This window comes from Hemitrygon akajei, chromosome 17, assembly GCF_048418815.1.
Source record: "Hemitrygon akajei chromosome 17, sHemAka1.3, whole genome shotgun sequence".
Lineage (NCBI taxonomy): Eukaryota > Metazoa > Chordata > Chondrichthyes > Myliobatiformes > Dasyatidae > Hemitrygon > Hemitrygon akajei.
The window spans coordinates 19,895,953-19,968,041 of NC_133140.1; the positions used below are offsets into that span (position 1 = coordinate 19,895,953).

The 72,089-nt window shown below is 43.5% G+C and overlaps 1 protein-coding gene across 3 annotated transcripts; it reads right to left on the reverse strand.

Annotated features, from left to right (window-relative positions):
- Positions 1 to 550: 550 nt before the first annotated feature.
- prmt7 (protein arginine methyltransferase 7) lies at positions 551 to 54,438 on the reverse strand. Of its 3 annotated transcripts, XM_073069759.1 has the most exons (17): positions 54,265 to 54,438; positions 48,807 to 48,843; positions 47,933 to 48,082; positions 43,054 to 43,162; positions 41,717 to 41,829; positions 41,027 to 41,271; positions 36,153 to 36,333; positions 34,149 to 34,276; positions 33,678 to 33,813; positions 30,876 to 30,959; positions 23,828 to 23,875; positions 17,809 to 17,898; positions 12,708 to 12,869; positions 4,853 to 4,927; positions 4,225 to 4,385; positions 2,206 to 2,302; positions 551 to 1,508 (listed from the first exon to the last, which is right to left on the reverse strand). In XM_073069759.1, exons 1-17 carry the CDS (start codon positions 54,375 to 54,377, stop codon positions 1,350 to 1,352), a joined length of 2,088 nt encoding a protein of 695 aa, XP_072925860.1. In that variant the 5' UTR covers positions 54,378 to 54,438; the 3' UTR covers positions 551 to 1,349. The 3 variants fall into 3 exon arrangements, with proteins under 3 accessions (XP_072925860.1, XP_072925861.1, XP_072925863.1); XM_073069760.1 differs by lacking the exon at positions 48,807 to 48,843 and having other exon boundaries at positions 54,265 to 54,403; XM_073069762.1 differs by lacking the exons at positions 47,933 to 48,082; positions 48,807 to 48,843; positions 54,265 to 54,438 and adding an exon at positions 46,886 to 47,072.
- Positions 54,439 to 72,089: the final 17,651 nt, after the last annotated feature.

Genomic DNA, 72,089 nt, shown 5'->3' on the forward strand with positions numbered 1-72,089 from the left:
CAGATTGCTACACTACGTGGTGAATTATGCCAATATAAAGACCAATGGTGATATCAAGCATGCCCTTTTTTAATCCAGGTTGCACATATTATCCTCTGTGATGAACAGCATAACCCCACATCTGAGTAAAACTTACCCCAGCAAAGTAAAGTTCAATGCCTGGAGCAAAACTTCTTTACATCTCCAGTATATGGAGGAGTGAGGGAATGAAACCCTGCACTCAAACAATCTCACAGAAACATTTCATGGAGATTTGCTGATATGCATTAATTTAATGGAACCTCCAGTACTACACTCATTCATTGTGGAGCTGAGTGGATCGAGATTGGGGTTTTAACCTACTAACCTAAATCAGAATGAATCCCACAAGTGCTGAGCTAGGCTGACATTTAAAGAGAGGAGTGAAATACCACAGGACAACTGAGTTATATCTGTGAATAACAGGGAAGGTTCTGCAGCACTGTGCAAGTGCAATGCAGGACAAGACCATTCATATCCAGCTCACACTAGCAAACATTGAGATGGAGATTTCCAAAATGATAAAAACAGAGAAGCTTGAAAAATACTTTAATAAGCCTCCTTCCAAAATAAAATAAATCTCGCATCTTTTGGAACCTCAATGCCAGCTTGGATTATGACGTTCACTGACTTTACGTAATGAAGACTAAGTCCAGTGCTTAAAGTAAACCCACTGAGAGACGATGTTACACTCAGTTCTCCCAACAAACAAATAAAACATTTATGCAACTTCTTTCAGGTAACAAGTTAGCTTTGAGTTGTTGTTATTTAGATAGCAGCCTACTCACATGTAACAAATTACCATAAACAGTGATTAACTGAACAATGTAATGATTGTTTTGATGGTATTTGTTGAGAGATTAATGTGGTCTAGGAGAAAGGTTGAAGTCCCCTTCCTCATCCTTTCAATATCACCAAGGATCATACATCCACAGTAGGCAGACAGTGTCCCATTTTAACATTTCATCCTCCAGATGAAGGGACATCACTGCCCTGCTACAACCTCCAACATCACCCTAAATTGTGTGCTCCAGTGCACACAAAGGTGCTGTTTGAACCCACACCTTTCAGACTCAGAGAATGCTGCCATTGTGGCAGACAGGCAGGCTGTGTTCTTTCCCCAGTGAGTCTCTATATAAAAAGCACTGAAGTCCAACCATAATGTTTAACAAACCACTTTTGCTTAATCTTCCTTCAAATTCAAAGAGGTAAACTGAATTCTTCATGTCCCTGTCTGGAGTGGATCTGAAGATTCACAAGAATAATACCTGAGCCACGCTTCCAGTTGCAAATCACACAAGGATCTTTGTCCTTCAGTCCATTCCAGCTGATTACAGGGACTGCTGGAAATCCAAGGCCAGTTCTCCTGTCTTTGGATGGAAAGTGACATTATAGACAACAGGTGGCTGCTTGTTCAAAGTCTCTTGATTGGTCTCTGAGTGAAGGAAGTAGACACCCTGCTTGTTGTGTGGGTTCCACTCACAGTCACCCTGTCAACGGAGAAGGAAGAAATTCACAAACCAGCTGTGGAATTGGTTGCTCAGGAGAGCAGGTATCCCACCAAGTCCCACGACCCCCTTACTGTCAGCTGGCTCTCAAGCCTGTCACATTGTATATCTCCTCCAATCCCCATCACATCAGATGACTTCCTCCAGACCCACTGCATCAATGCCTTATTTCCAGCATCACTCTTCTCCTATAACTAACTCCATCCTCAGCACCATTCCCGAAATCTCAGTCAATTATGTAACCCAAAATTACTCTATTACTGAAGCCCACATCCTGGTACAAACCATTCCCAAAGCTACACAGAACAGGTATTTCCTGGTCAGTTATCAGGTTAGTAAGACTTCCATTATCTAAAAGTTCAGAATTCGCAATGGGCTTGACCTCTCCACGTGCTGATTCTTACCCTCCCTTTACCACACCAGGTCACTGGTTCCTGCACTACTTTTAAACTCTACTTTGAAACAGATTCTCCTTCTTAAACTCCTCTTTAAACTTACTAAGTTCACTGTAAAAATCATTATACCAATATATGGTATCTGAATAGGAAAGTGTTGAGGGTATTGATTAGAATAACATTCATGGGAGAATCTATTAGTTTAGTGTGCTGCATTAACCAAATTCTATACTGAGTTCCCACTGGACTTGAACTTTTTGTGAAATTCAATGATGAATCGTTACCGTATGAGAACAAAGCCTGGTTAATCCTGTGGTGACTGTGATGTCATTTGCTAAGCAGTAGTCCATCCAAAGCACTACTCCATGGCAAGTGCCAGGCCTGAAAGAAAAACACAAATAGTTTTTTTTTAACACTTCTACTGGAATTTTGAAGGATAAGATGAACAGAAGCTTAATAAATGACAGACGACAGAGCATGGAGAGACAGAGAGCATGGGCTGAGTAAAATGTGATGGAATGGGAGTTTAGATGTTACTACTTTTCTGACAGTGGTGACTATACAGAAAACACACCTGTGAGCAATGGGATAAACCCCATGAATAATTTCAAAGCACAAATGAATACTAGTTTGGCAGCTAAATGCAAGAGAAATGATATGTCACCCTATGATGTACATACAATGCCTGTACCACAATAGGAGGTCTACCATGGTAAATGGATTTGATTAAATAGGTGTTACAGAAATATGATTACATGGTGACCAAGCATGAAAACTATATACTTCCAAGGTACTTAAAAATAAGCAATGTTTGCAATAAAAGTAACACAATATTCATGAGAACCTTTCATAAAAACCAGACAAATCAGATTGGAAACCAAGCAGGATGCTGGAAGAACTAGACTGGACAAGCAACAGCCGTGAAGGCTAAAGGTATAGGTCAATGTTTCAGGTCAAGACCTTGTACTCATACAAACGAGTAATGAAGCCCATTAGTGTCATCATAGTAGGACATTTAGAAAATCAAACTACGAGTAATCAGAGTCAACCTGCCTTAATGAAAAGGAAATTGCTTCTAAAAGACTTTCTGAGGACCTTGTCTAAAGGAGTGACATATGGGAAACTCTGGATTCATCTATTTATGTTTTAAAAAGCATCTCACAGCATGCTGTTACTCAAGATATGATCCCATTGGGTTTGGAGTAATATATCACCATGGACAGAGGAGAGCAAACAAAAGGAAAGAACAAGACTGTTTTAGATTGGCAAGGTTTTTCATTTTGGGTACCACAACAGTGAATGTTAATGACTTAAATAAGAATAGACTATAATGCATCCAAATTTCCCAAAAATACAATGCTTAGTGGAAAAGTAGTGAGGGAAATATAGGAAAGGATAAAAGAGAGGTTTAAATAGTGAGTATAAAGTGGCTAATGGTGTATGATCTAAGAAAACACAAATTATTCATTCTCACTGGAAGTACAAACCCAATATTTTTCATATCATGCTGCTTTCATTTTCTGCAACAATCTTTGGTGCATCAGCTTACTGATTGCCCTCTGGGCCTGGAGGGGAGAGCTTGGTGGTATGGGGGGAGGATGGGATGAAGAGGACAAGAGTGGGTACAGACAGTGGGCTCTGACATAAGTATACTAACAGACACAGAGGAACAACACACAGATCAAAATTCACTCATTTAAGACTGTGATGAGGAGTGATTCCTTTAAACAAAGTTATTATTATTCCAATTCCCTCCCCCTCCCTCCCCAAAAGCTGAGTTTCAGGCATTAAGCAGATTCAAGACAGAGGTACTGAATGAATTAAGGCATGTGGGGATACAGCAGGCGAGCGTTACAGCAGCAAGTCCACACTAAACTTACAGAATGCTAATGCAAGCTCAAAGAGGCAAATGTCCTTTACCCACTCCTTTGTGTGTTCTTCTTAACAAGCTGCAACTTCCAAATGCTTCAGTATAGATTAAAATAGCAGAACCGCCACACAGTTACGAACACCCAACACAGGCAAAGGTTCAGTGATCCTATGCAATGATTTATAACATCCTTTCCTGAACTGATCGGCAGCGTCAGTGATTAAAACTAGCGTTTTCACTTAAACACAAGTCAGATAAACCCAAAGCTTTCTCTCAGTGCACATAGGCTGAGAAAAGTAATTCAGGATTTGCAGGATTTTACTGCTGCAAGGCTCCTGAGGTACCTGTCACTCACATCCTTCAAGTGCTATCCTTGAAAAATGCTTCCCTTCCTTTAACATCCAGTGCAAAGACCACCCGCTACTCTCCATACCTCAAGAGGTGCATCGATCCAGAAGAGCAGACTGAATGCTCTGGTACCTCATGGCGAAAATCAAAGGTGAGGATCTGGCATGGCTCACTGAGTGCTCTGCATGGATACTCCCAAAGAGGGTGGGGTTCAGCCTCCTGATACTCCCGGAAATTCAAGGAATTCTGACAAATGTTTTGCAAGAAAATTGAGAGAACAATAAAGAGAGGGAAATGAATGATACAACATAATGTGACTGAACCTATTAAATACAGCATGAAACCAAACACAAATACACACAGTGACTCATTAGCAGGATTCTCAACTTCATAGATTTAACACACAACTCAGGCTGATATTTCAGTGTAAGGAATATACATGGCAAGATGCTAAGGGGAGGCTCCATCAATTCCTTCAGACAAATATTCTCTGGCACATTCTGAAAAATACCAGGGCTTGCTTCCCAGTTTCCTGGTAAATATTAATTACTTACTGTTGCCATCTTGTCTCCTCAATTTTCCCAAATTGTTTCCAACTGCCCAAACATCCTCCTCCTGACACAAAGCACAATCATACTGCAACAATCCAGTCCCCACAGCAGCCACCTAATCAGGACACTGACATTCCAAAATTCCCTCCTCTATGTCCTTACCTGTATCATCTCATCCATGAGGTTGACATCAAAGCCCTCACATTCCCTACAGGATGCGCGGATACGCCAGAGATCCTGGAGAAGCACAAGACAAACAGACAAGTTTAAATAGATGGAAGTAATAATTGCTGCTTCAAACCATAACATCACCATAAACACACAAAGGAAGAAAGTATAAAATAATTCTCAGCTCCTTTCAATTAAGTCAGAATTTTCCAATACATTCAAAAGCGAATTAATTTCTCCAGAAAGCAGTGAGGTACGACTGCGCAAGCACATGGACATCAGCGAGTTAGACTGGCAGGAAGGATTCGAAAGGAAAAGAGTTTCTTCTTCAGCGGTTTGATCGAGGCACGACTGCACAAGTGCGTGGACGTTGGCGAGTTAGACCAGCGGGAAAGATTTATAAAGAAGACAACTGTATAGAGCAGGCCAGCGGGTAGAGGGAGTCAGAATAGGAGGGCTTTGGCTCAACGGGACTTTAGTGATAACCGGTCGAGGCGAGGCTCCCTGGGGAACTGAAGATGCAGCTCGATGACCTTCATCTGGTCACAGAAAGTGAGCAGGTGATAGAGAGGAACTACAGGCAAGTAGTCACACTGGGGCCTCGGGAGACAGATAAGTGGGTAACAGTCAGGAGAGGGAAAGGCAAGAGTCAGATACTAGAGAGTAACCCAAGTGGTTGTCTCCCTTAACAGTAAGTACTCCTGTTTGAGTACTGTTGGGGGGACAACCTACCTGGGGGAAGCAACAGTGGTTCAGAGTCTGGCCTTGTGGCTCAGAAGGGTAGGGAAAGGAAGAGGATGGCAGCAGTGATAAGGGGACACTATAGTTGGGGGGCAGACTGGCGATTCTGTGGATGCAGGAAAGAAACACAGATGGTAGTTTGCCTCCCAGGCGCCAGGGTCCGGAATATTTCTGATCGCGTCCACAATATCCTGAAGTGGGAAGGTGAACAGCCAGAGGTCGTGGTGCATATTGGTACCAACAACATAGGTAGGAAAAGGGAGGAGGTCCTGAAAACAGACTACAGGGAGTTAGGAAAGAAGCTGAGAAGCAGGACCTCAAAGGTAGTAATCTCGAGATTACAGCCTGTGCCATGCGACAGTGAGTAGAGGAATAGAATGAGGTGGAGGATAAATGTGTGGCTGAGGGACTGGAGCAGGGAGGGCAGAGTTTCAGATTTCTGGATCATTGGGACCTCTTTTGGGGCAGGTGTGACCTGTACAAAAAGGACGGGTTGCATTTGAATCTGAAGGGGATCAATGTCCTGGCAGGGAGGTTTGCTAAGGCTACCGGGGAGAGGTTAAACTAGAACTGCTGGGGCGGGGTGGGAACTGAACTGAAGAGACAGGGGAAGGGGCGGTTAGCTCACAAATAGAGAAAGCTTGGAGACAGTGCGAGAGGGAGTATAGGCAGATGAATAGAGAAGGCATGTGCTCAGACTGATAGTTTGAGATGTGTCTATTTTAATGCAAGAAGCATCATGTACAAAGCAGATGAACTTAGAGCATGGATCAGTGCTTGGAGCAGCATCCTATGATGCTGTGGACATTACAGAGACTTTGATGGCTCAGGGGCAGGAATGGCTACTTAAGAGTGCCAGGCTTTAGAGATTTCAGAAAGGACAGGGAGGGAGGCAAAAGGGTGGGGTGCATGGTACTGCTGATCAGAGATAGCGTCATGGCTGCAGAAAAGGAGGAAGTCATGGAGGGATTGTCTACTGAGTTTGAAACAGGAAGGGGTCAATAACTCTATTGGGTGTTTTTTATAGACTACACAATAGTAACAGGGACATTGAGAAGCAGATAGGGAGACAGACTCTGGAACAGTTGTCGTGATAGAGTGTTTTAATTTCCCCAATATTGATTGGTATCACCCTAGGCCAATTCTCTGGATGCTTTCAAGAAGGAGCCAGATAGGTATCTTATGGATAGGGGAATCAAGGAACATGGGGACAAGGCAGGAACCAGGTATTGATAGTAGATGATCAGCCATGATCTCAGAATGGCGGTGCAGGCTCGAAGGGCCGAATGGTCTACTTCTGCACCTATTGTCTATAGAGCAAGGGGTGTAGATGGGGTTGAGTTTGTTAGGTGTGTTCAGGAAGGTTTCTTGACACAATATGTAGATAAGCCTACAAGAGGAGAGGCTGTACTTGATCCATTATTGGGAAATGAACCTGGTCAGGTGTCAGGTCTCTCAGTGGGAGAGCATTTTGGAGAAAGTGATCATAATTCCATCTCCTTTACCATAGTATTGGAGCATAGAACAGACAAGTTAGGAAAGCGTTTAATTGGAGTAAGGAGAATTATGAAGTTATCAGGCAGGAACTTGGAAGCATAAATTGGGAACAGATGTTCTCAGGGAAATGTATGGCAGAATGTGGCAAATGTTGCATGGCGTTCTGCACAGCTACATTCCAATGAGACAGGGAAAAGATGGTAGGGTACAGGAAGCGTGGTATACAAAGGCCATTGAAAATCTAGTCAAGAAGAAATGAAAAGCTTACAAAAGGTTCAAAAAACTAGGTAATGATAGAGAACTAGAAAATTATGAGGCTAACAGGAAGGAGCTTAAGAATGAAATTAGGAGAGCCAGAAGGGGCCACGAGAAGGCCTTGGTGGGCAGGATTAATGAAACCTGAAGGCATTCTACAAATATGTGAAGAGCAAGGGGATAAGATGTGAGGGAATAGGACCAATCAAGTGTGACAGTGGAAAAGTGTACATGGAACCGAAGCAGGTAGCAGAGGTACTTAATGAATACTTTGCTTCAGTATTCACTATGGAAAAGGACCTTGGTGATTGTAGGGATGACTTACAGCTCACTGAAAAGCTTGAGCATATAGACATTAAGAAAGAGGATGTGCTGGAGGTTTTGGAAAGCATCAAGTTCGATAAGTCACTGGGATTGGATGAGATATACCTCAGGCTACTGTGGGAGGTGAGGGAGGGGAATGCTGAGCCTCTGGCAATGATCTTTTCATCACCAATGGGAACAGGAAAGGTTCCGGAGGATTGGGGGGTTGTAGATGCTGTTCCTTTGTTCAAGAAAGGGGGTAGAGATAGCTCAGGAAATTATAGACCAGTGAGTCTTACTTCAGTACAAACAAGCTGGATGAACTCAGCAGGTCAGGCAGCAAACGAGCCTCTGGTTCATTTCAATGGATGCTGCCCGACCTGCTGAGTTCATCCAGCTTGTTTGTACGTGTTGATTTGACCACAGCATCTGCAGTGTACTTTCAGTCTTATTTCAGTGGTTGGTAAATTGATGAAGAGGCAGGATTTATGAGCATTTGGAGAGGTATAATGTGATTAGGAGCAGTCAGCATGGCTTTGTCAAGGGCAGGTCGTGCCTTATGAGCCTGATTGAATTTTTTGAAGATGTAACTAAACATATTGATGAAGGTAGAGCAGTAGATGCAGTGTATACGGATTTCAGCAATGCATTTGATATGGTACCCCATGCAAGGCTTATTGAGAAAGTAAAGAGGCATGGGATCCAAGGGGAACTTGCTTTGTGGATCTAGAAATGGCTGCACACAGAATGTAAAGAGTGGTTGTAGATGGGTCATATTCTGCATGGAGGTCGGTGTTCAGTGGTGTGCCTCAGGGATCTGTTCTGGGACACCCTACTCCGTGATTTTTTTAAGTGACCTGGATGAGGAAGTGGAGGGATGGGCTAGTAAACTTGCTAAAGTTGGGGTGTTGTGGATCGTGTGGAGGGTTGTCAGGTTACAGCGGGACATCAACAGGATGCAAAACTGGGCTGAGGAGCGGCAGATGGAGTTCAACCCAGATAAGTGTGAGGTGGTTCATTTTGGTAGATCAAATATGATGGCAGAATATAGTATTAATGGTAAAACTCAGCAGTGTGGAGGATCAGAGGGATCTTGGGGTCTGAGACCATAGGACACTCAAAACTGCTGTGCAGGTTGACTGTGTGGTTAAAAAGGCATAACAGTGCATTGGCCTTTATCAACCATGGGATTGAGTTCACAAGCTGAGAGATAATGTTACAGGACCCTGGTCAGACCCCACTTGGAACAGTGTGCTCAATTCTGGTCACCTCACTACAGGAAGGATGTGGAAACTATAGAAAGGGTGCAGAGGAGACTTACAAGGATTGGGGAGCATGCCTTATGAGAATAGGTTGAGTGAACTCGGCCTTTTCTACTTGGAGCAACATAGGATGGGAGGTGACCTTATAGGGGTGTATAAGATGATGAGAGACATTGACCATGTGAATAGTCAGAGGCATTTTCCCATGGCTGAAAAGGCTAACACGAGAGGTGCATGGAAGTAGGTACAGAGGAGATGTCAGGGGTAAGTTTTTTATGCACAATGGTGAGTGTGTAGAATGGACTGTTGGTAACAGCGATGGAAGCTGATACAATAAGGTCTTTTAAGAAGCTCCTGGACAGGTACATGGAGCTTAGAAAAATAGAGCTATGAGTAACCTGAGGTAACTTCTAAAGTAAGTACATGTTTGGCACAGCACTGTGGGCCGAAGGGCCTGTAACATGCTGTAAGTTTTCTATGTTCTATATCATTCTGAGGTAAAGTTTAGGAAACTTGACAGCTTGAGTGAGACAAAGAGCGCTTTAAGACAAACAGATTGTGAAAGTTTTTACCACTGTGTTTCTCAAGTCAGGGATTGTTGTAGACAAAATGGAAGAAAGAGCTATGTTTAGTGAATAACATCCATCGCACTAACTTGTAACTCCCAGAAATCAGTCTCTAAGTTGAGTAAGCTTTCCATTCTTGAGAAATGAAGACAATTTCTCCAAAAATCAGAACCATCCGTTTTCTTTAGCAACCCATTATATTGTTCTATGTACACTTGCTGTAATTCTTTAACACCACTGAAGTACTATCAATATTAGGCATTAATTAATACCTAATTTATGAAACATTTTAATATTACTCCTAGCCTGAAAAATGCTTCAATAGAATATTGGAGAATTCGTATGAAGTCTGTAAATCTGGTCATTCGGAACCCAGAAAGCCCCTATAAATGAATCCTTTTGCAAAATAATTCCTATACCCCAGATTCAAATACCAATTATTTAGAGTACAGAAAGGAGACAGAGAGCCTAGTGACATGATGTCATGACAACAATCTTGCCATCAGTGTCAGCAAAGTGGAAGAGGAAGTGGGGAGGTTCACATGCTCCTGTTATCATCAATGGTGCTAAGGTTGAGAGGGTTAAAACTTTCAAGTTCCCAGTAGTGAGCACCTGCCCTGTCCAACCATGTAGAAGCCACAGCCAAGTAAATATACCAGTGTCTCTACTTCCTCGGAAGGCTAAAGAAAGCTGGCATGTTCCCTCTGACCCTCACCAATTTTTACCGATCCTTTGTGGATGGCAACGGCTCACCCCAAGACTGGAAGAAACTGCAGAAGATTCTGGACAGTACATAATGGAAACCAACCTCCATGGCCGCTGTCTACTGAGAGCCTTCTTGCTCCTCAGAAAAGCAGCTAACAAAATGAAAGAGCTCTCTTACCCCAAGCATTCTCTCTTCTCCATCTTCCGCTGGGCATAGGATGCAAAAGTCTGAAAGCAGATACCACTAACCTCAGGGATAGCTTCTATCACACTGTTGTACGACTATTCAATGGTTACCTAATAGAAGATAGATTCTTGACCTCAGAATTCACCTCACCCTGGCCTTGCACCTTATTAGCTAACTGCACTGCACTTTCTCTGTGGCTGTAGCACTTCATTCTGTCATTGTTTTCCCTTGTATTGCCTCAGTGCACTGTTATATAAACATATAACAATTACATCACGGAAACAGGCCATCTCGGCCCTTCTAGTCCGTGCCGAACGTTTACTCACACCTAATCTCACTGACCCGCACTCAGCCCATAACCCTCCATTCCTTTCCTGTCCATATACCTATCCAATTTTACTTTAAATGACAATACCGAACCTGCCTCTACCACTTCTACTGGAAGCTCATTTCACACAGCTACCACTCTGAGTAAAGAAATTCCCCCTCATGTTATCCTTAAACTTTTGCCCCCTAAGTCTCAACTCATGTCCTCTTGTTTGAATCTCCCCTACCCTCAAAGGAAAAAGCCTATCCATGTCAACTCTATCCATCTCCCTCATAATTTTAAATACCTCTATCAAGCCCCACCTCAACCTTCTATGCTCCAAAGAATAAAGACCTAACTTGTTCAATCTTTCCCTGTAAATTAGGTGCTGAAACCCAGGTAACATTCTAGTAAATCTTCTCTGTACTCTCTCTATTTTGTTGACATCTTTCCTATAATTCGGTGACCAGAACTGTACACAATACTCCAAATTTGGCCTTACCAATGCCTTGTACAATTTTAACATTACATCCCAACTCCTATACTCAATGCTCTGATTTATAAAGGCCAACATACCAAAAGCTTTCTTCACCACCCTATCCTAATGAGATTCCACCTTCAGAGAACAATGCACCATTATTCCTAGATCACTCTGTTCTACTGCATTCTTCAATGCCCTTCCATTTACCATGTATGTCCTATTTGGATTATTCCTACCAAAATGTAACACCTCACACTTATCAGCATTAAACTCCATCTGCCATCGCCCAGCCCACTCTCCTAACTGGCTTAAATCTCTCTGCAAACTTTGAAAACCTACTTCATTATCCACAATGCCACCTACCTTAATATCATCTGCATACTTACTAATCCAATTTACCACCCCATCATCCAGATCATTAATGTATATGACAAACAACATTGGACCCAGTACAGATCCCTGAGGCACACCACTAGTTACCGGCCTCCAACCTGACAAACAGTTATCCACCACTACTCTCTGGCATCTCCCATCCAGCCACTGTTGAATTCATTTTACTACTTCAATATTAATACCTAACGATTGAACTTTCCTAACTAACCTTCTGCTTGGAACCTTGTCAAAGGCCTTACTGAAGTCCATATAGACAACATCCACTGCTTTACCCTTGTCAACTTTCCTTGTAACCTCTTCAAAAAATTCAATAAGGTTTGTCAAACATGACCTTCCACGCACAAATCCATGTTGACTGTTCCTAATCAGACCCTGTCTATCCAGATAATTATATATACCATCTCTAAGAATACTTTCCATTAATTTACCCCCACCACTGACGTCAAACTGACAGGCCTATAGTTGCTAGGTTTACTCTTAGAACCCTTTTTAAACAATGGAACCACATGAGCAATACGCCAATCCTCCGGCACCATCCCCGTTTCTAATGACATTTGAAATATTTCTGTCAGAGCCCCTGCCATTTCTACACTAACCTCCCTCAAGGTCCTAGGGAATATCCTGTCAGGATCCGCAGATTTATCCACTTTTATATTCCTTAAAAGCGCCAATACTTCCTCCTCTTTAATCGTCATAGTTTCCATAGCTTCCCTTACCTTACACAATTCAATGTCCTTCTCCTTAGTGAATACTGAAGAAAAGAAATTGTTCAAAATCTCCCCCATCTCTTTCGGCTCCACACATAGCTGTCCACTCTGATTCTCTAAGGGACCAATTTTACCCCTTGCTATCCTTTTGTTATTAATATAACTGCAGAAACCCTTTGGATTTATTTTCACCTTACTTGCCAAAGCAACCTCGTATCTTCTTTTAGCTTTTCTAATTTCTTTCTTTTCTTCTTACATTCTTTATATTCCTCGAGCACCTCATTTACTCCATGCTGCCTATATTTATTGTAGATATCTCTGCTGTCTATATTTATTGTAGATATCTGTGTTGTAATAAAATTATCAGTATGGATAGCATGAAAAACAAAAGTTTTCCGATACACGTGACAATAATAAACCAAATTACCAAATTTACTTTCCTCACCTTAAACTCGACGGCCATTGCTATCAATGTGGTAGACTGTGGCAGTACAGTGAACTCACTGGCTAGGTGCTTGGCCAGATAGGTCCTCGCATACCAGAAGTAAAGGTTGTGCCAAGGTAGAAGACTGGTGGTGAAGAATGGCTCTCCAATCAGAACTGATATCTGGCAGGAAAAGAACCACAACCCAAATTTAAAAAATCAAATATACACTAAAAGGGAGGATAATGAGGGAGTTCAAACTGTACCTTACCCCACAGTAATCAGCTAAATATCAATTTCCTTTGTCTTTTTATTTGGCCTTAAACATCACAACTCACATAGTGAAAATTATACAATTTCTCCAAATTCAAATTCCAATACAAATTCTCAAATCTCCAAGCCAAAGTGCAACCCCTGCCTCTAAAACTAGACACCTCTTTGATTCAACCAAGTGTCATCTGCAATTTGAGAAGGATAAGGGCAGCTCGGAGGTGTCAGTGTTGCAGATGAACAGGGGAAACTATGGAGCCATGAGGGAGGAGCTGGCCAAAGTTGACTCAACGGATAGCCTAGCAGAAAAGACAGTGGAACAGCAATGGCAGGTATTCTTGGGAATAATGCACAAGGTGCAAAATCAGTTCATCCCCCAGAGAAGGAAGGATTCAAAGGGGGGAAAGGGGCCACAGTGGTTGACAAAGGAAGTCAGAGATTGCATAGCATTAAAAAAAAAGGAAGTATGACAGAGCTAAGGTAAGTGGGAGGACAGATGATTGGGAAATTTTTAAGGAACAACAGAACTTAACTAAAAAGGCAATACGGGGAGAAAAAATGAGGTACGAACGCAAGCTAGCCAGGAATATAAAGGAAGATAGCAAAAGCTTTTTTAGGTATGTGAAGAGAAAGAAGATAGTTAAGAACAACGTTGGGCCCTTGAAGAATGAATTGGGTGAAATTGTTACGGGAAACAGAGAAATGGTAGAAGAATTTAATGAGTACTTTAGATCTGTTTTCACTAAGGAAGACACAAGCAATCTCCCAGATGTATGGATGGGCCAGGGACATAGGGTAACAGAGGAAATGAAACAGATTGACATTAGGAAGGAAACGGTGATGAGTAGACTGATGGGACTGAAGGCTGACAAATCCCCAGGTCCAGATGGTCTGCATCCTAGGGTACTAAAGGAGGTGGCCCTGGAAATTGCGGATGCATTGGTAATCATTTTCCAATGTTCCTTAGATTCAGGATCAGTTCCTGAGGATTGGAGAATGTCTAATGTTATCCCACTTTTTAAGAAAGGAGGGAGGGAGAAAACAGAGAACTATCGACCTGTCAGCCTGACATCGGTGGTGGGGAAGATGCTAGAGTCCATTATTAAGGATGAAATAGTGGCATATCTAGATAGCAGTGATAGGATTGGGCCGAGCCAGCATGGATTTACCAAGGGTTTTTCGAGGATGTAACCAGGAAGTTAGACGGGGGAGATCCAGTGGATGTAGTGTACCTCGATTTTCAGAAGGCATTTGATAAGGTCCCACATAGGAGATTGGTGGATAAAATCAAAGCTCAGGGCATCGGGGGGAAGACATTGACATGGATAGAAAACTTGTTGGCAGATAGAAAGCAAAGGGTAGCGGTGAATGGGTGTTTCTCGGAATGGCAGGTGGTGACTAGTGGGGTGCCACAGGGCTCGGTATTGGGACCACAGCTGTTTACCATTTACGTTAACGATTTGGATGAAGGCATTGAGAATAACATCAGCAAATTTGCTGATGATACTAAGCTGGGTGGCAGTGTGACATGTGATGAGGATGTTAGGAGAATTCAGGGTGACTTGGATAGGCTGGGTGAGTGGGCAGATACTTGGCAGATGACATTTAATGTGAATAAGTGTGAGGTTATCCACTTTGGGATTAAGAGCAGGAAGGCAGATTATTATCTGAACGGTGTAGAGTTAGGTAAGGGAGAAATACAAAGAGTCCTTGTTCATCAGTCACTGAAGGTGAATGAGCAAGTGCAGCAGGCAATGAAGAAGGCTAATGGAATGTTGGCCTTTATTACAAAGGGAATTGAGTACAAGTGCAAGGAAATCCTCTTGCATTTGTACAGAGCCCTGGTGAGACCACACCTGGAGTATTGTGTACAGTTTTGGTCTCCAGGGTTAAGGAAGGACATCCTGGCTGTAGAGGAAGTGCAGCGTAGATTCACTAGGTTAATTCCTGGGATGTCTGGACTGTCTTACGCAGAGAGGTTAGAGAGACTGGGCTTGTACACGCTGGAATTAAGGAGATTGAGAGGGGATCTGATTGAAACATATAAGATTATTAAGGGATTGGACAAGATAGAGGCAGGAAATATGTTCCAGATGCTGGGAGAGTCCAGTACCAGAGGGCATGGTTTGAGAATAAGGGGTAGGTCATTTAGGACAGAGTTAAGGAAAAACTTCTTCTCCCAGAGAGTTGTGGGGGGTCTGGAATGCACTGCCTTGGAAGGTAGTGGAGGCCAATCTCTGGATGCTTTCAAGAAGGAGCTAGATAGGTATCTTATGGATAGGGGAATCAAGGGATATGGGGACAAGGCAGGAACCGGGTATTGATAGTAGATGATCAGCCATGATCTCAGAATGGCGGTGCAGGCTCGAAGGGCCGAATGGTCTACTTCTGCACCTATTGTCTATCTCCATTTTATTTGTATTCTTCAGCCTTCTTATTATTAGTTGCCATTAGTCCAGTTACTATCTGTGTTCCAAAGCTAAAACTTCCTCTCACATTCCCACAATAGTGAGTTACTTTAGGAACACTTCTATGTTCCCTGGGAAAACAATCAAGTTGACCTTTTGGTAACATGCCCAGTATTCTGGCTCAATTACAGAAAACATGTTATAAACATAAAGAGATTCTGCAGATGCTGGAAATCCAGAGTAACACACACAAAATGCATGTCGAACTCTGCAGCTCAAGCACAATCTATGTAAAGGAATAAAGAGTCCAAGTTTAGGACAAAACCTTTCATCATTACTCAGAAAACAAGTTAGACTTGTTAAGCACGAGAGGATCATCTGTTCCAGAAGAACATATTATATACCAGCAACACACACAAAATGCTGGTGGAACGCAGCAGGCCAGGCAGCATCTATAGGAAGAATCACTGTTGACGTTAGTCCTGACGAAGGGTCTCGGCCCGTAACGCCGACAGTGATTCTTCCTATAGATGCTGCCTGGCCTACTGCGTTCCACCAGCATTTTGTGTGTATTGCTTGAATTTCCAGCATCTGCAGATTTCCTCGTGTTTGCATATACCAGTTGTGTCAATGCCTAAAGTGCCACGAGAAGGGTTTCATTGAAGCCTCTCGCTGCAAACTTATTTATCTGCTCCACTTTTAGATTGCATACAACGCAGAAAGTAATTTGGAGCTGTAAAGTCCATTCCTGAGCAGTTCCTATATCTATCCACGTACTCAAACCTGGATGAACAACATTTCTATAAGCAATACCTCTGAATCCCTAATAATGTCTAATGAAAACACCCAAAATGAAGTAAAACTTTCCAAATTTCTGAATCCTAACCCAACTTGGCCTCTGAGTTGCATGAAGTCAGTCAACCAAGAACTGCGACAAGAGATGGGGCTTAAGGACCATTCTAAATGAGTGAGAGGAAGGCAGAAAGGGAAGAAGATTTTAAGGAGGCAAAAGACTAAAACAGTCAAAAACAAGATTCCTATTCTAGGACAAAGAAAGCCAACAATATTCAAGGGATCAGAAAAGGAATGAATCAAACTGCAGTTTTAAGCCATGAAGGAGGTTATGAATTCAGGGTGGGCCAACAGCACGTGCTTGTTCACCAGACTTGATTTGGCCTGGATGGATCCCTCACCAAGACAAATGATATTCCCAAGCTCAATATTTAAGCTAATTTGTGATTTGTAATAATTATTGAAAACATCACAGCTTTACAAAAGTAGAGAGGCTGGATTTGAGAACCAGAAAACCATATAATCTTACTCTGCTGTAGTTTTTATAAATGCCCTTTCACACTCTCCTTCACACCTTTCAGGCAAAGAAATTATTTTGAAGTACTGTCATTTTGCATTGTACGAAACACATGCTTCCCATAACAGCAACATATAATGACCAGACAATACTTTTTCTTGGAAATGCAATTGAATACATTTTAGTGCTAGACTGGAACCCAAGCCCAACTTCCCTGGCTCTTTCACAAAATAGTTTCCTGGATCTGTGTTGTTCATTTGAGGTAGCATTAATGTCTCGGCTTGTGCAGCTCCCTCTCAGTATTGCATTGGCCTAGATTTTTGCATTCACGTCACTAGAGTGGAACTTGAAACACAGCATAAGCTTTTTAGCCAACATTTACTACATTATTTATTCTTTGCTGAATTTTTGTTCTTATCAGACTTCTCACACCCTTTGCAGTTTACTTTTCAATGGAGATTGGCTCAGGAAAAATACTGGGATACATTACACCTGTTCTCTTGATCTAATACATAGCCCCAGATCTTAAACCTTTCTTAGTTACAATATGCTAATCCAAGAACACCTGCTTAATTATTCTCTTCCTCTGCCCAACCTTCATGCCAAACTCATACATTTCCCTTGCTCCCATGAGCCCTAATCTCGTGTGGCATGTTAAAGTAGAAATCTTCGGCAAGAATTACTACTCTAATTTGCTTATGTGAAAAAATCTATTTATTCAGCAAGTACCTAGTGCTGCAGTACATCTTGGACTGAAGTCACAGCACTATTTGATATGTAGAGCAGGATTATTTCCCTAGAAGAATATATCATGTATAACAACATAATAGAAATTGCATGAGTAAAAACAATGCTGATTACTTTCAGTAGCACAGGACTGATGGGGCACTTACCACACTGTGTCCATTTTAACTAGGATTTGTAGTGCAATATTAATTGTAGAATCAGTGAGCAACTTAGCCTGAGAAAAATGCACAGGAGTGCACCAAACAAGGCTCATATAAAGTTTCAACTGCACAAAGCCATGGTATTTTAGGAACATGGACAATTTTATCCGACAGGCTACAAAAACAGGATAAGAGGCTTTACCCAAACGATCCACATTTACCGCATCCTTTCCTCAGCACAAACTCACCTGGTTATTATCCAGGTCCTCAGATGTTATCTGCTCTGGGCTCTTCTCTGAAATCAACACCTTCCCGGTCAGTCCATTAGCAGCTAGAATCTGAGAATCATACAAATAAAAAGTTTAGAGGCATGATCCTGGTGACATCTCATGTATAGATAAAACCTGTTCCACTTGTACTGTTGTACATTAAAATATTCCCAGGATATTCAGAACATTCCCAAGATCTTTGGAATGTCAAAACATATGGATGATTTTTTGGAAATTCAGATACTGATTTATCAAAGTCACAAGTAAATTTGTTATCAAAGTATGTAGATGCCACCATACACAAACCTGAGATCCATTTTCCTGCAGGCATTTACAAGAAAGTAAAGAAATACAATAGAATTTATGAAAAACTATACATAAACAAAAACTGACAACCAATGTGCAAGAAAGTAATATTACAGAGGTATTGTTATTGATTATTTGAGATGCAGATAATACTGGAAAGATCTGTACTTATTGCTCATCCTTTACTGCCTTTGATATAATGGTGGTGAGCCGGCTTCTTGGCACCCACAGTCCTTCCAGTGAAGTTAATGGCCACAATATTGTTGGATAGGAATTCTAGGCTGTAACCCAGCAATGAAGGAAATGCAGTATATTTCCAAGGCAAGATGTTGTGCAGCTTGGAGAGAAACATGCAGCTCATGGTGTTCCCACGTGCCCGCTGTCCTTGTTTTTCTTGATGCAGCAAAGGTGTGGATTTTGGAGTTTCTGGATTAACCTAGTGCAGTGCCTTTTGTAAACTGCACACAGTGCAGCCATTGGGGACAGGAGATGGAAGGAATAGAGGTTTGTGATGGAACAGCAGCATTCCAATCTCCTGGCCTTTTTAACCTAGATGTGTCAAATTTATTGTGTTATTGTTGGAACTTAGCAATCTTCCAGGCTAGTTGAGAGAATCACACCTACAGTGGTGCTAGGAAATTTGTGAACTCTAGAATTTTCTCTATTTCTGCATAACTGTGATCTAGAATGTGATCAGATCTTCACATAATTCCTAAAACTAGATAGAGAACCCAATTAATTAAACAAAGACAAAAAACATTAAACTTGTTCGTTGAAAACACAAAATGCTGGCAGAACTCAGCAGGCCAGACAGCATCTATGGGAGGATGCAGTGACGACGTTTCGGGCCGAAACCCTTCATCAGGGTGTTGTTTGTTTATTTATTGAAAAAAAAGATCCAATATTACATGCATTTGTTGGAAAAAGCAGGTGATCCTTTGCTTTCAGTAACTGGTGTGACCCCCTCGTACAGTAATAACTTCAACCAAGTGTTTCTAGTATCTCCAGCGTTGCCATCTCCAACATGTTCCCGCCACCAAGCCCAAATTCCTCCCCCCACCACCACTTTCTACTTTCCGCAGGGATTGCTCCCTACGCAACTCCCTTGTCCACAAGTCCCTCCCCACTGATCTCCTGACATTTACCCTCGCAAGCGGAACAAGTGCAACACCTGCCCCTACACCTCCTCCCTCACGACCATTCTGGGCCCCAACAGTCCTTCCAGGTGAGGCAGCACTTCACCTGTGAGTCTGTTGGGGTCATATACTGTGGTGCTACTGCTGCGGCCTCCTGTATCAGTGAGACCTGACACAGGTTGGGAGCCCACTTCGCCGAGCAACTACGCTCCGTCTGCCAGAAGAAGCAAGATCTCCCAGTGGCCACCCACTTTAAAATCACTTCCCATTCCGATATGTCTGTCCATGGCCATCTCTACTCTCACAATGAAGCCACATTCAAGTTGGAGGAACAACACCTCATATTCCGTCTGAATAGCCTTCAAAATGATGGCATGAACATCAATTTCTTGAACTTTCTGTAATTCCCCGCTTCGCCATTCCCTATCCCCTTTTCCCTCTCTCACCTTATCTCTATGCCTGTCCATCACCTCCTTCTGGTGCACTTCCCCCTTTTTCTTTTTTCCATGGTCTTCTGTTCTCTCCTATCAGACTCTCCCTTCTCCAACCGTTATGTCTTTCACCAATCAACTTCCCAGCTCTTTACTTCCCCCTCCTGCTCCCGCTTTCGCCTATCACCTTGTGTTTGTTTGTTTCTCCCTCCCCTCCCTCACCTTTTAAATCTACTCCTCATCACTTTTTTTCTCTAGACCTGCTGAAGGGTTGTGGCCCGAAACGTCGACTGTACTCTTTTCCATAGAAGCTGCCTGGCCTGCTGAGCTCCTCCGGCATTTTGTATGTGTTGTTTCCGGTAACTGTTGATCAATCCTGCACATAGGTTTGGAAGAATTTTAGGCCATTCCCCCTTGCGAAACTGCTTCAACTCTGGATGTTGGTGGGCTTCCTTGCATGAACTGTTTGCTTTAGGTCCTTCCACAAAATTTCTACAGGATTAAGGTCAGGACTTTGACTCGGCCATTCCAAAACATCAAATTTCTTCTGCTTTAACCATTTTTTGGTAGACTGACTTGTGCGTTTTGAGTCGTTGTCTTGCTACATGATTCACTTTCTCTTGAGCTTCAGTTCACGGACAGATACCCTGACATTTTTTCTGTAGAATTTACTAGTACAATTCAGAATTCATAGTTCCATCAATAATGGCAAGCCGTCCTGGTCCCAAGGCAGCACAGCAGGCCCAAACCATGACACTGCCACCACCATGTTTCACAGATAGGATGAGGTTCTTTTGCTGGAATGTAGTGTTAGCTTTTTGCCAAAAATAACACTTCTCACTTAGGCTAATAAGTTCTATTTTGGAGTCATCCGTCCACAGAACATTCTTCCAATAGCCTTCTGGCTTATCCACATGGTCTTTAGCAAACTTTAGACGGGTGGCAGTATTCTTGGAGAGTAGTGGCTTTCTCCTTACAATCCTGCCATGCACACTGTTGTTCAGTGTTTCCCTGAAGGTAGACTCATGAACACTGAAATCAGCCAATGCAAGAGAGGCCCGTAGCTCCTTAGATGTTACCCTGGAGTTCTTTGTGACCTCCAGGAATATTACATGTCTTGCTCTTGGAGTGATTTTTGTTGGTCGACCATTCCTGGGGAGAATAACAACAGTACTGAATTTCCTCCTTTGGAAAACCATCTGTTTGACTGTGGAGCCCAAACTTCTTAGAAATGGTTTTGTATACTTTCCCAGCCTGGTTAGCATTAACTTTTTTTCTGAGGTCCTTAGAAATCTCCCTCTAAAACCCTGTGTGATGAAGATCAAACTTTGATAGTGAAGACCCAGCTTATGTTCATTAAATAGGGCAGGGCCTCCCACACTCACCTGATTGTCAACCTATTGATTGAAACCCCTGACTCTAATTTCCCCTTTAAATAAACTGATAATCCTTGAGGTTCACATACTTCTTCCAACAAATACATGTAATATTGGATCATTTTTCTCAATAAATAAATGAATAAGTATAATGTTTTTGTGTTATTTATTTAATTGGTTCTCTTTATCTAGTTTTAGGTATTATGTGAAGATCTGATCACATTTTAGGTCATATTTGTGCAGAATTAGATAAAATTCTAAAGGGTACACAAACCTTCAAGCACCACTGCAATTGCACCCTGTGAATGGTAGAAAGGCCTTGGGATTTGGAAACATAGAAAACCTACAGCACGATACAGGCCCTTCGACCCACAAAGTTATGCCGAACATGTCCCTACCTTAGAAATTACTAGGCTTACCTATAGCCCTGTTTTTATAAGCTCCATGTACCTATCTAAAAATCTCTTAAAAGACCCTATCGTATCCACCTCCACCACCGTTGCCAGCAGCCCATTCCACACACTCACCACTCTGAGTAAAAAACTTACCCCTGATATCTCCTCTGTACCTACTCCCCAGCACCTTAAACCTGTGTCCTCTTGTGGCAACCATTTCAGCCCTGGGAAAAAGCCTCTGACTATCCACACGATCAATGCCTCTCATCATCTCATACACCTCTATCAGGTCACCTCTCATCCTCTGTCGCTCCAAGGCCATTCAATGTCAGGATAGCTGATTAGATTATTATTGGAGACAGTCATTGCATTAGACGTTTGAAACAAATGAGACTACCATAGGTGACAGAAAAATGGAGGGCTATGTAGGAGGGAAGGGTTAGATTGAACAGAGAGTAGGTTAAAAGGTCAGCACAACATTGTGGGCTGAAGGGCCTGTACTGTGCTATAATGTTCTACAAGGCTTGCCACTAATCAGATTTATACAGGTCTCAGTTCACTCAGACAGACTGCTTTACTTGCTGAGGAGTTGTAAGTGGAACTGGAGATTGTGCATTCAGCCACATGCAGCCCAGTTCCAAGATCATGCTGGAACAAAGATCATTGCTCAAGCAACTGAATTTGGTTTGGCCAAGGACACTGGCCAACAGAGGGCTGGGATGATTGACATCCAACAACCACAACAATATCAGGAATCAAAATGACTGAAAAATGGCTTCTGTGATGGAGAGCATCTTAGACTGTCAGCAGTTTTGGCAGAAGCTGGTCAGAAATAGTCATTAATTAATATTTCAACAGTCAAATAAAAAATAGCCAGTTCATTTATTTTAAATTGGTCACTGGAAAACTAATGTTTTACGAGGAGTGTATTGTGCTTATCAAATAATAACATATGCAGCATCACATGCAGCAGGGTAAATGCTAGCTCAACAAACCAACACTTCCAAGAAACAGAATCACATTATCACACTTAACAGGAGTCCGCTACCATAAGGCATCAAACCAAGTCCAACAGCTCCCTACAGAATACTGCAAACCTGCAATTCCTTCAGTTCAATGCATCACATCCCCATTTATCCAAACCAGATACAGGTGGTCCCCATTTTTCAAACGTCCGCTTTACGACAACTTGCTGTTACAAAAGACTTAACATTAGTACCTGTTTTCACTAACCAAAGAGGATTTTCGCTTTTACAAAAAAAAAGACGCCCGTCTTATACTGTACGTGTGTTTACCCCAGAAAGACTACAATGACCGTGAAGCCTTGTGCGGGCAGTTGTTTGCGCATACGTGTACGTGCATAGGCGTGTATGTGCATATGCGTGTACGTGCCAATTTTTTTTCTCCAAATCGATTTTGGCTCACTGTCTTCCCAAGTTTGATAAGTGAAACTACACCATACCTACAATATTTCTACTTTATATAGGGTGTATATTTATCATATCATTCCTGCTTTTACTATATGTTAGTGTTATTTTAGGTTTTATGTGTTATTTGCTTTGATTTGGTAGGTTATTTTTTGGGTCTGGGAATGCTGAAAAATTTTTCCCATATAAATTAATGGTAATTGTTTCTTCGATTTACGACATTTCGGTTTACAAACGGTTTTATAGGAACGCTCTACCTTCGGATTGCAGGGGAGACCTGTATGGAGGCAATCTGCTGCAACAAATTCTGAAGTTTAAATACACTCTACTGCAACTTAAGATTGGGAGTTGTTGGATTGGGGTGTAAAACTGTTATTTTTCTTGTAGTTTAACCTTGTGCATGTTTGTATTTTTATATAATCACCTATAAACATGTAATTGTTCAGCGAGTTTCCTGGTTGCCTCTGTATTTTTCTGAAGACCTCTCGGTCAGTGGTGAGTGTCATATTTTATCTTATTGGTTAACTGTTACCAATGGAATTTCTGTTGTCAATAGTCTGGTATGAGAAGACCACATTACTTTCTCCTTGCCAAGCATCTTCGTCTATCCTCTTCTTTGCTCTTGTAACCCTTAGTAAAACAACGGCAAGCAACAAGCTTTATGCCTTATTCTTGACTTCCAAAGAACGCTTGGATTGCAAAAGCATCAGGATCCAGGGGAACCCAATACCATCCTGTGGCCAAGTCCATCACCTGACTGCACTAAACCGGGGGTCATCAGCTCATTAGTTTCCTGCAGCACACGGTACACCATTCAGCACAGAATCACCTCCACAATGTGACATCCCTTCAAATAAAGATACCCACTAAACAAAATTGCTCCAGCAAGAGACTCCAGTTAGCTTGGCTCCACGAATGCCAACTCACCTTCTGCATTACCCGCCTGGACATGGCAGAAATCTCCAGACTGTACACCTATGAATAAAGGAATAAATAAACAAGTCAGTCCAGTTGTACGTTCAAGAAATTTATTCAAGAATCTAGTAAACTGCGATTCTAAAGATTCTTCAGGAACAGAAGGGCTGGAATGTGTTATGCATTAATCTTTGAAAAGCATTAGGATCCTAGGGTGTATGGAGAGTGGAAGACCAAGGAAGTTATATTGAGCCTGCATAAAACACTGCACAACCAACAACTGAAGCAGTGTGTCTAGCATCACCTGATTTCCTCAAATCTTAGAGAAGATGAAGAAAATATTTTGATATTTCCAGACTCAAGCAATTTCAGCTTTTAGATGGACTGGAAATGCAGGAACAATCCTTTATAGATCAAAGAAAGTTGAGAAAAAGTTTGTTTGAGGTGTACAAGAGCATAATCAATTTATAGTTAGTAACTAGAGGGAAATGGCAGTGACATGAGCAAGTCTGCAGATCCTGGAAATCCAAAGCAATACACACACACACAGACACACACGCAAAATGCTGAAGGAACTCAGCAGGCCAGGCAGTGTCCGTGAGAAAGAGTAAACGACAACATTTCAGGCCAAGAATCTTCATCAAGACAGTGGAAGTGGAATTGACACTGGTTCAGTGAATAAATCACCAGATTAATAGTCCAGATTCTGGACTAACAATCTAAACACTCAAATTCAAATACTACCATGGTGATTATGAGTTCAGTTTGAAATTCAAGTAGAGGAAATCTGCTATCCTTAGCAGATTTGATTTGTGACTCCAGACCCATTCTTTAGGGTTAAATGCCTTCCTGCAAAATGGTGGCCCCATTTTCTCAGCATGTGAGAACAGCTGAGAAGATCATAGGGGTCTCCATACCATGCATCATAGAGATTTATCAGGAGCACTATGTATGCAGGGCCCTTAGTATTATTAAGGATCCCACCCATCCATTCAGCATCCTCTTTGACTTTCAACCATCAGGCAGGAGACCACGATGCATAAAAACAAGAATGGGCAGGATGAGAAACAGTTTCTTCCCCCAGACCATTAGGCTTATGAACTCCCAGCCGCATCATATTCAGTGTCATTGGTTAATCTGTTCCGTACCTTACAATATCTAATATTAATGCACTTTATATTGTTATTTATGTGTGATTCATCTGTAGATTTTATCCTTAACTATCACAAGTTATCGTGTGTTTTGTGCATTATGTGTACTGTGCTTTATTCCCTGGCTTGAAGAAACATTGCCTTGTTTCTATATACATTATATGGTTATATATATATATATGTATGTATGTATGTAGTTCAGTGGCAATAAACTTGACTGGACTTCTCAATAGAGATTAGAGATGAGCAATAAATGCTGGTCTTACCAGCAATCCCCAAAATAAATTTTAAAACAGCTGTTCCCATTAGTAAATTATTTATGTATCAGGGGAATACAAGGCAAAACTTCTTATGCAGAGAGTAGTTATAGTTTCAAACGTTGGCCAAAAGGACGACAGAAACCAAAAGCAAAATTTATTAGTAGATTCTGGAGGGAACTGGATGGACACACTGCAGAACTGCAGAAGCACAGGAGGCTTCCGAGGATTAATCTAAACTTCTCCCACCAACTGCTGTCACTTACTTCACTCAAAAAGCATCAATCTTATTCCTACCCAGCTCAAAGTATTTTTCTCATAATACTTTCATTCTAGGTCACTGATCACCGGTCCTTCCAGCAATAAGAACAGTTCAGCCTTTTTAGACAGTTCATGACTTTAAGTATCTCCGCTGATTTCCCCTCAGCTTAACCTATTCCAAGGAGAACAACCTCAGCTTCCCCAGTCTATTCACATACATAAAGTCCCTTGTCCTGGTAAACCTCTTCTGCTGTTTGCATATATTTCTCGAAGTATGTGCCCAAAACAGGGCACATACTTCAGTTGTGGCCAAATATATCTGCTTTAGCACTACATACCTCTATTTACAAAGCCCAGGATCCCTTACCCATTGACTGCTTTCTTGAGCAACGATCTGCTGGAGGAACTTGTCGGGTTGAGCTGGTTCCAGCCTCTGCAGACTCTTGTGCCTCCAACTGACCGCTCCACCTGCCCTGCCACTTTCACATATGCCCCTAGACTGCTCTATTCCTTAGCTCCTTTGAGATTGTTCCCTCTAGATTATATCACCTCACCGACTGTCCTACCGAAATGTAAAACTTTTCAATGCAGAGTTTCAGCAGCCATGTGCGTCCATTCAACTAGCTTGAATGTCACTATACTATGTCATCTTCAAATACGGAAACCTGTCCAAGTTATTAATAAACATTAAGACAAACAGAGGATGTGGTACCATCCCTTGGAGAGCATCAGTACACACTTTCCTCCAAACTATAAAACAACAGTTCACTGCTATTCCCTGTTTCATGTCAGTCAACCAATTTTCTATCCCTGCCATTATAGTCCCAGTTATCCACGGATTTTTGAACTTATTTTTCAAAGAGACACAAACCACATTAACTGTATTTACCTCATCCTCACCAAAGCTCCTAACAAACTCTTACCAAGTTTGTTAAATATAATCTATATATTTATAGATTAATAAATAAATTAATAAATTAATCCTAATTAATCCACATTTGTCCAAATGACCACTAAACTTTTCATCATTATCATTTCTGTTTCCCCATTATTGCAGTAAGATTGACCGCTTGTTTTATTCGTATGTCCTTATTTAAGCAAGGCTATAACATTTGCAATTCTATTGTCCCCAGGCCCCTTACCCGTAGACTAGTGCAATTTCCTGGGATTGCGTCCTAGGAGGCACCCTACCTAGACTAGGTGATTTAAGTGAAACTAGCCCAATATCTACTGCTTATTAGTTTTCAAATGCTTCCCATAACTCAGTTCTATGTTCTTTGGCTGAGATTTCAACAGTTTCTTCTTGCCTGTTCAAGACCAATGAAAAATATTCATTTAGAATTTCGACCATGCCTTTTGTCTCCTTTTTGTGTCTAATCATTTCCACCTCTCATATCTACTTTTGCTTACAAGCCTGTAAAAGATTTGTTTATTGTCTTTTCCCACAATCTTTGCCCTAATTATCTTTTTAACTTCACCTTTGAACTTTCTAGTTAGCCTGTATTATCAACCGAACCTCAACCACATGTCCCTTTCTCTGCTTTAATTCAATCTCCATTGAACTGATCATCCAATGAACATTCGTTATAATTGCCCTACCATTTTCTCTTATGGGAACATACCTAGAATGTGCCACAGCCTCCTGAAAAGCCACACATCACTGAATCAGCTTTGTATGCAGTACTAACCCTTTTGAAAATGGGAATCTTTACCATCCACATCCATTATTACTGTTGTTTAAAACTTACGATCCAAAAATCACTGTTCTGTAAATACAAGTGCCCCCCCCCGCTTTACGAAAGTTCGCTTTACGCCACTTCGCTTTTACAAAAGAGCTACATTAGTACCTGTTTTCGCTAACCAAAAGAAATCAAGGATTTCTGCTTTTACGAAGAAAGGCGCCCGCTTTAAACTTGTTTACCCCGAGAAAGACTACCATGACCATGAAGCCTTGCGCGGGCAGGTGTGTGCGCATGTGTGTACGTGCGCATGCGTGTATGTGCCAATATTTTTCTACAAATCAGTTTTGGCTAAATCTTCCCGATTCTGACAAGTGAAACTACACTGTACATACATTATTTCTACTTTATATAGGCTGTGTATTTATTGTACCATTCCTACTTTTACTATATGTTAGTGTTATTTTAGGTTTTATGTGCCATTTGATATGATTTGGTAGGCTATTTTTTGGGTCTGGAGGATAGCGGGGGAAACCTGTATTCCCACTGACAATTGCATCATTTGGTCTGCTTCATTCCCTGTGCCCAAGCCTCCATGACTAAGGTTTCCTGAACATTCTTCTACAATTCCTCTTTTCATACTGTCCAGCCTGTACCAGCATAGTTCAAATCATACATAATCATTGCTCCATTAATGCTTCACATTTAAAAACAAATCATATTTTTTACATCCTCTGCATCACTGACAAGGCCAGCGTACATTGCCCATCCCTACTTCCTTCTGGAACTGCTACAGTCCTTCTGAAGGTACTCTCCAAATCTGTTGGCTAGGGAGATGCAAGATGTATAGCCAGTGGTAATGAAGGACTAGTGTGGATGGGGAACTTACAGGTGGGGTTGGTCTTATATTTCTCGATTTCCCCACACATTTATTTCATCATAGTTGATGACCTGTATTATCCCATACTTCTGCTGAGGGAAATTGAGGTTGGGTTTGAGAGGATAGGTTTAATCCACTAGAAAACAGCAGAAATCAAATGAATCAAAAGGGTGCATTCTGTGTTGTAGCAAATGTATGATCCCATTACATTTTAGCACAACGATTCAGAATCAGGTATCCTTGTTAATGAGGGTGCAATTTAAGAAGTGGGCATGATTCAGCACTGCGTTACACTGTAAGCAATTGGGTTTCATCAAGGATTAAATTCCACTGCTGATCAGTACAACTTCAACAACAATGCTCGAGCAGATACATTTTGTTACTAGTCCCCAGTGCAGCTGCCTGACTGGAGGATAACCAACAATGGCAGTGAAAAATGTGTGCATAGGACACTCAGCATGATGCAAAAACTGAGCTCAGCAGCAAACTACACATCCCAATATCACACCGATATCTTAGACCAGAAGAGAGAAGAGCAGAATCAGGCCATTCAGCTCATTAAGTCTGCTCCACCATCCCCTCATGACTGATTTATAATCCCTCTCGACCCCATTCTCCTGCCTTCTCCATGTAAACCTTTGACACTGACTAATCAAGAACCTTTAAATATACCCAGTGACTTGACCTTCACAGCTGTCTGTGGCAATGAACTCCACAGATCCAATAGCCTCTAGCTAAACAAATTCCTCCTTATCTCCGTTCTAAATGGATGCTCCTCTACACAGAGGTTAAGCCCTCTGATTCGAAACTCACCCACTATAGGAAACAACCTCTCCACATCCACTCCATCTTGGCCTCTGAATATTCAATAGGTTTCAATGAGTTCCAGCCTCCCTTCATTCTTCTAAACATCAGCAAATACAGGCCCAGAGCCATCAAACAGTCTTCTTATGTTAATTTTTACATTCCCAAAATCATTCTTATGAACCTCCTCTGGACACATTTCAATGCTAGCAAATCTTTTCTTAGATAAGGAGCCCAAAACTGCTCACAATACTCAAAGTGCAGTCTGACCAATGCCTTATAAAGCCTCAGCATTATATTCTTGCTGTTATACTCTAGTCCTCTCGAAATGAATGCTAACATGCCATATGGCTTTCTTATCACCAACTTAATCTACAAGTTAACCTTTAGGGAATCCTGTACAAGTCACCTTGCACCTCTGATTTTATTTTAATTTTCTCCATTTAGAAAGTAAACATACTGTTATGTTGTCCCAAAGTGCATGACCATAACTTTCCTACATTATATTCCATCTGCCACTTCTTTTCCCATTCTCCCAATCTGCTTCAGTCCTCCTGCAGGACCCCTTGCTTCTTCAGCACTTCCTGCCCTTCCACCTGTCTTCATATTGTCTGCAAACTTGGCTACAAAGCCATCAATTCCATCATCCAAATCATTGATATATAACATGAAAAGCAGTCCCAACACTGAGCCCTGCAAGACACCACTAGTCCTTGGCAACCAACTAGAAAAGGCCCCCTTTAGTCCCAAGCTTTGCCTCCTCCCAATCAGCCAATTTCTAATCCACATGAGTATTTTTCTTGTAATACCACGGGCTCTTATCTTGTTACAGCCTCATGTACAGCACCTTGTCAAAGACTTTGTGAAAATCCAAGTAAACAAAATTTGCTAACTCTCCTTTGTCTGTCCTGCTTGTTATTTCCTCATGGAATTCCAACAGATTTGCTTCCAAGAATCCCAAATCCTCAGAGTTAATAATGGAGTCCAACATCTTCCCAACCATTGAAGTCAGGCTAACTGGCCTATAATTTCCTTTCTTTTGGTTGTGGAGTGACATTTGCAATTTCCTGTCCTCCAGAACCATTCCAGAATCTAGTGATTCTTGAAAGATCAGTCTTAATGCCTCCACAATCCCCTCAGCTACCCTTTCAGAACCTTGATAGGCAGTCCTTCTGGTCCCGGTGACTTATCTACCTGCAGACCTTCCAGCTTCCCAAGTACCTTCTCCTTAGTAATACTAACTACACTTACACTAGCACCAGCACTCTCCAATTTCTGGCAAAATACTCTAAGTTGGGACTCAAGAGCTGGGACTTTTCTCTTTGGAGCGTAGAAGAATGAGAGGGGACTTGATAGAGGTCTACAAGATTATGAGAGGCCTAGATAGGGTGGATAGTCAGTACCTGTTTCCCAGGACACCAATAGCAAACACCAGAGGGCATATGTACAAAATTAAGGGAGGGAAGTTTAGGGGAGACATCAGGGGTAATTTTTTTACACAGAGGGTTGTGAGTGCCTGGAATGACTTGCCAGGGATGGTGGTGGAGGCTAAAACATTAGGGGTATTTAAAAGCCTCTTGGCCAGGCACATGGATGAAAGAACAATGGAGGGTTATGGGGTAGTGTGGGTTTAGTATTTTTTTAAGGATTATATGGGTCGGCACAACATGGAGGGCTGAAGGGCCTGTACTGTGCTGTAGTGTTCTATGGTTCTAAGTTCACCCATTTTTTTTGTCCCCAAATACTACCTCTCCAGTAGTCCAATATCCACATTCACCTCATTTTTACTCTTCATAGAGCTGAATACACTTTTGGTATCCTCTTTTATATTACGGCTAGCTAACCTTCATATTTCATCCTTTCTTGCCTTATTGTTTCCTGAATTGCAAAACTAACCCACAATCATGTGGAGAAGGGAGAGGAAAAGCAGCCATTTCCATCTCCCAGGCAAAATCAACCTCAACTCATGCCAAGTGCTCAACCTCCAACCCTGCGATAAAATAACGTTTTATCTTATAATGTTCGTACCTGTGCAACACCCAGAAAATGTGCAAAGATGGAGAGCAGGCTTCCATCACTGACAGTCATGCACACAGCATCTGGACTCAGAACCTGGAGACACAACAAAGTAATTCATAAATCATATGGTCAAAGGATATTCACAGAATGTTTGTGCTGCAAATTTATTCTCAAATACAAAGCCATATGAAATAATAGTCTAGTCCTTTATCCAGTATTTTTCAATTATATCTGATATGTGAGGATGGATTTGCTTTACAGACAGAACTTTGTCTCTTCAAGGACAGAATGAAGTACCAAAAATCTTTCACAACACACAAAATACCAGAGGAAATCATGTCTAATCTAGGCAACATACTGGGAAATCTCCTTTGCACCCTGAATCCCATCCCTGCCCATAATACCAAAGCCATCTGGTTGGATTTACATAAAAAGGTGTATTCTCCTCAATACATGGAACCTTTTTCTAACAAGACACTAAGAAAAATACCTGGAGTTTAGAAGAATGACAAGTGATAACACTGAGTGCACAACACTTGAGAGGAAGCAACCATGTAGGTGCTAACAGACTTGGTCTCCCAGCTGGTGATTCTGAAACTCAGATATTGGAAGAAAGGTTGGCAATTCAGAAATGAGATGAGATTTGGAGATCTTTGAAATTTTCAACATCAAGAGAACAGTGGATTATCAATCATTGAGAACAGTCATGGATGGTCTTCAGGTATAAGATCAGCTACAATTTTATTAGGGAATGGAGCAGGCTCGAGGCTGGCTCCTGCTTTCATTCTCAATGCTCTTTAAAGACCTTAAGATTGGAATTGAAATCAACTATGCTGCGCTGCTGCACGTACACCCACTGCAAAATAAACCAAGACAGTGCAAAATGGTGGTACTGTAATGCAGCACTGTGATTAGCACTGCTGCTTCACAGACCCAAGGTCTTGGGTTCAAAACTGGCTTTAGAAGTTACCTGTGAGCAGTTTACATGTGACAATGTAGGCTTGCACTGGGCTTCTGATTTCTCCCCATCCTAACAACAAGTTAACTAACAACTGTAAATTACCCCTTAATGTAGGTAAGTGGCAAAAAAATTAAATTGTAGGGATCCAGAGAAATAAGTGTAGAGAGGCAGCATTTACCTAATGGACTGAGTGGCCTCCTTCTGCTAAGTACAGGAAGTTCCCTGAATCCCATCACAGCCCATGATTTGCTGGAAGTTACCAATGTCCTGTCAAATATATTGTTTAGCTCATTTAGCATAAAGTGTCTGGGTGTACAAGCAAGCATCTCTAATATACTCATCCTCATACTCCCAGAGATAAATGAGTAAATACGCCGTTGCAGGTTGTCTGCCGGCTATTGAGTGACAAAGGTTTCTATGAAACACGCACTTTAGGAATTGGGAAATGACTTAACACAATTGTTGAAAAATGGTCAAAAGTCTAGTCTATCCTTTCAATTCAAAGAATCATTTTCATTTATTTCTTCAAGGTTTCCCTGTCCAAAACTTTTCTAATTCCTTGACGTTAACATATCAGAGGGTCGGTCCTGGGACCAGCACAAAAAAAGCACGACAACGCCTCTACATTCTTGAATGTTTGCAAAGATTTGGCATGTCAGCATAAACTTTTTGACAAACTTCTATAGATGCATGCCAAGAGTTTCCTAACTGGTTGCATCATGGCCTGGTACGAAAACAGCAAAAGCAGTCCCAGCACTTAATACCCAATGACGACAAAGTTTCCAAGTCAGAATAGTGTGCAAACATAAGTGATGGCGATCCCATTTGCTTGCTGCCGTTGTCCTTCTTGGTGGTAAAGGCTGTAGCTACAGGAGGTATGATTGGAGTGGCTTAAATGAGCAATCAAAGGCTGCAGAAACTGGTGGATACAGCCCAGTCCATTACAGGCAAACCCTTCCCACCAATATGGAACACTGCCACAAGAAAGCAGCATCCATCAAAGACGCCCACTATCCAGGCCATGCTCTCTTCTCGCTACCACCACCGGGTAGGAGGTACAGAAGCCTTAGGTCCCACACCACCAGGTTCAGGAAGTTATTTATCCTACAACCATCAGGCTCCTGAAAAGGCATGGATAACTTCAATCCACCACCACTCTGAACTGATTCTTCGACCTACAGACTCACTTTCAAGAACTCTTTGCAACTCATACTATCAGTATTTTTTTTTGTTATGTGCATAGTTTTGTCTTCTTTTGCACATTGGTTGTTTGTCAGTCTTTGTTTATGTAGTTTTTCATAAATTTTATTGTATTTCTTTTCTTCCACTCTATAAATGCCTGTGAGGACATGAATCTCATGGTAGTATATATTAACATACACACTATGCACTTTGAAAATACATTTACTTTGAACTTTTAACAGACCTCAGCCAGAATTTGTCTTTACAAAACAGCAAATTCCCTTAGCAGACTTCAATCCTTCGACTAGTTTGCTACTATTTATAATCTTAATTTAGGATACATGTTCCTCAGTTTATGTATGTTGCTTTAATTTTGTCTACTTGAACACTTATGCAACATTCAAAACAGAAACCACTTTTGCATTTTGACTCAAAGTAACCTGCTGAATACTCATTTTTAATAAAATGTCTATTTTCTGACAAAGGGTCTCTGACCACAAATTCTGTTTGTCTCTCCAAAGATGCTACCTGACCAGCTAGGTGTTTCCAGCATTTGCTGTTACTTTTTCAGGTTTCTAGTATCTGCTTTTTGTATTTTGATCTTTGTTTACCATGGACAGATTCCAACACTGAACTGCTTCTTTAACAAACTATTTCAAGGCACTCACCATTTTTAGGGCCTTGATATAGGCGTCATTCCTTTGTTGGTCATTTAGCTCTCCAAATCGCTGCCTGTTACACATGAGATGGGCCTGACAGGAGCAGAGGGGACGCTCATTCAGCACTTCAGCTTCATGCTTGTCACTGTGAAGCACAAAAATGGAGCACGTGAACAGATATATCACTTCTCATTTCTTCATTCCTGAGTTTTCTCAATCATGGAACTCTTCCAAGTGAAAGACAAATGAATACATGATTGAAATAATAGGCCAGATACCACAGCAAGCAAATCTAGATAAGGAAGTATGTACACAGTATAATTTGCACACGCAAGGTGCATCCTCAATGACATTAGCACATTAACTACATCGAAGACACAAGTGTATTTAGAGATTGATTCCCTCAGTATCCTTTGTAATTACTGGGATTAGAATCTTCCGAGTGTACTGGTGTACCTGTAATAATTCTTCATTCCTTACCTGCTACGATGTAGTTTATACCACAGAGAGTAGTCATCGCGTACCGCTGAAATACACAGACGTTCCCCTTCCTGGACAGGTAACTCCTGCGGTAGGAAGTATACACACTGCATCCAGTGATCCCGCCACTGATGAGCAAGAAAAATAAAACACCATCAGACCCAGGCGTAAAGTGCAGTCAAGTCAAGCCAAAGAGACTGCATTGCTTAATTGAACTCTGTTTGCAGAAAGTGGGAAACATGAGGGCAACATGGTCAAATTATTTCTCAACCAAAGTGTAATGAGCAATATACTTTATGTTTTCATGAGTCACTTTACATGTAGGTTATAGTTCTGCCATTTAGTATTAAGATGGTTCAACACCTTTATTTACTATGGTGTTAATGAAAAAGAACAGTTTGACCACTTGCTCTTTTCTGTCTTCTCTTCATAATCTCTTTTGCTTAACCTCTCAACTTCACAAACTCAGTTCCAATTCTAACTGCTGCAGGAGATAGTATACAGATACAGACTGAGGAATTGTTAACCGACAGAAAGTAATGGAGTACTGCAGGACAGTATTCGGACCAGATTTTCACAATCTATATCAATGATAAGGACGAGGAGACCCAGGATAATATACTCATATATGCGGATGTTACAAAATTTGATGGCACAACTTGCAAGAGAGGTGCAGATAGGGTTCAAGGCAGATGAAACACAATACGGAAAATGTAAAGTTCTCCACCTTAATGAGGAAAAGGGCAGATTTTTTTTAAATGATGCAAAACCGAATGGTGCTTAGAGGAGTAAATTTGAAAGTAAACATAGAAAGAGAGCAACCACTTAGATTCAGATTGCTTTTTTGTTATACACTCCAAGGTGCAATGAAATTCCTTTCTCAGTGAAGCTCAGAGTAAAGAGTATACACAGTAATAATAGATACGATGAGCAGAATGCTGCCAAGTAAAGGAGTGCAGTCTGAAACAGTGCAAAAATAAACGCTGAAGTAACAATAATGGAATAGCCGAGAGGAGTAGCGCTAAGAGTCTGAGAACATGGCAGTATCCGATGGAAAGGAGTGTGAAAGAGGTGATTGGTTCAGAAGTCTGATAGCAGAGGGAAAGAAGCTGTTCTTAAAATTTGATCATCCATGCTTTGAAGCCTCTGTATCTCCTCCCAGAAGGCAGAAGAGATAAAAGGGATTGCCAGGGTGGCAGGCATCCTATCAAAACCGTTAGCATTCCTGAAAATCGAATGGAAGGAAGGAAGGAAGTGACAAGCCTGCGGTGGAATGGGCTGTGTTACTGCTCTCTGCAGTTTCTGACGGCTAAGAGCAGAGGAGCACCAACTACCAGGATCAGATGCAACCCATCAGTGGAGCTTGAGAGAATCCTCATGGACATGCCAAGTCTTCTCAGATGCCTAAGGAAGCAAATATGCTGATGAAGGCCAAAGATTTTCTTGGATCACTGCATTAGTATGAAGGTCAGGTTGTTAGTGCTGCAGATGCCAAGGAACCTGAAACTGTTGACCATCTCTACAGAAGCTCCAATGATGAGAACAAGGCTTTGTTCAAATAGGAAGTTAAATGGATTGTCAGTTTTCAAGGGTGTCTTACTGAAATTATATGGCACCCTTGTGAAACCACACTTGCCGTACTGGTCACAGGTCTTATCTTGCTATCTTGGAAAGAATATAGTTGCAATAGAGGGAATACAACAAAGATTCACTCCCATAATGGGTAGGATTGTTTGAGAGGCCTCCTTTAGATGAAACTTTTAACTGGAGACAATGTGTGTTCTCGCAGATGAACCAAATGCCACAGAGTATTAGCTCATAAGCAGGAGATACTCCAAATTTGACCTGCAATTTAAAATATGCATTCTTGGCAATATACTTCACTGCCTTTTGAGATGTACTTAGCTTTACAACAGTCTCTTAATACCAGACATTTATCATTCCCTCTTCCCCCAACACTTCCTGCAGTCAGTCACAGATCGCACAGAACCAGTACTACCTTACCTGGATATTGTTTGGGGTTGGATGAGCCCAGTATGGTGCCATAGTACATCTGATACTCCCTTCAGGGTCCATTTCCACATCCCACCAGGACAGCACAACGTGGGCCTGCCCACTAGCAGTTGCTTGGACCTCCACAGTATGCTGGGCTGGAGAACTACTAACTGCTTTACTGAAGTCCACTCTGCAGAGAGGAAGACATAATAAAACTAGGCCTCTCTTCGTTCTGAAACTTAAGCAACATTATGAAACATATCGCAAGAGACACCCAACTCTTACAACCTTTCACTGCCAGTGATTTACCTATATCTTTGTTGGGAATACAACCAAAATGTAAAGTATTCCATGTTATTGAAAGGTATGGCTGCAATATCATTGCAGTTTTGTCACAGGGTGGAAGTGTAAACTAATGATCTGGAGATCAGAGTCTGAATTCACTGTTAATTAAATACAATACAAAGCTACTAGATTATTGCAAAATCCTATCCAGTTCATTCATGTCCTTGAAAGAAGGAAATATGCCATTCCCTTGGAACTTCAGAGCCAGACCAGGAACATCCTCTACCAATAGGAAGTCCCACCCAGCAGAGAGTGCAGAGTTAGGATGAATAGCACTAATAGCCCTCAGTGCTCACTGTCGATCTGGGTACATCACACCGCACGAGGTTAAATATTAGCAAGGGCACTCTGTGTGATCACCAAGCACAGCCCTTCCTCAGCTGACAAAGACATCACTTTGAACACTGATGATAACAATATTCATCCTGGGTGAAGAATTTCAGAGTTCAAAGTGCATTTATTATCAAAGTATGGATACGTCACCATATTCTAAACTGAGAATCATTTTCTTGTAGGCATCCACAGTAGAACAAAGTAGTGCAATTGAATCAATGAAAAACTACACACCAAGACCTACCCTGGTAGAACCATCTGGGATTGGTCTGACACGGTGAACAGTAGGGCACTAAGGAGTGCTTTAGAACAAAGCAATCTGAGAATACAGGTCCATAATTCATTGAAAGTGACATCACTGATAGAGCCCTAAAGAAAGTTATTGGCACATTGGCCTTCATAAATCAAAGTATTAAGTATAGGAGATGGGATGTTATGTTGAAGTTGTATAAGATGTTAGTGATGCCTTATTTGGAGTATTGTGTGCAGTTTTGATGACCTACCTACAGGAAGGATGCAAATAAGAGTACAGAGAAAATTTACAAGGATGTTCCTGAACTGGAGTTATAAGGAAAGATTGAAGAGGTTAGGATATTATTCCTTGGAATGTAGAAAATTAAGGGAAGATTTGATAGAGGTATACAAAATTATGAGGAGTATCAATAGGGTAAATGAATGCTAGCTTTTTCCATTGAGGTTAGATGGGACTACAACTAGAGGTCATGGGTTATGGTTGAAAGGTGAAAAGTTCGAGGGGAAGTTTCTTCACTCAGAGGGTCGTGAAAGTGTGGAACAAGCTGACAGTGCAAGTGGTCCACGCGAGCTTGATTTCAATGTTTAAAAGAAGTTTGGATAGGTGCATGGATGGTAGGGGTATGGAGGGACATGGTCCCGGTGCAGGTCAATGTGAATAGGCAGTTTAAATGGTTCAGCACAGACGAGATGGGCCAAAGGGTCTATTTCTATGCTGTACTTTCCTATGATTCTATGATAAAAGACTAACAGCCAATGTGCAAAAGAAGACAATCTATGCAAATAAATAAATATTGAGTACATGGGCTGTAGAGTCCTTGAAAGTGAGTCCACAGGTTGTGGAATCAGTTCAGAATTCCAGTAACAGCAGTAGCTAAAAGACTTCCCTTCTAAACCGGGGGATGGGAAACTAACACTTCTGATTCAGCAGCTTCATTAATAATCTTTCCTCTATCATAACATCAGAAGAGGACAGGGTCACTCATAGCAGCAGTTCTATTCACAACTCAAGTTAATGTAACCGTCAACAGGAACAACTTTCCACTGGACCAAGGTGCACAATACAGTACACATAACTCACACACAACACAAAGTAATATTACTACAAATAACACTGGACAACAATTTTTTTCAAAAGTGCTGCTTCCTCAGAGTTTTATTTCTGTTTATGATATACTGCTTGAAGATGAACACAAATATAATTTCAGAATACAGTCGGTCCTCCTTATCCGCAAGGGATTGGTTCCAGGACCCCTCACGGATACCAAGATTCGCAGACTGTCAAGACTCAATTGCGGTGGACCTTAGGACCCAGAGGAACCTCAGACCTTATTTAACCTGTCTCAGTGTGGTGGACATTAAGACCCGGCGTCAGAGCTCTGAATCCAGTGTTTCTGTTCACGAAAATAATCACGATCATGATTGAAAATAAAGTGGAAATAATAAAGCGATCGGAAAGAGCTGAAACGCCATCAGTCATTGGAAAAGCGTTAGGTTATGTCGGTCAACAATCGGAACAATTTTAAAGGATAAAGTGAGAAAGGCTCTGCCCCGATGAAAGCTACAATCATTACTAAGCAACACAGTGGTTTAATTATTGGGTTTTGGGTTTTTGATCCTCCACATCAACCTGGCACAGTGGAGAGCACACTCGGGAGCGTTCTGTCACTGGATCGAACTCGGGAACTTCCATTCCCGAGCCTGGTACTGAAACATACGTTCTTAAGTGTTTTATATGCATAGAAAGGTAAATTATATACTATGTACTAAGACAAACGTTTGACGAACTGACGCTAAATAATACCGGGTGTACCTGTTCTGACTTACTTAGTAAGAGAACTTCCGATTTTTTTCGATCCCGATCCACGATAACCCACGCACATCCTCCCGTATACATTAAATCATCTCTAGATTACTTATAACACTTAATATAATGTAAATGTGATGTAAAATAGTTGTTATACTGCATTGTTTAGGGAATAATGACAAGAAAAAAAAGTCTGTACATGCTCAAACAACAAGTGCTGGAAGAGCACTTCTGGGTTTTCGCAATTCGCAGTTGGCTGAATTCGCGCATGTGGAATTCGTGGACAAGGAGGGCTGACTGTACTTGTATCACGTAGGAATTTGGAGAAACAACAAATTAACTTTTATTAAATATAATACATGTAATTGCATAATGGTGCTGATGCTTTGCAATAGTTCAACTAAGTTAAAAATACTTTGTTAATGATTTTCATTTGTACTCAGTGTCTGAGGCTTCTCGCTTAAGTGTCCAACAATAATTCACCAGCTTTGATGGATTCGAGTTGCCCTGGTATCTTTTCTCTATGACCGCAATGTCCTGGTGAAACCTTTCACCATGCTTGTTACTAACAGCACCAAGATTTGCATGCAGGGAAGAATTCTAAATGGGAATACAGAAAATGAATCTTTAGTGATATGTTGCATTTCATGGTTTCATATGCTTCAAGCATGCTTTCAACCCGCTGCATGTAGTTTGGTGCTCTGTGGATGCCAAGAAAAATTTCAACAACTTCTTTGAATGCCTTCCATGTGATTTTCTTCGGTCCCACTAGAAATTTTTCAAATTGCATGTCTGATTTGTGGACCAACAAAAATGCTTTTCTTAATCTTGGCATCAGTTATTCTGGGAAGCATTGTCTCAAATATCAGAATCCTTCATAGAAATTTTTGTGCCTGGTAATAGCAAATTCCATCCTTACAGTCCTGAACCCAATAATTATTACTGAAACCTGCCCTACCGTGCAGCAGCCATGCCGCCTAAGCATTCCCAAGCATGCCTCGACAAGATAGGAAACTTTCCAGCTTACATTGTAGGCAACATTTTAATTGACTTGAACTATGAATTGAAATAATAAACATAAGTTTATTTAAAAAATGGTGCATGATAGGGAAATTTCATGGTGATTTTCATGATCAGTAGCCCAAAATTCATAAGATACACCTGAAGATATTCAGGAAGCAAAATCTTTGTTGTCCAGTGCACATTCCAGAAGAGTGTCATTTAGCATAAAGTGTATATAAGGTAGCACAAGGATCATGAAGTTCAATCAAGACAGTATAACTAGGATAATGTCAAGGGCTGAAAGAGTAAATGGCAACATTCGCAGTTCAGGCGTTGACCAGTGATCATCTCCAAAGGAAAGAATATAATCATCTTCCTTGACATTCAATGACGAGGCATTATGTAACCATCCACTTCGACGTCCTTAAAGTCCACCTGAAGCACTCACTCACTCATACACTGGAATAGTGGCTGCTCGTGTAACTACATGATTCAGCAGAACTTCTAGTGGCTGTAAGGAGAGTAGTAGCAAATGCAAGGAACACCAACCTCTCCAGCTTCCTTTCAAGTCATACATTGTCTTAACTTAGAAACAACTCATCATTTCCTCATTATCATTGGGTTAAGACGTTGGCACTCATTACCCAATAAATAACACTGTGGAGACAACTTCACCCCAAGGACTCCACATTTTCAACAGTCACTCAGCTCTACCTCAAGGGTAATTCGGAAAGCCAGTAATCTCCATATCCAATAAGAAAAATTAATATTTGCACTATTAACAATACAAATAATTCTCAAAAATAGAACAGAGAACATGTAGCCGTACAGTACATACCCTTTGGCTCACTATGTTTTGCCGACCTTCTAACCTTCGGAGATCAATTTAACCCTTCCCTCTTACATAACCCTCCATTTTTCTATCATCCAAGTGGCTACCTAAGAATTCCTTAAACGTCTCATATCTGCCTCTACCACCACTTAGCAGGGCGATCCATGCACTCACTGCTCTCCACGTAAAATGCCTCTTAGCGTCTTGTACATCTGTCAATTCTGAATCCTCCCTGACAATTGATGGAAGCTTTAAAATCCTTTATCTCTTCACACAATTATTCATTTTCCAACAGGAATTGTTAGACCATACCTGAATACCTCTGCAACCTTTGTGAGGGGGGTGAAGTGGTTCATGTTCACTTGATTGAGCTGAATGTCATAGACGCAGGGGGAGCCAGCACACGCCTCCATGTCCCTTGTTGGTAAAATGACCTTATCGTTGCCATCCTCCAGCCGGATGTGAATTGGCAGCAGCTTGTTCCAGGCCCACATCCGCTCGGACTCCACCAGCTGTGCATAAACTGACGCTCTGTGTGGAACAGCCTCACAGTCTTCCTGTAGCCCATTGAAGAGATGGATAGAAAGAAACAGTACAACTAGGTTGTGAGGGATATCCTGCTCTGCTTGATCATTCTAGTTACCACCCCACACCCCTCTATTATCTCAGCCACTGACTGCACTATTTACACTGCAAATACATACCAGTATTTATGCACCTTTTATTCCATACCGATACTTCTAACTTTATTTTTATATACTTTATTCTAATTATTGAATGGTACTTTTTGTTGCATGTAGTACCAACACACTACAGCAATTTCTAAATATATGTAAATATAAATGGGAAATAAAGCTCAAACTTGATTTATTTAACTTTCATAGCTTTATGGAAATTATTAAAGAAAGAATATATATTTACATTGCTGTTAATGTTAATACAATTCCCATTGAGAGTATCATACAATCCCAGGACAGGAGTCACTTTCTCCCCATGACCTACCTGCACAAGGTATTTGTGAGCATGCTCGTAACTTGGCAGTGCCCCCTCACCAATGAGCTCCGTATCAAATAGCTCTGTGACCAGGATGTTAGCTCGGCATGACATATCACCATCTGCAGAGTGGAAATCATTATGAAGGATGTGCAAGCAGCCTCTGCTCATTAACCTCAATGTACCGACACTCATGGATTCACTCCGGAAATGTGGGTACAAAATCTAATACAGTAGCGTTGTTCCAGAGGTTTTATAAGTAAAGCTACTGAAAGAGTGCATTAGATCCCTAATGGTACCCTTGGTGATCACATCAAGCCCCTTTTGGGTGAACTCTTTAAACTAGATTGTTGTTAGCATTCTGTGACATGATCACTTAAGGAATGTCACAATCCTTGGCAGTAACATTGAGAAGAGGCATCAGTATTGGTGGAAACAGAAGTGTGATGCAGCAAGTTGCTGGGGAGGAACAGGAATGCTGGAGGAGGTAGAAAATGCAGGAGGGTCAGCATGTTGAAGGTGGCAGAAAATTCAAAAGATGAACATGAAGACTGGTGGAAAGGGAGATGAGGAAAAGAGGAACCTTATCCTTATTTTAGATGGGAGCAGAGCTGGTGACAGCTTAAGTGTAGAAAATGAAACAGTTCCAGTTGAAAGCCCCATAAGATCTGATGCAGGGCAAAGCATACTTAAAGAAAACTTGGAAGCACAAGTCTAAAAAGCATTATAATCAGAAGAGCCAGAGAAACACACAGAAAGGAATGGAGTTCATACAGAGAGCAGGGACATGCCCTTTGTCCCTCCACTCCTGCAGTTGAAAACATGCCTGATTTCTCACTTTTCCTCACTCTGATGAAAGGTCATCAACATGAAAGGTTAACTCTGATATACTCTCTGCAGATGGATCTTTAGGAAATTGGGGCTAATAATTTACATCCAAACTCCACTTGTTCACTTTAACATGGAACATGATAAAAGGAAAACAACCTCACTGTATTCTAGGAAACGTCTAGTTATTACAGCAGGTCGAACACTCAGACAGCATAATCATGAAACTAGACCTCTTTAGCAAACAACTTTGATATTATTGCAGTATTAATTGACATGTGACAGCCGACCTGTTATTTGTGACTTGGAAGTCAAAACAAAATGAATTTAAAATAAAACCTAAAAGTAGCTGCTTCAAATAACTTCAGTGGTGATTACAAAAACCATTCTAATCAGTTATGATACATTACTTACCAACCAATACAATTAACTGTTTCTATAGATCACTACAATTCAAGAGGTAACGTGCTGCTTTCCCATTAATGGTCTCTGTTACACTCCCACCTCAGGTGCCTTACCTGGCCCCACCGTCACCTCAGTTGAGTGCTTGTTGATGACTTTAATTTTATTGCTGAATCCATTTTTCTCCACAATCTTTACAGCAACATCAGCCATTGGCTTAAAAACCTGGGGAGTGATAACAGAAAGATCATAAGACCCATATTACCTTTTATGTTCACTCTTCTTTATACTACCAATCTCCATGGACACCTGCACCAGCGATCAGAAAACAAGCTATTTTCATCAGCACTGTTAGCAGAGGTGGGGGGTTGTTGCACTGATGACAGGAAACACTGAACCACAGCAAAAAATAACAAAATGTTTTAATAACTAGCTACTTAAGTGTGTTGTGTCTGAGAGATTTCAGAGACAATCCATTAACTTAAAGTCTTCAGCACATACAACCAGCAGACTATTTCCACATTCAGCTAATTTAGCCATGAATCAAGTGAACTCCAGAAGAAGCAGAGTGTTAGAAGAACTCAGCAGGTCTAGGCAGCATCTGTGGAGAGGAATAATTTATTCATTTCATGTGTTGCTCTGGATTTCCATCATCTGCAGAATCACTTGTTTTTATGTTTTGCAACACTAGAAGCACCCACAGCACATTCATAAGTCCATAATATATAGGAGCAGAAGTAGGCTATTCGTCCCATTGAGTCTGCTCCACCATTCGATCATGGGCTGATCCAATTCTTCCGGTCATCCCTACTCCCCTGCCTTCACCCCATACCCTTTGACGCCCTGGCTAATCAAGAACCTATCTATCTCTGCCTTAAATGCACCCAAGGACCTGGCCTCCACAGCCGCTCATAGCAACAAATTCCACAGATTTACTATCCCTTGACTAAAGTAATTTCTCCACATCTCAGTTCTAAATGGACATCCTTCAATTCTGAAGTTATGCCCTCTTGTCCTAGACTCCCCTACCATGGGAAATAACTTTGCCATATCTAATCTGTTGAGGCGTTTTAACATTTGGGATGTTTCTATGAGATCACCCCTCATTTTCCTGAACTCCAGGGAAAACAGCCCAAGAGCTGCCAGATTTTCCTCATGCGGTAACCCTTTCATTCCTGGAATCATTCTCATGAATCTTCTCTGAACCCTCTCCTTTCTAAAATAAGGAGCCCAAAACTGCACACAATACTCCAAGCGTGGTCTCACAAGTGCCTTACAGAGCCTCAACATCACATCCCTGCTCTTATATTCTATACCTCTAGAAACGAATGCCAACATTACACTCGCCTTCTTCACCACCGACTCAATCTGGAGGGTAACCTATAGGTATCCTGCACAAGGACTCCCAAGTCCCTTTGCATCTCTGCATTTTGAATTCTTTCCCATCTAAATAATAGTCTGCCCGTTTATTTCTTCCACCAAAGTGCATGACCATACACTTTCCAACATTGTATTTCATTTGCCACTTCTTTGTCCATTCCCCTAAACTATCTAAGCCTCTCTGCAGGCACTCTGTTTCCTCAACACTACCCGCTCCTCCACCTATCTTTGCATCATCAGCAAATTTAGCCACAATTTCATTAATCCCATAATCCAAATCATTAGCATACATCGTCAAAAGCAGCGGTTATAACATCGACTCCTGTGGAACATCATTGATAATCGGCAGCCAGACAAGATAGGATCCCTTTATTCCACTCTCTGTTTTCTGCCGATCAGCCAATGCTCCACCCATGCTAGTAACTCCCCTGTAATTCCATGGACTCTTATCTTGCTAAGCAGCCTCATGTGCGGCACCATGTCAAAGGCCTTCTGAAAATCCAAGTACACCACTTCTACTGCATCTCCTTTGTCTACCCTGCCTGTAATTTTCTCATTCAGAGCCACAACACTTGCAGCAGTCCTGATACAGGTTTTGACCTGAAATGCTGACAATCCCTTTCCTCCCACAGAAGCTGCCTGAGCCGCTGAGTTCCTCCATCAGATTGCTTGTTGCTCCTGATTCCAGCATTTGCAGTTACTTGTATCCGCAACCTGACTTGTCCTTTCCTCTTAAGCCTTGGGATTGAGGATATTTTGCCTCTTCCCTATTTTTGCAGATTCTTAAGTAGGCAATAAGGCCATTATGGGATCTAATCTGCCACATATGATGGGCTGGAGACAAAAGTGAAGGCAGATGCTTGAATCAAGCATTCTGCTGGAAAAACTCAGTGGGTCATGGGCAGTTTGTGAAGCAGTACAACACCTGTCCAGTGTTTCTGTCAGCTCCCAACAAGTGGCTTCTCGACACCACTTCAAATGGTCCTTCTCCACTCTGAGTGGTCATGAGCCAGTTTCCCAGAAGTCAGCAGGAATATTCTTCACAAAAACTTTGAGCACATCTTTGAATCTCTTTCTTTGTCCATCTGGCAATTTCCTCCCACCACAGTTCAGAATTGTATGCTTAATTTGGGAGTCTGCTGTGGGCTCATGAGCTGGCACAATGTAGCCAATTGGGAGCCTCAATGTTAGTCTGACAGATGCTGGTGTTAGCTCATCCATCCCTCCACTACAATTGGAGGATTTTATGAAGACTACATTGCCCAAGCTTTGAGATGCCTGATGTTGATAGTCCTGGTCTCATACGCACAGAAAGGGTCACTGCTGCCTGGTGGACCATGAACTTGTGCAAAGACTGAGATCTCGATTTTCATTTACCCATTTCTTCAATCAACTGAAGACTGTACTGGCACAAAGCAGTGGTGAATTTCAAAGTCGATGTGTGCACTCACTGAAAACTGTCTCCTAAAATATGGTAGAATATTTTATTATATGGTAGAATATGGTAAAATATGGTAAAATATTCTGGTTCATGTTTCCGGAATTTCTCCACAAACCTTTATTGTTGAATGGCAGAGTGGTGCAATGGAAGCAGGATGAAAGAGGCGGTTTTCAGCACAAGTCATGTACTCTCATATGCATCAGGGAGGAAATCAACAATGTCTTGGAGCTCAACCTCCTAGTGTGCATAAACACCAGCATTATCTCCCCACTATAATTTGACTACTGAGATCTGGGTGGCCTTGGTTCTAGACTGTGGTTTCTGCAGTTGAGAACAGATTTCCAATAGTTCTGAAGCTTACCTCCAAAACATTCTTAGGAAGTGAGGTGCACTGCAGCAAGCAAGATTGGGAAAATTGTTGATGTAATGGTACAGACTTGCCTGATGCTAGTCTGCACTGAAAAAGGTTATGTTCCAGAGCTGTTGGTACCATGGAGTAAATGTACAATGAGGATTAATTTTTGTAAGATGGCAATTTTGAGGAACATGCTTCATAGTCACTCCGGAATGACGGCATCAAAGATTTTAGTGAGGTTGGAAAAGATCATGGACAGTTGCTGGTATCGTTACCTGAATTTTAATTGGATTTGTTGCCAGGTGAAGGCCAAGGCCACTGTGCATGTGGGTAACAGGAATCCACACTGAGATTTGGCATGGCAAACCTTTGATTGCTGGGAGAGGGTGGGTGAGGAAGACACTAGCAATTACTTTTACTGTGTCACAGAACAGGAAAACTTCTGTCAGATCTGACCACAGTCAGATCTTTAAAGATTTAAAGATAAAGATTAACTTCATTTGTCACCTCTACATTGAAACATACAGTGAAATGCATAATTTATGTCAAATCAAATCAGCAAGGACTGTGCTGGGCAAGCCATGAATGTCACCATGCTTCCAAGGCCAACAACACCCCTAAACCTATGAACCCTAACAGTACATCTTTGAAATATGGGAAGAGACTGGAGTACCTGGAGGAAGTCCAGTCTAGGGGAGAACGTACTGACTGCTTACCAGCAGCGAAGGGAATCGAACCCTGATTTTACAGTCTACAACACTGTTACACTAACCGCTATGGTTCCTTGCCGTCCCGCTGTCTCCTTTCTTACAGATGGTAATTATGCATCCTTTAAGATCTCCTGGTATATCCACCTCTTCCTAGAAACAGCAATAAGGTTGTTGATTTGTGACTGAAGCACTTTGCCATGGAGTTTTAGAACTTCAGCTGGGATACCATATGCACCCGAGATCTAGTTTTTTTTTTAAACTTGTAATAGGTAGGTAGCAAGGCTGGACAGAATAGACTCCTGTGGAATAGAAAGAAAGGTCAATGCCACAGTTGAGAAGGTATTTGAAGTATTCCTTTCCATGAGCACTGATTGCCTCCCCATCCCTGATGAAAACCCTTTTCTTGGTTTGCATGTGAGGTGGGGCATCAAGTGTTTGGATAACAGAGGGGGTAACAGCACAGAAGAATCCACACATGTCATAGCCTTCGTCAAGTGGCTGAGCATCTGGTCCCTCTCCATCCATCACTTGCTCTTTTCATGTTTTTTTCTGCTGGGTATCTAATGAGCTCAACCCTGAGATTCAACATCCTTGCTCCATGCTCAGTGAGTTGATCTGAGTCAGAATTAACTTAAATCTACAGTATGTGCATCAATAAAGTAATCAAGACATCAGCATGACCACTTATTTCTGCCACAATGGAAAATTGAAGAGTCCATGCTGCAGTTAAATCATCTGTGAAAATTTGTGTCTGATAACAATCATTATCAAAGCTCTGCTTAAGCTTTGTATTAACAAGAAGACTTTGCATGTAAGGCAAGTCTGTGTAACAACCAAACATGCTTCTGTTTGGAACAAAGTTAATTGGGAATAAATAGAGGCAACAGGAGCAAGGTAGACTCAAGCAGCCACTAATTTTTGCTCTTCAAAGTAACTACTCATTTTCTATATTTTGCCTGGTGAGTGAAGTTATTAAACAAGATCATTGTTGAAAGTTTGTTTGTATGATGCCCAAACTATAAGACTCATTATAGAAGATAAACTATGTTAAGTGAAAATTTCAGCAAAATACAAGTGCAACGAAGTTAAAATCCAGCAGTAGGTCTCACCTCAACTGCAAAACAGAAGTCTGCACCAGCTTTTGCTGCCATCATGGATAAGAGCCCAGTCCCAGTGCCGATGTCCAGAACAATCGCCCTCTGACCTCGTTCCTTCACCCTGCGGACTGCTGCCCGAATTCCACTGTAGTATTTCTCATTCTGCAAAATCGTTTCAAAACTTCATCAGAAATTTTTGCATCTGCTGTTCACGTATGGCTCATACATGTTATCTAGAATTATTCAATACAAGAGAATCTGCAGACACAAAATGCTGGAGGAACTCAGCAGGTTAGGTAGCATCTATGGAAAGGAACAAAGAGAACAGATGAAGGGTGTCGGTCCTAATCACTGACCCTTTATTCCTCTCCATAGATGCTGCCTGACCTGTTGAGTTCCTCCACCATTTTGAGTGTATCAAACTGTATTTCTTCTTTGGTTTTCAGCCTTGCACTCGTGCATATTTTAGATGCTCACGAACAACAGAAGACTCATGTTACTCTGGAACAGGCCAGACAGAGAAGCAAATAATATAAGAAAAAGCATTCACTTTTAACCATACTAACATGGTAAGACACTCAGCCGCACTAACATCTTCAGTGATGATAATCATGTTATTTTAACCAGGCATTTCAGAATTTAAGCTACAAATAAATAGCATGTAGCCAGTTCAAAAACCAGAACTCATGTCCATTTTTGTGCAATGAGTCATTACTGCATTTGAGATTTAGGGAGTACATACACGGTAAGGATTCTAGGCAACTTTCAGCCCTGTGATCCTACCGCAACTCGACAGTCTGAAAAGGCAAGAGCACCCACAGCATTTACATAAAAATGTATTGAAAATTAATTAACACATGCATTAACAAAATTAATTAACATTTACCCTGTCTTTATCATGTAGCATATCAGCATAAGAGGACCTGTTAAGACAACATAGAAAAACAATCCAGTTAATTAAAATACGGTTTTATTTATTTGTCTACTGTAGCAGTTATTTTAAAACAAACCAAAAACGCTGAGAGACTAAGCCAGGAAATCAACACTGTCTGACATACTTCCAAAGTACTAGAGTTCCAAGATCAAAACAGGTAGGTTCGATCCTTTATTACAAAACCAGCAATAAAAATAAACTGACAAAACTAAATTGGCAATATAGTGTTCAAATAAGTGAAGTAATGAAGATACCGGCTAAACTAATGTATTTAAGTAGCTACTGATCTTGTTAGTGTTCCAATAACATGCCAAATGGCGTAACTAAGTGGTTGAACTAACATAGTGAAGTTAGCAATCTAGATAATGTTCCAATAATGTCCCAATTAGCGTACTAACAGTGTAACTAAGCGGTCAAACTAAATTATCAAACAAAAGAGTATCATTCTCCATGGCTCAACCCTCAACTCGACGAAACAACTAAGACAAAGCATGAATATTGCAAGATGTTTGAATCGACCATTAAGGGTGTTTTTTTGGGGTACTTGGAGGCAAGCCGCAGTCAGCATGGTCTCCTTCAGGGAAAACCCTGACTGACAAATCTGCTGAAATTCTGTGAAGAAATAACAAGCAGGAAACACAAAGGAGAATCAGCAGATGTTGTGTACTTGGATTTACAGAAGACCTTTGACAAGGTGCCACACTTGAGGCTAATTAACAAGTTAATAAGAGCGCATGGTATTACAGGAAAACTACTAGCATGGATAAAGCAGTGGCTGACTGGCAGCAGGCAAAGAGTGGGGAACAAAGGAAGCTTTTTCTGGTTGGCTGCCGGTAACTAGAGGTGTTCCAGAGGGGTCTGTGTTGGGACCAATTCTTTTATGTTATATGTCAATGACTTGGATGACAGAATTGATGGCTTTGTGGCTCAGTTTGCAGACAACATGAAGGTGGAGGGCAGGGAGTTTTGAAGAAGTAGCAAGGCTAAAGAAGGAGTTAGACAGATTAGGAGAACGGGCAAAGAAATGGCAGATGGAAAACAGTGTCAGGAAGTGTATGGTCATGCACTTTGAGAGAAGAAATAAAAGGGCAAACTATTTTATAGATGGAGAAAAAAAACCAAAAATCTAAGGTGCAAATAGACTTGGGGTGGGGGGGGAAGTCTCATGCAGCATTCCCTAAAGTTTAATTTATAAGTTGAGTCTGTGGTAAGGAAGGCAAACGTGATGTTAGCATTCATTTTAAGAAGACTAGAACAGGGGCGCCAACCTTTTTTGCACCACGGCCCGATTTAATATAGACAATATTCTTGTGGACCGGCCGATGTGGGGGGTGGGGTGTTAAACACGACTGGAATACAGCGATACTCAAAGGAGGTTCCTTATGTCCAGTCTATTCCGCAATTTAGTTTACATGGCTAACAGCACTTGCTTCTGTCCCGCTTGCTCACATTTTTTCCACTCAAAAAACTCAACAGGTTTGTCTTTAAGTGCAGGGTGCTTGGACTCAAAGGTACCTAAGCAGTTTTGAGGGCCTCATTAGACAGCATCCGGGCCCGAACTCCAGCCTCCCACCCGCCCGCCACCAGACGCCTTGGCCAGGTGCGGCTGGACGTGGGTGGGGTGACAGGACAAGGTAAGGGCCAGAAGTCAGAGCGACTGACCGAGCGATGAGTCCGACAGGTCGCCCGTAGGATCTATCGGCTGACAAAAGTTTGTCTCGAGGATGACTTTCAGTAGATTGCAGCGAGGTAACTGCTCTGCTACTTACGAAACCCTGAGCCCGAATTAGGTAATCTGCGACTATTTTAGCAACGGGTTCCCCACAAACATTCAGTGTGGTAAACAGGTTGAGAGGCGGCGCCCATCTGTCCGTGCTCCAGGCCAGTAGCAATGGCACTTCTCATCGGCCGCGCAAGGCCAACCAGTGATCCCTGGCACGAGGGTATCACTGCGTTTAGGTGACTGATTACCTCGTGTGGGTAACGACTTCGCATGTGTAGTGACCTCGCGTGTGTTCAGTTTAACAGTGGGCGTGACAGGGAATGAGGAAAGGTGCAGCTGACTCATATCATTTCATATTGCCAAATCATATTGTTTCCTCATGGGCTGGTAGCCATGCTTTGGGGACCACTGGACTAGAATACAAAAATCCTGGATGTAATGTTGAGGCTTTATCGAGCACTGGTGAGGCCTCACTTGGGAGGGTCTCTCATCGAAGAAAGGATGTGCTGACTTTGGAGAGGGTTCAAAGGAGGTTCATGAAAATGATTTTGGGATTGAAAGGCTTGTCACATTAAGAGCGTTTGGTGGCTCTTGCCTCTACTCACTGGGACTGAGAAGTGAATGGTAACCTCATTGAAACCTTTCGAATGCTGAAAGGACTTGACAGAGTGGATGCGGAGAGGATGTTCCCTATGGTGGGAGAGTCTAAGACCAGAGGACACAGGATCAGAATAGAGGGGCATCATTTTAGAATGGAGATGAGGAGGAATTTCTTTAACCAGAGAGTGTTAAATCTATGGAATTCATTTTCACAGGAAGCTGTGGAGGACCAGTCATTGGGTATACTTAAGACAGAGGCTGATAGATTCTTGATTAGACAGGGAATGTCGGGAGAAGACAGGAGTTTGGGACTGGGAGGAAAATGGATCAGCCATGATAAAATGGCGGAGCAGACTTGATAGGAGAAATGGCCTAATTCTGCTCGAATCTCATGGTCTAATATGTAACTCTACTCACTTGCTTCTACAATGCCCCAACCCATGTGACAGATCACCATAATAAACACGTCATAAGATACAATACAGACAGAAAATAGATACACAGCTCCTGTAGTGTACATTAAACCAAATGGTGTTCTGATCTGAGACAAATTAATGTAGGAATCCTTACAAGTTGATATTTGATTGAAACCACATGATTTATACTTGGATACCAGAACCCCAACTATAATATGAGACCAGGACCTAATGGGTTTCTGATTGTTTTAAAACAGCAAACTATTCCTATGTAACATAGCAGTGAGAAATAAGAAATTAAAACAAAATTTGCTAGAAATGCGCCATCCGTGGGGAAACGAGATCAGTGATCCAGAAGCAGGTGGAAAATATTTAAATGGAAGCAGGTTGTGGATTTTTGTTCAAATTTACTGACCAGTTCAGATCACTTTTAACTATTCCCTGTACTTTATACCGATCAGCAAGAATTTTATTTTGCTGAGATCTCGGAGGATCCTGTCACATGATCATATTCAATAAGTATGGGCGGTGAAGCAGTGCTGTGGAGGATGAAGTGAATAGGTTTTTTTATTATTTTATTTTGATGTTTTTAATTACTTTTAAGTATTACAGGTTCCTTCAGTTGATTTTATTTGAGAGTTTTTTGTTTTGTCTGTTTTCATCATTTTAACCATCAGAAACATCGTCCTTTAAATCCATAGATATCAGATTCTCATCATTATGGCTGGTTTAGTAGCAAGATCTCTTAAGATGCAATAAAATAAAATAAAAAAATTTTGATAGCCAGCCAAACCCCACCACCAGCATTGCTGCCTACCAAAGCCTTCAGGAATATTTTGTGACATCAGCTAAGATCTTGCTACTAAACCAGCCATAACAATGGGAATCCAAGCTCTTTGGTCCAGCAGAATGAGTCTTCTGCAACTGGACTACGTTTGCATAATTATAGCATTGCCTCAGATGGGAAATGTTAGCAAGGTCTGGCCTTCTGTTATAGTCAGTGAACTTTCTATAGGATTTGAAATACCTGTTCTTTCCAGAGACAAGAGACGGCAGATGCTGTAATTTGCAGCTTTAAAAAGGTTGGAAAAAAACTAAGCAGTCCAGATGAAGGGTCTCGTGTGTTGCTGCAAAATGGCCGAGTTTCCCATGGAACTTTAATTATAGAACGGTCTTTGTGTACATTTCTAAGGTGGGGAAGCGTGCCAGTGATAAATGAGCATGGCAGAAGTTCAGTGCAATATGAATATTAGGCTTTAAAATAAGTTTGAAATGCCATCAATGGGGCATCTATTTTGATCATATGCAATTTCTCTTCATTGCATTAATTAGTATCCACCGCATCCATGGGAAATTCAGCCATTGAGTGAATAAAGTTGATCCTCGATGCTGTAACTGGGTGGGCAGCTAACTGTATATTGCCCTCTTCCCCAAAATACTTGAAGGGGTTTGCACTACTTTTTAAAATAATTCTTCTACATGGTTGTCCAGTTATTGAGGAAAGGCTGTTTAGTTAAAACCCCATCATTCCCATTATCATTGCACAAGGTTGTATAATGCAATTACTTTTAAATGGAAGAGCTATCATACTTAAAGACAAAGGACTGTTTTGCTGGTCTAGTCCAGATGAAGGATCTCAACTTGAAACCTTGACTGTCCATTTCTCTCCATAGATGCCACCTGACTTGCTGAGTTCCTCCAGTATTCTGTGTATTGCTGAAGCACACTTAGAGCTTCATCAACCATAACTACAGTGCACGGACAAGCACAATTTATAGTGGATACTCAAGAAATGAAATAGACATCAGACGCTGAAAATCATGAAAAGAACAGAAGATGCCAGAAACACTCAGCACATTGAACCGCATCTGTATTCCTGGTTTTTCCAGTTTTTATATAGACAGAAATGTCTGAAGTATTCAGCAAGACATAGCCACAGTCGTGAAAGGAAAACAGGTTGATGGTCTTTCAGCAAAACCTGACAGGTAAAGAACTGCAAATACTAGAAATCTGAAATAAAAACAGTATATGTCTATCAAGTGTCATCTATATTAGAAACCAAATAAAAGCTTTATTCACACTAAAAAGGCTGGAGGAACTTAGCAGATTAGTCAGCAGTCGATATTTTAGGCCAAGAACTGGAAGGAATGAGGGCAGAAGATAAAGTAAATAAGTGAGGGAGGTGAAGAGGTACAAACTAGCAGATGATGGGTGAATAATGATGGGGGTAGGAGGAGTGGACAGGCAAAAATTATGCAAAAAAAACTGGAAGGTAATAGGTAGAAGCAGCAAATGGCTGAAAAAGATGGCATCTGCCTTTTTCTTCTCCCAGATGTTGTCTGATTTGTTGAATGGTTACGGTACTTTGCCTTACTGTGGATTTCCAGCATCTGGAGCTTTCTGTTTCTTTGTTTCCCCCCACCCCACCCCTTCAAATCAGACACGGGACAACTACGGCAAAGTCCCATCAGTGTAGATAGGGAGAAGAGTGACTGATCGTGGCTAAGATGCGCCACCGTGTCACCGGGACGGCCGGTGCCATGGTTCGGTTCAGGGACAGAGTGAGTGTCCGAGTGAAGCCACGGAGAACGACAAGGACACACACAGTCAGGGGGTGGGGGGCAGCGGACAGGCACATGCACTGGCTGCCGCCGGGACGCCCGTTCTGTACCGTGCTATCTCCTGGTGATAGTCATAGTCCTCGCCTTCCTCCTCCCACTCGGTGGCCCCGGTGATGGGGTTGGCTCTGCTGCAAAAAGTCTTCATTGGTGCTGCCAACAGCATCCCGATCTTCACAGCATGATCCGCACCAGCACCGCCATCTTCCTACCCGGCATGCAGCGCGCGCGGCTTGGTCACGTGAGCGAGCCAGCGTGGTGGGAGGTCACATGATCGAGCCAGCGTATCATGTGACAGGCAACGTGCTGGGCCGACCGGTCTCATGACAGTCAGGGAAAGGCTTGTAACTCTCGTTGAAAGTACGGAGGCTGCTGGGTGTTGATGAAACGGGCCGAGGGTTTCAACCAGATAAATGTAGGGATGCATTTTATAGAGGACCAGTGAGGCCAGGACAAAGGATGAAAGGAAAGGTCCTGAGGAACAGATGGACCTCGTCCGGTCAAAATTGTTTGAAGCTGGCATTGCAGGCAGCTGAGGCATATGGGATACATATTAGTCACTGAATTAAATAAAGAAGTAAGGCGAATATGCTCTAACTTTACGACATTTCTGGTTATCAACGTATGATAGATGAGATAGCGTTGGAGAAGACGCAGAGGAAAGTTCTGGAGCATGTTGATATCAAGGGAGAGGAGGTGTTGGAGTTGTTAAAATGCATTAGGACGGATAAGTCCCCGGGGCCGGACAGAATATTCCCCAGGCTGCTCCACAAGACGAGGGAAGAGATTGCTGAGCCTCTGGCTAGGATCTTTATGTCCTCGTTGTCCACGGGAATGGTACCAGAGGATTGGAGGGAGGCGAATGTTGTCCCCTTGTTCAGAAAAGGTAGTAGGGATAGTCCGGGTAATTATAGACCAGTGAGCCTTACGTCTGTGGTGGGAAAGCTGTTGGAAAAGATTCTTAGAGATAGGATCTATGGGCGTATAGAGAATCATGGTCTGATCAGAGACAGTCAGCATGGCTTTGTGAAAGGCAGATCGTGTCTAACAAGCCTGATAGAGTTCTTTGAGGAGGTGACCAGGCATATTGATAAGGGTAGTGCAGTGGATGTGATCTACATGGATTTTAGTAAGGCATTTGATAAGGTTCCACATGGTAGGCTTATTAAGAAAGTCAGAAGGCATGGGATCCAGGGAGGTTTGGCCAGGATGATTCAGAATTGGCTTGCCTGCAGAAAGCAGAGGGTCGTGGTGGGGGGAGTGCATTCGGATTGGAGGGTTGTGACTAGTGGTGTGCCACAAGGATCTGTTCTGGGACCTCTACTTATTGTGATTTTTATTAACGACCTGGATGTGGGGGTGGAAGGGTGGGTTGGCAAGTTTGCAGATGACACAAAGGTTGGTGGTGTTGTAGATAGTGTAGAGGATTGTCTAAGTTTGCAGAGAGACATTGATAGGATGCAGAACTGGGCTGAGAAGTGGCAGATGGAGTTCAACCCGGAGAAGTGTGAGGTGGTACACTTTGGAAGGACAAACTCCAAGGCAGAGTACAAAGTAAACGGCAGGATACTTGGGTGTGGAGGAGCAGAGGGATCTGGGGGTATATGTCCACAGATCCCTGAAAGTTGCCTCACAGGTAGATAGGGTAGTTCAGAAAGCTTATGGAGTGTTAGCTTTCATAAGTCGAGGAATAGAGTTTAAGAGTCGCGGAGTAATGATGCAGCTCTACAAAACTCTGGGTAGACCACACTTGGAGTACTGTGTCCAGTTCTGGTCGCCTCACTATAGGAAGGATGTGGAAGCATTGGAAAGGGTACAGAGGAGATCTACCAGGATGCTGCCTGGTTTAGAGAGTATGCATTATGATCAGAGATTAAGGGAGCTAGGGCTTTACTCTCTGGAGAGAAGGAGGATGAGAGGAGACGTTATAGAAGTATACAAGATATTAAGAGGAATAGATAGAATGGACAGCCAGCGCCTCTTTCCCAGGGCACCACTGCTCAATACAAGAGCAGGGCTTTAAGTTAAGGGGTGGGAAGTTCAAGGGGTTATTAGAGGAAGGTTTTTTACTCAGAGAGTGGTTGGTGCATGGAATGCACTGCCTGAGTCAGTGGTGGAGGCAGGTACACTCGTGAAGTTTAAGAGACTACTAGACAGGTACATGGAGGAATTTAAGGTGGAGGGTTATATGGGAGGCAGGGTTTAAGGGTCGGCACAACCTTGTGGGTTGAAGGGCCTATACTGTGCTGTACTATTCTATGAAATTCACCGGGAGTTGACTGGAATAGTGCGTTTTTAGTTGTAAGCTGGTGCGACATGGTTCATTTCACTTGGAGTGCACGGGGTTAAAAGGAGATATGATTATAGAATTATGAGGGGTACAGACAAACTAGACTGACGGAAGTTTTTCTCCTTTGAATGAAACTAGAGGATACATAGTAAAAGTGGGTGTGAGGAGGAGCCTTTTCACTCAGAGAATTGTGAATATGTGTACCTGGAATCCACTGCTGGAGAGAGTGGTGGAAGCAGTCACCTTCTGTCCTCTCCTATCACTTCGCCAGCACTGTATCTCTTTCGCCAATCAACTTCCCAGCTCTATTTCCCCCCTCACCCCACCCCCATTTCACCTATCGCCATGTGTTTCTTCCTTCCCTCTTTCCACCTTCTCACTCTGACTCCTCATCTTTTTCCCTCCAGTCCTGATGAAGGGTCGACTGTACTCTTTCCCTTCGATGCTGCCTGGCCTACTGAGTTCCTCCACAATTTTGTGTGTGTTGTGCAGAGGAACTGGTTCAGTAAGGGCAGATTCAATCCTTTCAGTATGAGGTCCTGCTTCACGTAGTCAACCAAAGAACTATAACCCAAGTCCTTAAGTGAAATATTCAGTAGATAAATGAGCATAAATGCTCTCGGCAAGAACAAGCCTTCAGCAAAGGAACACTTTCTAGCTTGTCTTCTACCAAGCGAACACTAGGGGGCAGCACCTGATTGTGATCATGAGAATACCAATCCTAACTGATACACACTCACTAGCACCGTCTACCAATATAAGTGTTGGAGGAACTAATTCTTTATTTTTAAAAAAAAACTGAATTTAGAGTCACGGAACACTACAGCACAGAAACAGGCCTTTCTGCCCATCCAGTCCATGCCAAACTACTATCCTGCGTGCAGCAACACACACAAAATGCTGGAGGAACTCAGCAGGCCAGGCTGCAAAAGAGTACAGTCGATGTTTCAGGCCAAGACTCTTCTTCAGGACTGAAGAGTAAACGTCGACTGTTTACTCTTTTCCATAGATGCTTCTTGACCTGCTGAGCTCCTCCAGCATTTTGTGTGCATTGCTTTGGATCTCCAGTATCTACAGATTTTCTCATGTTTGTATTAATCTGCCAAGTCCCTTCAACCTGCACCCAGACTATAACTCTCCACACCCCCTCCTCCAAATTTCTCTAAAATGTTGATATCGAACACATATCCACCACTTCCACTGGCAGCTTGTTCCATATTCTCACCACGCTCTGAATGAAGACGTCCCCCCTAAACATTTCACCTTTAACCCTTAACTCATGACCTCAAGTTCTAAGGGACTCTGCCCAAAATGGTGACTTTTTATTCATTTCCATAGATGCTGCCTGATTTGCTGAATTCCTCTAGCATTTTATGTGTATCCCAAAAATGCCTGCTTGCATTCACCCCATCTATACTCCTTATAACTGTGTATTCCTCTATCAAATTTCCCCTCATTCTCCTATGGTTAGGAATAAAGTTCTAACTTATTCACCCTTCCCCTACAACTCAGCTCCTCAAGTCCTGGCAACATCCTTGTAAATTTCCCTGCACTCTTTCAATCTTATTTACATCTTTCCTACAGTTAGGTGACCAAAACTGCACACAATACTCCAAATTAGGCCTCACCAATGTCTTATACAACTTCAACATAACATCTCAATCCTGTACTGAATACTATAATTTATGAAGGCCAATGTGCTAAAAGCTTTCTTTGTGACCCTACCCACCTGTGACGCCACTTTCAAGGAATTATGGACCTGTATTCCCAGATCCCTCTGTTTTACCACACTCTTCAGTGCCCTACCACTCACCATATAACTCCAACCTGGTTTATCCTCTGAAAGTGCAACATCTCACACTTGTCAGCATTAAATTCCATCTGCCATTTTCAGCCCATTTTTTCTAGCTGGTCCAGATCTCACTACAAACTTTGTTAGTCTTCCTCGCTGTCCACTACACTTCCCCCCCCCCCCCCACCCAATCTTGGTGCTATCTGAAAAATTGTTGAATCAGTTTACCACATTCAGTTTAACACAGATTGTTGATGGCACACAGATGGCAAACAACACCAGACTTAGCACTGTTTTCTGTGGCACACCAGTCGACACAGACCTCCAGTCAGAAAGGTAACCATCTACTACCACTCTGTCTTCTTCTGCGATGTCTACCTCATCCTGAATGCCAAGTGACCGAACCTTCATGACCAACCTCCCATGTAGGACCTTGTCAAAGCCCTTGCTAAAGTCCATATAGACATCTACAGTCCTGTCTTCATCAACATTCCTGGAATATTCCTCGAAAAACTCCATAAGATTTATTGACATGACCTGCCAGGCATGAAGCCATGGTGACTATCCATAATAAGTCCCGGTCTGTCCAAATTCTTGTTGTTGTTTGAATGAAGTTACCAGAGAAAAGTATTGGCAGTTACAAATTCAGCTTCTTTATTCGGCAAAACAAGGTACAGCACGCATCATATGGAGACGCTTTCAGTTGGCTGGCCCAATGTGGGGATTGATATTTTATGTGCTCAACATCAAAGGACAATTCCATATTTACAATGTATTACAATGCTTTCTTTGAAACTACACACAAACTTCACACCCACAGCACAGGCATCCAAATGAATTTTAATCAGCATTATCTGGTCTGGGATTCACAGCATTTAGGAACCCAGATGGCTTCATGGCTTCAGACCCGAAGTTATTTTTGCTTATCCGAAAATCACTCTAACAGTCCCTCCTCTTGGGTTCCTAAAAGGTCAATCTTGAGGAAAATCTACTCAAATAAGTCAGCAGAAATGCCTTGCCTCAGAGTTCCCCTCAATTACTTCATGCGCACCTACATCTACCCTATCGTCCCTAAAAAACACCAAGCAGAGAGATTGTTCTAGAGATTTGAATAACAGTCTTTTAAAAATGCAGCTTCGTTCATATGTCTTTCCTGATGGCCCATGGCAGTTTAATCACATTCCTTGTCTTCAGCCCTTCATTCTCTGAAAGCTAAAACTTTTGCTTTCCAGGGGTATCAGCAAGGTAAAAGTATTGGGCTCACAAGCCCTCTCATCGATGTACAGAAAGGGGTTGGGGTAGTCTCTATTTGAATAACTGCAAGGATCAGAGGCACCCCGTTCTGAACCGTCCAGTCAAGCACTGGCCCAACTGCTGAAAGGGCCCAGCTCATTTGTATTCGCTCCACATTCAGGCTGTGGTGACTGACTTCAGATGCCGTGTGCAATTTCTTCTCTTTCTCAGTCTGCTATGCCATTGAAGTTACGGAACCTGATGTCTCTGCTATAGCTTAAATCCCTTCCTATCTATTTCCTCAGTATCTTTTCTATTTTATGCTATACAACTAATCAGGTACCTTCAGCAACCTGCCTTCATTACAGAGTACCATTACCATTGCACTTTAACATTCTATTCTCAGCTTTCTATTTCATTCTCTGGATATCCTCTGCCTTCACATTTGCTGTGGGTCTGCTTCCATCACCTGTGGTCAGGTCTGGTGTGACTGGCTGGTGTTCCTCTCTTAGGTTCTCTGTAATTACACAGTTACTGGGCACACCTGATCTCCTGCTCTGTCTGTGGGGGGCAACAAGAAGGTGAGTTGTACAGTTTAATCTGAGTCCAGTGTTTCCACTGGCTGCCTTGCCAAGTCTGCACACAGATATGAGTGTCATTTGTTAAAAATACTATCTGTGACCCTATCCATCTGGGGGCAAGCCCTGCCCTTTCAGGCAGAACCCTCACCATGTCGGTCGCCAGGCTGTCCTCTCCCTCTGGCTGATCAGCAATGTGCTGTTGTTTTCCTCAGTCCTCGAACACTTTAAGTTGGTTACAAAGGCCTTTCACATACTGTGTCACTCTATCCCTGCAGGTCCCAGGCTCTCCACATCCTGTAGTTAACCCATAATGGAGACGCATTGCCCCCCCCCCCATCAATAATTCATAGGTGCTGAGACCCAGCGTGCTGGTCGGGGTCTGTCATGATCTCATCGGGGTTCCTGCCTTTCCCGTCTCAGCTATAGCTTTGGCTAAGGCATTCTTGATTGTTCGGTTGAACCTTTCTGCCATTCCTGAACTCTGAGAGTGGTAAGATACGTGGAACTGTTGTCGAATCCCTAACATTTCCTTCATCACTTTCCCTGTGCAATGTGCTCCCTGGTCCGAGTCCACCTGAACTGGGGGTCCCCACCTTGGGAGGATTTCCTGAACTGGATCCGTGCAGCCCCTTGTTGGAAAAGCCTCTGCCACTGGGTGAAGTGATCCATAATTATTTGACAGTATCCCTCCCCCCTCCCGCTTTTTTTGGGTAGGGGCCCGTGAAGTCCTTCCGGATATTTACCCAGGGTCCCCTCGAGCAGGGCTGGTTCACCCTTACCAGAGTTATGCTGAGCACAAATGACACAACGGCGGCAGAATTTCTCAACATCCCTGGCCACCAGCAGTCCTGCCGGAGGATGGTCATCGTGCTCCGCCGCATCAACCCGTGATAATAACTTCAGTAATACCTGCCCCCAGCGCTCCTTCACACCCATTTCCTTACTCTCCACTGGTCAGCTTTTCCGTTAGTCACTGCCACCTCCAGCGGTTGTGGTATGAAGTGCCCAAGCTGAATACCTGCCCCTGTTGAGGTTACAAATCCTCGTCGTGCCCATGCCATCATGCACCGCCCCGAAGACATACCGACTCGTCTGCCTTTACCGTCGCGCAGGGCTTCTATCCGGGCCGCTAGTGCTGAGAACCCTGGTATGAAATTACGGCAGTAATTGAATAGACCCACTACCTTCCTCACTCCCCTTACATTTACTGGGCAGGACATGAAGCTGATTGCCAAGGGTCTGTCATTTGACATGTCCCTCCTGCCCAGGTCCCGTACGGTTTGCTTTCCTATCTAAGCCTTGTGTGGAATGATTTTAAACCCCTCGTCTGGCAGTATCTCTAAACCACTGGCTATCGCCCCGAAATGATCTGCTTCATCTTCCGAAGCAATTAGTAGATCATCCACAGATTGTAAGATGGCCGGCTGGCGGGGCGATAGATTGAGCTTTTCCAAAGTTTGTGCCATGATCTTTTGAAAAACAGTGGGCTGTTGTTGATCCCTGTGGGAGTCTAGCACACGTATGCTTCTGCCTACCCAGAGTGAAACCGAATCGGCCATGGGACTCAGGTACTGAGGGGAGTCCCCAAAATCCATTAGCGATATCCAGGATTAAAAAAAAATGTTCTGGAGGGAGGCCATTCAGGATTTTTGCATGGTTCGCCACGATGGGTCCAGTCTCGGCGTGGTCTTGTTAAGGGTGGTATGATCTGATGTGATCCATCGGGCTTCTTTACTGGACATATAGGCAAGTTAGTAGTTGGAGATTCTCTGATGTTCCTTCACTTTACCCTTAACGGCTGTCAGTGCTGTTCCTCTGGGTGTGTTGCGTTCTGTTAGTTGTACGTGTCCGCTACCCCTGGCTTGCCCATACTACTGTATTTCTTCCTTTGCTGAATTTATAATGCCCCCTGCTTCCCTTAGGCTGCCTAGTCCAAAAAATGGAGCCCTCATTGTTTAGACAGACTGGAAGCTGCACCCTCCCAATTTTGAGTATCTGCGACAAGCTTTCACTGTTTTCCTCCTACTCCCGTAATATAAATAGCCTGTCTGGTTGTTGGCAAGGGTAGGTCAGTTATCGATACTGATGCCCCGGTGTCCACTAACATATCGCATTGCCGGCCCCCTAACAATGCTGTTGTGTACACCCGCCGGTCACCAGCGCTGCCGGCCCCCGCTGCCACATCTTTTTCTGACCTAGGAACCGTCTTCAACAGCTCTGTGATCTGACCGACAGTCAGATTGGTCAGACTGGGCACCGATGGGGTGAGAGATTGCGTGTCTCGTGTGACGTTCACCTGTTTCCCTTCCTCCAACCATGTCTGGATAGGCGACAGATGAAGCATATCAATTCCAGCACACTCCCACATCGACTCCAGCTGTTCCTGGCGCCTCTGTGATGTCACCGCTGCTATGTTCCCGCCTGCCTCTACAACTTCTCTGCCCTTCCCTCTGGTCCTTCTCACTGCTCCATGGAACTATGGCAGAAAATAGGTCGACCCCACCGCTATCCCTAAATCTAAAACTTCCTGGTAGGCTGAGGCCAGGCCTTCCTTCACCATTTTCAAGAAGACTGGGTCGTCCCTCCCTGGATTATCCAACCCCGAATACTCCTCACAATTTCAATATTTACGTTCTGCATAGTCCATGGCTGTCTCATCAGCTCTTTGAGCCGCTACCATTATCATTCCCCAGTTACTGTCACCTCTCCTCAGTCGCTGCCTCATTCCCCCTTTTAAAAAGTGATATCTTTCTTCCTTGCTGGCGTTCCTGGTAGTTGCCCATCCGGCATCCCCTGGGCCATAGTGTCCCACATATTTCTCGGGCACTTGGCTTTTACCAATACGTGTATACCTTTAGGGGGCATCCAGTGAATTGCAACCATTTTCTCGAGCTTGTGCCAAAATCCTGAATTTCCACATGCAACTTTCGGTGAGGGCAACTCTTGAAAAAATGTTTTGATTCTCCCTGAGGGTGAAGGGTTTATGAATGGTTGTAATCACGGTTGAGGGCTGGCTTGGGTCTTCAGAGTTCTCAACTTGATAGGTGCTATCCTGACAGATAAAACCTCTCCCCGAAATATCTCCACACTAATTCCCACACATAATGACAGGTACGTTAAACATCACATACTTAAAACCGCACAGAATATACTCTGCAATCTGCTACTTTCGTGCACCTGATCTCATAATGTCTGCCATATTCCCTTACATCTTTTACACCAAGGCACACACACACCCCCTTGCAAAATGCAGCCCCAGAATGAGTATATAGGCCCCCACCGGCGTCCGGAACCTGCAGTAGCCATCCCTCGCAACTAGTGGCTCCGTCTCCCCAAACCAACACACTAAGTTTCGACTCTTACAAAAACAGACACGGTACAAGCACTACTTTTATGTCGACCAATTCAGCTCTCCGTGTTCGTGATACCTCACGTTCCCGTGTACCACCAACCCGAAGAGATCCAAGTGTGGGTGCTAATTTTAAAAATACTCACCCACTAAGATCGCTGGTCACACAACGTTATCCCACTCCTGACACCAAGTGTTGTTGCGAGAATGCAGTCACCGGAGAGAGAGTTACTGGTAGATACAAAGCAGCTTCTTTATTCGACAAAACAAGGTACAGCAGGAATCATGTGGAGACTCTTTCTGTCCAATGTGGGGTTTGGTATCCTATGTGCTAAACCTCATAGGACAATTCTATATTTATAATGTATCGACAATGCTTTCTTTTAAAACTATACACAAACTTCACACCTCAGACATCCAAATGAATTTTAATCAGCATTATCTGATCCGGGTTACACCGCTTTTAGGAACCCATTGTTCAGGGCTACGCTCCAAATTAAATCCACAATTTACACTCGGCCAGAAGACTGCTGGCTGAAGTCATTTGTTAAATGTGCTAAACCCAAAAATTGCTCTAAAGTATTTAAATATACAATCTCTTAGAATACCTTCCAATAACTTTCCCACTACTGATGTCAGACTCACAAGCCTATAATTTCCTGGTTTATTCTTAGAGCCTTTCTTAAGCAATGGAACAACATTAGTTATCCTCCAATCCTCCAGCACCTCACCCATAGCTAAGGACTTTTAAATATCTCTGCTGGGACCCCTGCAATTTCTGCACTAGCCTCCCACAGGGTCCAAGCGAACACCTTGTCAAACCCCTGGGGAATTATCTGATTTGTCTCAAGACAGCAAACACCTTTTCATCCAATATCTGTATACGGCCCATGACCTTAATACCGGTTTGCCTCACTTCTATAGATTCTGTGACCATTTCCCAAATAAATACATTAGAAAATAAATTAATCAGATCTCCCCCATCTTTTTCAACTCCATCAATAGGTGACCACTGATCTTCAAAGGACCAATTTTCTCCCTTGCTATCCTTTTACTCTTAATATATCCATAGAAGCCATTGGGATTCTTCATCGCCTTGTCTGCAAGAGCAGCCTCATGCCTTCTGATTTCCTTCTAAAGTCTTCTCTTGCATGTCTCATACTCCTCAAAAACCTCATTTGTTCTTTCCTGCCTATATCTGCTATGTGCCTCCTTCTTCTTAACCAGGGTCTCAACGTCTCTTGAAAACCATATCTTGAAACCAATTGCATTATGATCACAGGATCCAGAATTCCCTCACACAAACTTCTGTCACTTGCCCTGTCTCAAATCCTAATAGGAGATCTAGTATCACACTCCCTCTAGATGGATTTTAAATATTGATTAAGGAAACTTTCCTGAGCATATTTGACAAACTCTATCCCATCCAATCCTTTCATAGTTTGGGAGAACCAGTCAATATGAGAAAAGTTCAACTCACCTATTATCGCAACCTTCTGTTTCTTGCAACTGTCTGCAATCTTTCTATAAGTTTGCTCCTATAAACCATGCTGTTGGGTGGTCTATAATATAAACCCTTCCTTATTCCTCAGTTCCACCCATACGGATACAGTAGATGAGCTCTCCAGTCTGGCTGCCTGAGCAATTCTGTGACATTTTCCCTCTCCGCCTATAATTCCTCCTACTCTATCCTGTCTAAACCAGAACCCTGGAACATTGAGTTGCCAGTCCTGCCCCTCTTGAAACCAAGTCTCTCCAATGGGTACAATGTCATAATTCCATGTGTTAACCCATGCTCTAAGCTCATCTACTTTTCACTTGTACTTAAAATGTTATTTTCTCTCTCTTTAGCTGTTGATTGAACTGTGTTGTGCTTCCAGCAGTTTCTGTTTTACTTACAAACGTCCGCTGTTGCTGCAAGAAGATCAGCTCAGTGAAACACACTGTCTGCCTGAATCTTGTTGGTCATCCAGTGTGGGGAGTATCCTGCAAATGAATGCCAGTCTCCCTTGTCAAGGAATTTGTTTCAATTTGCATTAATTTGTTTCAACTTGATATTTTACCTAAAGGATGGATGCTTTAAAAGAATAGAGACTGGGTTGTTTTCCTTTTACTTAGAGATACAGCACAGTAACACCCCTTCCAGCCCAGTGAGCCTGCACTGCCCAATTGTACCCGTGACCAATTAACCTACTGACCCATAGGTCTTTAGAGTGTGGGATAAAAATGGAGCACCCAGGGGACACCAGTCAGATGGAGACCATACACACTCCTTACAGACAGCAGTGGGACTGAATCCGTGTGGATGCTGTTGTAATCACATTACACTAACCGCTGTGCAACTGTGTCACATTTATCAGCTTTGTAGATTATAAAGAACTATAATTTAAAAATTTACCATGCCCTTAAATTAACAGTTATTAATTTAATTTCTATGCTCTAATTTTATCCAGTCCATCCATTGTGTATCCACACATTGTCAACGATCAAAACTGTTTATAACTAGCCATTTTTCTATTCTCGGTAGTCGGAGAAAGGAAAATAATGTTCAATTCATGGAATAAGGTAAAATAGCCCTACACTCATCTCAGGAGCATCTGGCTGGTAAAGACACCTGTGTTCGAATATTGTTTATTGACTACAACTCAGCCCTTAATACTATAATTCCAAGCAAATTAATCTCCAAACTCAACACCTTGGACTCAACACCTCCCTTTGCAAATGGCCCATGACTTCTTGACCAATAGACTTCAATCATTAAGAATAGACAGCAATGAGTATCCTCAACTCTGATGCCCCAACAAGGCTGCATCCTCAAGCCCCTAATCTATCCCCTACACACTCACAACTGCATGGCCAGATTCTGCTCTAACTCCATCTTTAAGCTTGTTGATGATCCACTGTTGTGGGACAGATGTTAAATACTGATGAGTCAGAGTACAGGAAGGTGGTGGAGAGCTCTGTGACATGGCTTGACATCAACAAGCAAAACAAAAAAGCTGGACATTGACTCTTCAGGAACGGGGGATGTCCTCACACTCCTACTTACCTCATAGGCGTTGAGGTTGTGGGTGGTGAAAGCTTTAAATTCCTAGGAGTAAAAACCACCAGTAGCCTGTTCTGGATCAACTCGGCCTTTTTTCCTTGGAGCGACAGAAGATGAGAAGCGTTGATCACGTGGATAGTCAGAGGCTTTTCCCAGGGCTGAAATGGCTAACATGAGAGGGTACAGTTTTAAGGTGATTGGAAGTAGGTACAGAGGAGATATCAGGGGTAAGTATTTTACGTAGGGAGTGGTGAGTGTGTGGAATGGGCTGCCAGTGACGGTGGTGGAGGCAGATATGATAGGGTCTTTTAACAGACTCCTGGACAGGTATATTGAGCTCAGAAAAATAGAGGGCTATGGGTAACCTTATGTAATTTCTCAGGTAAGGACATGTTCGGCACAACTTTGTGGGCCGAAGGGCCTGTATTGTGCTGTAGGTTTTCTTTGTGTCTATATATACACAATGGCCAAAAAATCTCACTAGCACCTCTACTTCCTCAGAAGGCAAAATAAACTTGGCCTGTCCCCTTTGGTACTTGCCAATTTTTGTTGATGCCCCTGAGAAAGCAACCTTTCCAGATGCATCACAACTCAGTACGGCAACTGCTCTGCCCATGGCTGCAAAAAAACTGCAGAGGGATGGATACAACTCAATACATTACGGAGACCAGCACCCCCCTTTCTCCACCCCCTCCCCGTACACTCTCCGTACACTTCTCCCAGCCTTGGTAAAGAGCCAACTGTCATGGTCCAGTCCATGAAATCTGTGTTCTGGCTCACGGTCCGGTCCGTGGACTCCAGACTCCGGGTCTTCCACCTGCCCCTTGTTTCAGTTGGGCTTAATCATAGGCACCTGATGCTCGTCTCGCGGCTGGGAATATAAGTGGCCCTGGGTTCAAGTGTAGGTGCTGGTTTGTCTTGTCAGTATCCTGTCCTTGCTGTTACCCTGCAGTTGGATCTGTCCCTTCCTGTCCTTGCCTCTGTTGGGTAAGACAGGCTGTCTTTGCTGAGGCTGGTCTGGTCCCTTCCCTTCCCCTTCTTTCTGTAGCCCTTGGCTGGAGCCTCGCCTGCTGCCTTTCGCCAAGAGCCTCGCCTGCGTCCTTGCCTATTCTCGCTGTCAAGTTCTACTGCCGGAACAAGACTGGAGCCTTGCTGTGTCCAGATAAGGAACTGTCTTTTGTTGTTTGGAACTGTCTCTTCGTGTCCTCGCCTTTGCTAGGTAGGTCTGACCGTTTGCCGCTATCTAGTGTTGGGAACTGTCTTGTCCTGTTCAGCTTACTGTGTATGAGTCCCGGCCTACATCCTGTTCCCAACGAGGGGTCCCGGCTCTGTGTTCTGTGTATGAGTCCCGGGCCTACATCCTGTTCCCAACGAGGGGTCCCGGCTCTGTGTTCTGTGTATGAGTCCCGGGCCTACATCCTGTTCCCAAGGAGGGGTCCCGGCTCTGTGTTCTGTGTATGAGTCCCGGCCGTACGTCCTGTTCCCAGGGAGGGGTCCCGGCTCTGTGTTCTGTGTATGAGTCCCGGCCTACATCCTGTTCCCAAGGAGGGGTCCCGGCTCTGTGTTCTGTGTATGAGTCCTGGCCGTACGTCCTGTTCCCAGGGAGGGGTCCCTGTTCTGTGTATGAGTCCGGGCCCTACATCCTGTTCCCAAGGAGGGGTCCCGGCTCTGTGTTCTGTGTATGAGTCCGGGCCCTGTGTCCTGTTCCCAAGGAGGGGTGCCGGCTCTGTGTTCTGTGTATGAGTCCCGGGCCTACATCCTGTTCCCAACGAGGGGTCCCGGCTCTGTGTTCTGTGTATGAGTCCCGGGCCTACATCCTGTTCCCAACGAGGGGTGCCGGCTCTGTGTTCTGTGTATGAGTCCCGGGCCTACATCCTGTTCCCAACGAGGGGTCCCGGCTCTGTGTTCTGTGTATGAGTCCCGGCCGTACGTCCTGTTCCCAGGGAGGGGTCCCGGCTCTGTGTTCTGTGTATGAGTCCCGGCCTACATCCTGTTCCCAAGGAGGGGTCCCGGCTCTGTGTTCTGCGTATGAGTCCCGGCCGTACGTCCTGTTCCAAGGAGGGGTCCCGGCTCTGTGTTCTGTGTATGAGTCCGGGCCCTACATCCTGTTCCCAAGGAGCGGTCCCAGCTCTGTGTTCTGTGTATGAATCCCGGCCCTGTGTCCTGTTCCAAGGAGGGGTCCCGGCTCTGTGTTCTGTGTATGAGTCCGGGCCTACATCCTGTTCCCAAGGAGGGGTCCCGGCTCTGTGTTCTGTGTATGAGTCCCGGCCTACATCCTGTTCCCAGGGAGGGGTCCCGGCTCTGTGTCCTGTGTATGAGTCCCGGGCCTACATCCTGTTCCCAAGGAGGGGTCCCAGCTCTGTGTTCTGTGTATGAGTCCGGGCCTACATCCTGTTCCCAAGGAGGGGTCCCAGCTCTGTGTTCTGTGTATGAGTCCGGGCCTACATCCTGTTCCAAGGAGGGGTCCCAGCTCTGTGTTCTGTGTATGAGTCCCAGCCATACGTCCTGTTCCCAAGGAGGGGTCCCGGCACTGTGTTCTGCGTATTAGTCCCGGCCCTGTGTCCTGTTCCCAAGGAGGGGTCCCGGCTCTGTGTTCTGTGTAATGACCCCCGGCCCCATGTCCTGTACACAAGGAGGGGTCCCGGCTCTGTGTTCTGTGTATGAGTCCCGGCCCTGTGTCCTGTTCCCAAGGAGGGGTCCCGGCTCTGTGTTCTGTGTATGAGTCCCGGCCCTGTGTCCTGTTCCCAAGGAGGGGTCCCGGCTCTGTGTTCTGTGTATGAGTCCCGGCCCTGTGTCCTGTTCCCAAGGAGGGGTCCCGGCTCTGTGTTCTGTGTATGAGTCCTGGCCCTACATCTTGTACCCAAGGAGGGTCCTGGCTCTCTGTTCTGTGTATGAGTCCCGGCCGTATGTCCTGTTCCCAAGGAGGGGTCCCGGCTCTGTGTTCTGTGTAATGACCCCCGGCCCCATGTCCTGTACCCAGGAGGGGTCCCGGCTCTGTGTTCTATGAGTCCGGGCCCTGTGTCCTGTTCCCAAGGAGGGGTCCCGGCCCTGTGTCCTGTGTATGAGTCCGGGCCCTGTGTCCTGTTCCCAAGGAGGGGTCCCGGCTCTGTGTTCTGTGTATGAGTCCGGGCCCTGTGTCCTGTTCCCAAGGAGGGGTCCCGGCTCTGTGTTCTGTGTATGAGTCCGGGCCCTGTGTCCTGTTCCCAAGGAGGGGTCCCGGCCCTGTGTCCTGTTCCCAAGGAGGGGTCCCGGCCCTGTGTCCTGTGTATGAGTCCCGGCCCTGTGTCCTGTTCCAAGGAGGGGTCCCAGCTCTGTGTTCTGTGAATGAGTCCCGGCCCTACATCCTGTTCCCAAGGAGGGGTCCCGGCTCTGTGTTCTGTGTATGAGTCCCGGGCCTACATCCTGTTCCCAAGGAGGGGTCCCGGCTCTGTGTTCTGTGTATGAGTCCCGGGCCTACATCCTGTTCCCAAGGAGGGGTCCCGGCTCTGTGTTCTGTGTATGAGTCCCGGCCCTGCATCCTGTTCCCAAGGAGGGGTCCCAGCCCTGCATCCTGTTCCCAAGGAGGGGTCCCGGCCCTGCGTCCTGTTCCCAAGGAGGGGTCCCGGCCCTGCGTCCTGTTCCCAAGGAGGGGTCCCGGCCCTGCGTCCTGTTCCCAAGGAGGGGTCCCGGCCCTGCGTCCTGTTCCCAAGGAGGGGTCCCGGCCCTGCGTCCTGTTCCCAAGGAGGGGTCCCGGCCCTGCGTCCTGTTCCCAAGGAGGGGTCCCGGCCCTGTGTTCTGTGTATGAGTCCCGGGCCTACATCCTGTTCCCAAGGAGGGGTCCCGGCCCTGTGTTCTGTGTATGAGTCCCGGGCCTACATCCTGTTCCCAAGGAGGGGTCCCGGCCCTGTGTCCTGTTCCCAAGGAGGGGTCCCGGCTCTGTGTTCTGTGTATGAGTCCCGGGCCTACATCCTGTTCCCAAGGTGGGGTCCCGGCTCTGTGTTCTGTGTATGAGTCCCGGGCCTACATCCTGTTCCCAAGGAGGGGTCCCGGCTCTGTGTTCTGTGTATGAGTCCCGGCCCTGCATCCTGTTCCCAAGGAGGGGTCCCGGCCTGCATCCTGTTCCCAAGGAGGGGTCCCGGCCTGCATCCTGTTCCCAAGGAGGGGTCCCGGCCCTGTGTCCTGTTCCCAAGGAGGGGTCCCGGCCCTGTGTCCTGTGTATGAGTCCCGGGCCTACATCCTGTTCCCAAGGAGGGGTCCCGGCTCTGTGTCCTGTTCCCAAGGTGGGGTCCCGGCCCTGTGTCCTGTTCCCAAGGAGGGGTCCCGGCCCTGTGTCCTGTTCCCAAGGAGGGGTCCCAGCCCTGTGTCCTGTTCCCAAGGAGGGGTCCCGGCTCTGTGTTCTGTGTATGAGTCCCGGCCCTGTGTCCTGTTCCAAGGAGGGGTCCCAGCTCTGTGTTCTGCGTATGAGTCCCGGCCCTGTGTCCTGTTCCAAGGAGGGGTCCCGGCCCTGTGTTCTGTGTATGAGTCCCGGCCCTACATCCTGTTCCCAAGGAGGGGTCCCAGCTCTGTGTTCTGTGTATGAGTCCCGGGCCTACATCCTGTTCCCAAGGAGGGGTCCCAGCTCTGTGTTCTGTGTATGAGTCCCGGCCCTGTGTCCTATTCCAAGGAGGGGTCCCAGCTCTGTGTTCCCCGTCCCTGTTTCCCAAGACCGAGGCTCTGTGTTCCAGTCTCCCAAGTCCAAGTCTGAGCTTCATGTCCTCATCCAGCCCAGGAGTCCCACATCCTGCCCCCACGTCCAGTCCTGTTGCCTTGCCACGTCTTGTCCTCGCCTAGATCCAGAGTTTGGGCCCGAGTAAAGACCCAGGTTCCGGGTCCCTGTCCAGTCTCTGGCTCAGAGTTCTTGTCCAGGTTCCAAGTTCCTCGTCTAGGTCCCACTTTCTTAGTCTAGTCCTGGACCAGGCCCTGTATCCTAGTCTCGTCCAGGGCCTGTGTCTTGTCCAGCGTCATTTCTTCCCTACTTCCCTTGCTTTCTTGATACACCTAGTCCTCTCCCTAGTACTTCAGTGTCTGTGTCTTGCATCTGGGTCCGTTCTCAATGCCACCCTATGACACCAGCACACTGAAAGACACCTACCATGGATATTCTTTCCTCTCCCCACCTCCACCAGTAATAGATAGAAAAGCCTGAAAGCACATAACACCAGGCTCAATGAAAGCAACTATTGCACTATTAGAAGACTATTAACTAGTTCCCTAAATGAGAAGATAGATTCGATCACATGATCTACCTTGTTGCGATCTTGTCTACCTGCTTCCTTCTGTACAGTGTTGTCATTTTACCTTGGACTGCCGACTGCACTTGAGGCTGCTAAACAAGATAAGAGCCCTCGGTACTACAGGGAAATTACTTGCATGGGAAGAAGACTGGCTGACTGGCAGAAGGCAAGGATGTGAGAGCTGAAAGGTTAACTTGCAAGTTGAGTCGATAATAAGGCAAGTACAATGTTAGCATTCATTTTGAGACGACCAGAATATGAAAACAAGCATGCAATGTTAAGGCTAAATGTAGAGTACTGTGAGCACTTTTGAGTTCCACATCTAAGAAAGGCCT

Bases quoted from the DNA above. Each gene is read 5' to 3' on its own strand.
- prmt7 (XM_073069759.1), bottom strand. From the start codon at position 54,377: ATGCTGTTGGCAGCACCAATGAAGACTTTTTGCAGCAGAGCCAACCCC. The intron at 41,830-43,053 runs GTAAGGCACCTG...TCCACTCTGCAG, and splicing joins TGAGGTGACGGTGGGGCCAG to ATGGTGATATGTCATGCCGA. The intron at 12,870-17,808 runs GTGAGTTTGTGC...TTTTCCTGCCAG, and splicing joins AGGACCTGGATAATAACCAG to ATATCAGTTCTGATTGGAGA.